At 43.5% G+C, this 72,089-nt stretch overlaps 1 protein-coding gene across 1 annotated transcript; it reads left to right on the forward strand.

The window, feature by feature from the left end:
- Nucleotides 1-39,310: 39,310 nt before the first annotated feature.
- LOC123426382 (tobamovirus multiplication protein 1) lies at nucleotides 39,311-42,153 on the forward strand. Its single transcript, XM_045110203.1, has 10 exons — nucleotides 39,311-39,618; nucleotides 39,828-39,918; nucleotides 40,084-40,136; nucleotides 40,223-40,315; nucleotides 40,421-40,492; nucleotides 40,593-40,711; nucleotides 40,791-40,854; nucleotides 41,382-41,435; nucleotides 41,748-41,825; nucleotides 41,919-42,153. The coding sequence occupies exons 1-10, from the start codon at nucleotides 39,439-39,441 to the stop codon at nucleotides 42,009-42,011; spliced, it is 897 nt and encodes a 298-aa protein (XP_044966138.1). The 5' UTR covers nucleotides 39,311-39,438; the 3' UTR covers nucleotides 42,012-42,153.
- Nucleotides 42,154-72,089: the final 29,936 nt, after the last annotated feature.

A 72,089-nucleotide genomic window follows, 5' to 3' on the forward strand; every position in this document is an offset into this window, starting at 1 on the left:
TAAGTTGAACCATTTCTGTTGTGTTCCCTAATCAAAAACAGTTCGTCCGAGTGAATTGTATGACGCTCTGCCAACGGTTGGGGCCTGCCCATGATCATGTTCGAGGTTTCGTATGCATGCGGTTGTGCCGCGAGCATCACCCAGTGCTGGTTTTCCACGACGTACGACCCATGTTTATACCCATGACCATTAACCATAGTCTCTTCACGCTTGTCAGCGTGCCCCGCAACACAATAAGCACACCCTTGACGATGCATACAGAGAGGATACCTAGTGGTTTTGCAATGGAGTTCAGCATGCATCTTGTGGAGACCCACATGAAGAAGATGGACCTCACGGTGGTGTACACCAATGACCCAATCATGTTGGAAGACTCCATCAACACTATGGAGCGGTTGCTTGGTGAGGATGACAAGTACAAAGTGGTCGGCTTCGACCTTGCTTACATGGGCAATCGTGTCGGGCATGATCAGAAGGTTGTCGTCGCCCAGTTGTGCATGCACCCTCATGTTCTCCTATACCACTACTACTTAGCCACAGTGCCTTGCAAGCGTTTCACCAGGTTTGTCAACAGCCCTGATTACAAGTTCACTATGGTGGACACCACCAACGATCGAAAGGTGCTCAAGACTTCAGGCTTGGCCCGTTAGAAGCTTGTCAACATCCGCGGCCACTACAAGACCTGGGGCAGCAAGGAGGATATGGACTCCCATGTTGACCTGGCAGAGGCCATCATCGACCCCTAGTACAAAGGCATGAAGGCTGAGTGCGAGAGGAACAAGCCTCTCTGGCACATGGCCTAGGTGAATAGACTGGATGAACGTCACCTCAAGACCATGGCCAAGGAAGCGTACACATGCTACGAGATGTTCAGGTGGATCACTGACATGAGAAACTGACTCCTACCTGAATACATTGAGGGATCGAGCCACAAGGAGAGCGGTGGCGGCAAGCGTCACATGAATTAGATGATGTGTTGATTGTTTCCCATACTCACTATGTGCCAAAATATTTATACTTTTAGTAGGCTAGGTTTATTATGCATGTAATAGTGTATTGAGGTGTGCGCCAATGTTATGTGTGTAGTCACTTATGTATTTGGATGCTTAATTAGGTTATGCAATCATGTTGTTATTTGGATGCTTAACTAGTTTGCATTTTGCAAAGTTTTTCTACACACAGAATCGCACACGAATTAATGGTAGTAACCGTGTGCGTTATATTTTCTCATTGCAAATCATTTGTGTTCTTTTGGTTCATCGCAAACAGTTCATATATGTGAACTGTATGCAGCATATCACACACATCTTATTAAACTGAACCATTTCTGTTGTGTTTACTAATCAAAACAGTTTGTACGAGTGAACCGTATGCCGTATATCGCACACACCCTGATCTGGTTGACCATTTTTGTTGTGTTGCCTAATCACAAAGAGTTCATACGAGTGAACTATGTGCCGTATATCGCACACACCTTCATTTGGCTACCCATTTCTGTTGTTTTGCCTCATCGCAAATAGTTCTTCACAGTGAACCATATGCCATGCATCGCACACACAACTCTAATATGAATCATGTTTGATGTCTTCGCCATCGCAAACATTTTGCATCTTTTTTGACGGGTTTTTTACAGCACCGTTTGCAATTAATTCATCGCACACAGTTTCATAGAAGGGTGTATGATTGTAGTGTCATGTTTGGACCGTCCTGCAGTAGTGTGTGGGCGACGGAGCAGGAACCGTGATGCCGCAAGGACAACTATGGCACTAGTTGCAACACGATGTGCAAACTTATGTCCCGGATGAAGGAGGACGCTTCACCGGACGCCGGGGGAGGCGTGGCGGCATAGCTGCAGTAATGGCGATAGCCAGGCTCTCGTCGGTCACTGGGATGATGTATGAAGACCCAAGGGTTGCGGAAGTCCTGGTGAGAGCTACGCCCGAGGCAGTACCGGCGATCACCAATGTCGAGGCTGACCCTGCCTCGGCCGATCAAGGTGTAGGTCATCGACTTGGCAACCTCGTGTCCTTCTTAGCCAAGGAATGACATGATGGATGATGACAACTATGCATGTTGGGTCGGCGTTAGGGACAGTAGCACTTTTATGCGTGCGCAGTTCATATATATTATTGATTTAAAATAGCGATCTAATGTTTTGTAAATTACTCTGCCAACTATGCACTGGAAGAATTTGAGCATGTAAATGCTCGATTGAATTGTTCATGCATTTCAAATGTGTCAATTGTATGTGTTGGCCTATCTATATATATTATCTCATTTTGGAATGTGAACAATTAATATGAGAAATGCCTTCTCGAAATCGGCGCTGATCACCACTTGGAAACACATGGATAGCATGTACTTAACAAATCTGAACTTAACAATCTTGACAACCATATGATCAATAACTACATACTTAAGATAGTAACAACCACCACATTTTATGAAGCACAGGGCCAACAACCATAACTATACACTCGAAGTAGCTTGATCACGGCATTTTGGCATCTCTTGAATGAAAAGGAAGATCCCTTCACTGCCTCTGTAGAGCATGAGTATAACAGTGTCTCCAATTTTTAAATGTGGACGCATTGCTAGGACAATAGAAAACCTATTAATTTGAATGGTTCCATTTGTGTGGGAAATGCAGTACCTTGCAATCACTTTGGCATTCCTAGTAGGCACAAGTGTGATAGGACCACATCGAGGAATACGTTCGGGAGCAGTTACAGTGGGCAATTTATGTTGCAATGAAGAACAAAAACTAATTATAACATACCACTGAAGCTACCTATAGTTTATGAACAACAACATAGAAATAATATTTTGTACCAGCATTTTGTTGATACAATTGTCTTGTTCAATGTGTGCACCAATGGCAGATTTGTTCCCATCTGAAATCTAGCATTCAAACGTTCTACTGGTTTATGAACATATTTTATAACATGCTCGAAGTCTTTCTAGTAAAATTTGGTATGGTGAGTAACATACAGATTTTTAGCTATGCATCGAGCATATCATGCGTAAAAAGTTCAAAGTGCTTATTTATCTAGGAGAGTGCAGAATAATAGTGGGCATCCATTGGTGATTAGAAGTTGCTGCTTGCTAGGAAACAGAGTTAGAAAAGGAAATCCCAATTAATTGCTCGCTAGGAAATAGAGTTGAAAGAACACTAACGTGGATTAGAATCTGGTCGAAAGATGTCGTTGGGGAAGTAAACATCCATGTTAAAACTAGGCTTTGGTGTACGCACTAGAATTTTACTGCCAGCTTTAAGTTCATGAGACCGAGATAGTTTCCTCCAAAGGCAAGCATCGAAATAGAGGCGGCCAACGTTATAAATTATTTACCCGTACTTTCATTGTACATCCATGGTTCATGGTCAATATGACATCAATGGAGACATCAACTAACTAAAGGCCAAGATTTCTGTGTACGCGTGTTCTTGCAAAGCAGGGGATGTTCTGTGGAAATGATAAGGTCGTTACATATAATTGGGCACTAAAGTAAACATAAGAGAAATTGGGAGAATATAACATAACAATAATTGAAACCAAAGTACAAAAATATGTAATTAAACAGGTAATGTAACCAACATGACATGCAAATATGAGGGTAATTAAAAGAACGGTACAACATAAATGTCCCTATTTAGAAGAAAAAAATCATCTTTGACGTCTATGCTGCATGTTACACATTTTATCCAAATTTAGCAATGTATATTAAATAATCATAATATTACGCCATGCCAACCATAGTAGGGTGAGATTGAACAGCGCCCCTTGAATTTGTCTCGTATGGTGAGATAAAACTTCTTATCTGTGTGGATGCCGCCATCACACTTGCGTGATTTGTGCTTGCACTATGGACTCTGGGAATGGAAATCCTGGAATCAGCTACAAGAAAAATTCATCGGCCGCTATTTCCCCCGGGTGATTGACAGGGTCATACGAACTGCGATAAGTGATGCTCAAATATTTCACATAATTAATTACCTGGTTCTCCATTAGAAGAAAAAACTGGCCCAATCCCACACAAAAATCCCCAAACGAGCAGCGTCGACAAAGTCGACACCGATAGGTGTCGGCGAACGGATGAAACAAAATGTGGTGGCGTTCGTCAGCGACAGCTGGCTGCGACATGCGTCATCGAGCTCGAATATTTTAGGTGGGCCGGGGTCGAGAACGAGCAACTATACAGAAGAGCGAATGAGGACGAAGGGGGAGAGGTCCGGGGTTGAGGGTCTACATAGGAAACGATTTGTAAATAGGACCCTTGTGTGATTAATGTCATTATGATATATTTATTTGATTGCAATTTTTTGTTGGTAGCTTAATTTAGTGCATGTACGAACTAAAATCCCAGTTATAGTATACGGGTGTGATGGGATAGGTGTGGATTGTCGTTCGATCATTGTGCATCCTACGGTGCGCATGCGCGATCCGTGTGGCTGGGGTTCTGACCAATCAGAACGCAACACACAATAGGTTAAACAGACACAGTTCGAGAAGGCACACGACCTTCAGAAAGCAATCGTGTGCCCAAACAAATAACACAGTTTTAAGGGAAACCCATATTTCCTTGGTTGTTTCTCCATGATATTCATTTTCTATGATCAACATACCCACTATAGTGCACAGTCTTAAAATTTCACATAATTTCGAGCTTGTTTGGTGTATTTAGGGTTTTATGTGCACTTTCTAGGCATTTACTTCTTATAATTCAAGTTCAGACGTTCTGTGCATGAAAAGGTGTTCAAAACCGGTTTGAAAAATCATAATTTTGTCATTTAATAACTTTTCATGTATTTTATAGGAAATTAATAGAATTTTAAAGGATATGTGTGGGAAGAGGCAACCAAAGAGGTGTCATTTATTGGTTTTGTAACTCTAGAAAAATGGAAAACATGCCCCGTGATACCTCGTGTGGAGCCATGGCATGTGTTGGAAATATGCCCTAGAGGCAATGATAAAATAGTTATTATTATATTTCCTGTTTCAAGATAATCGTTTATTATCCATCCTATGATTGTATTGAATGAAAGCATAGATGCATGTGTGGATATATAGACAAAACAATGTCCCGAGTAAGCCTCTAGTTGACTAGCCAGTTGATCAAGGATGGTTAAGGTTTTCTGACCATATGCAAGTGTTGTCACTTGATAACTCGATCACATCATTAGGAGAATGATGTGATGGACAATACCCAAACTATGAATGTAGCATGTGATCATGTCATTTTGTTGCTATTGTTTTCTACGTGTGAAGTATTCATTCCTATGCCCATGAGATCATGTAACTCACTGACACCGGAGGATAACCTTGTGTGTATCAAACATCACAACGTTACTGGGTGACTATAAAGATTCTCTACAGGTATCTCCGAAAGTATCCGTTAAGTTAGCATGGATCGAGACTGAGATTTGTCACTTCGTGTGACGGAGAGGTATCTCGGTGCCCACTCGGTAATACAAATTCACATATAAGCCTTGCAAGCAATATGTATCAAGTGTTAGTCACGGGATCTTGTATTACGGAACGAGTAAAGATACTTGCCGGTAACGAGATTGAAATAGGTATAGAGATACCGACGATCAAATCTCGGGCAAGTAACATACCGAAGGACAAAGGGAATGTTATAAGGGATTATATGAATCCTTGGCATAGAGGTTCAACCGATAAGATCTTCGTAGAATATGTAGGATCCAATATGGACATCCAGGTCCCGCTATTGGATATTGACCGGGGAGTGTCTCGGGTCATGTCTGCATAGTTCTCGAACCCGCATGGTCTGCACACTTAAGGTTCGATGACGTTTTAGTATAGTTGAGTGATAGGTGTTGGTGACCGAAGGTTGTTCGGAGTCCCGGATGAGATCACGTACGTCATGAGGGTTTCCAGAATGGTCCAGAAATGAAGATTGATATATAGGATGGTTTCATTTGGTCACAGGAAAGATTTCGGGCATTACCTGCAGTGTACCGGGAGTGACGAATGGGTTCCGGGTATTCACCGGGAGGGGCCTACCCACCCGGGAGTGAGCCCAATATTCCTAGGGTGGCGCACCAGCCCTTAGTGGGCTGGTGAGGCCATCCCAAGTGGGCTATGGCGCCACAAGAAGAAAAACCACAGGAAAAAGAAAAAAAGGAAAGAGGGAGGTGGGAAGGAAGGAGTGGACTCCTCCTTCCCCAAACCAAATTGGGGTGGGAGTCCACCTCCTCCTCTCTCAGGTGGCGCCATTGGGGATCCCTTGAGCCCCAAGGCTGGCCTCTCCCATCCTCCTATGTATACTGGTGGTTTCAGGGTTTTTGAGACACAACTTTGGCACGTGCAACTCAAACCTATACCTTATAGTTCTACCTCTAGATCGGATTTCTGCTGAGCTCGGGCGGAGCCCTGCTGTAATAGATCATCACCATCACCGGTGCATCGTCACGCTGCCGGAGAACTCGTCTACTTCCCCGTCTCTCTTGCTGGATCAAGAAGATGCAGATCGTCATCGAGTTATACGTGTGCTGAACTCGTAGGTGTCGTCCGTTTGGTGCTAGATCGGGACGGGTCGTGGGACGACGGTGATTTGAATCACGAAGTCGTACCACTACATCAACCGTGTTTCTTAACGCTTCCCGCTTAGCGATCTACAAGGGTATGTGGATCCGATCTCCCTCTCGTAGATGAACATCACCATGATAGATCTTCGTGTGCATAGGAAATTTTTTGTTTCCCATGCAACGTTCCCCAACAGTGGTATCAGAGCTAGGTTCATGCGTAGATGTAATCTTGAGTAGAACACAAAAGTTTTTGTGGGCGTTATTGTTCGATTTGCTGCCCTCTTTAGTCTTTTCTCGATTCGGCGGTATTTTTGGATTGAAGAGGCCCGGACCGACATTACTCATACACTTACGAGAGACTGGTTTCATCGACCAACATGCAGCTCGTTGCATAAAGATGACTGGCGGGTGTCGGTTTCTTCAAATTTAGTTGAATTGGAGTTGACCGAGGCGGTCCTTGGAGAGAGGTTAAATAGAAATTTGCACATCTCCATTGTGGTTTTGCGTAAGTAAGATGCGATCATACTAGATACCCATAGCAGCCATGTAAAACATGCAACAACAAATTAGAGGACGTCTAACTTGTTTTTGTAGGGTATGCTTGTGATGTGATATGACCAAAGACATGATGTGATATATTGGATGTATGAGATGATCATGTTGTAATAGTTAATATCGACTTGTACATCGATGCTACGACAACCGGCAGGAGCCATAGGGTTGTCTTTAAACTAACGTTTGTATTTGCAGATGCGTTTACTATATTGCTAGGTTGTAGCTTTAGTAGTAATAGCATAGATAGAACGACAAGCTCGATGGTGGCACGATGATGGATATCATGATGATGGAGATCATGGTGTGGCGCCGGTGACAAGAAGATCATGCCGGTGCTTTGGTGATGGAGATCAAGAAGCACAAGATCATGGCCATATCATGTCACTTCTGAATTGCGTGTGATGTTGATCCTTTTATGCACCTTATCTTTCTTAGAACAACGGAAGCATTATAAGGTGATCCCTAACTAAAATTTCAAGATAAAATTGTGTTATCCCCGACTGTGCACCGTTGCGACAGTTTGTCATTTCGAGACACCACGTGATGATCGGGTGTGATAGACTCAACGTTCACATACAACAGGTGCAAAACAGTTGCACACGAGGAACACTCGAGTTAAACTTGACGAGCCTAGCATGTGCAGACATGGCCTCAGAACACAAGAGACCGAAAGGTCGAGCATGAATCGTATAGTTGATATGATTAGCATAGAGATGTTTACCACTAAAACTATACTCAACTCACGTGATGATCGGACTTGAGTTAGTGAATTTGGATCATGTCACACTCAAGTAACTAGAGGGATGTCTATTTGAGCGGGAGTTTATTAGTAATTTGATTAGTTAAACTCTAATTATCTTAAACATAGTCTAAGTTCACTTTGCAATATTTAATGTTGTAGATCAATGGCTCACGCAGTAGCAACCCTGAATTTCAATACCTTCCTAGAGAAAGCAAAGTTGAAAGATGATGGAAGCAACTTTGCAGACTGGGCATGTAATCTTAGGCTCATCCTACAAGCTGGAAAAAGAATTATGTCCTTGATGCTGCGCTAGGAGATGAACCACCCGCTACGTCTGACCAAGATGTTTTGAACGCTAGGCAATCGCGTAAGGAGGACTAGTCAGTAGTTCAATGTGCAGTCTTGTATGGCTTGGAACCGGGACCTCAACGGCGCTTTGAGCATCATGGAGCATTGATACGTCCATTTTGCATCATGCTTTCATGTTGATATTTATCGCTTTTTGGGCTCTATTACACTTCACGGTACAATACTTATGCCTTTTCTCTCTTATTTTGCAAGGTTTACATGAAGATGGAGAATGCCTGCAGCTGGAATTCTGGCTTGAAAAAGGAGCAAGTTTGAGATACCTATTCTGCACAACTCCAAAAGCCGTGAAAATCAACGAGGATTTATTTTGGAATTTATAAAAAATACTCAGCCGAAGAAGTGCCAGAGGGGTGCCAGCAGGAGGCCACAACCTACTAGGTGTGGCCTTCCCCCTGGTCGTGCCTAGGGGGCTTGTGGGCTCCCAGCTGGCCCTCTGGCCCCCCTCTTTTGCTAGAAGAAGGGTTTCGTTCCAGAAAAAATTAGAACGAGGCTTTTCGAAGGATTCGCCGCCGCCATGAGGCGGAACTTGAGCAGAACCAATCTAGAGCTCCGACAGGACGATCCTGACGGGGAAACTTCCCTCCCGGAGGGGGAAATCGTCGCCATCGTCATCACCAACACTCCTCTCATCGGAGGGGACTGATCACCATAAACATCTTAATCGACACCATCTCATCTCCAAACCCTAGTTCTTCTCTTGTAACCAATCTCCGTCTCGCGACTCCGATTGGTACTTGTAAAGTTGCTAGTAGTGTTAATTACTCTTTGTAGTTGATGCTAGTTGGATTACTTGGTGGAAGATTATATGTTCAGATCTTTGATGCTACTCATTACCTATCTGATCATGATTATGATTATGCTTTGTGAGTAGTTACTTTTGTTCCTGAGGACATGGGATAAGTCATGCTATAAATAGTCATGTGAATTTGGTATTCGTTCGATATTTTGATGTGTTGTATGTTGTCTCTCCTCTAGTGGTGTTATGTGAACGTCGACTACATAACACTTCACCATTATTTGGGCCTAGAGGAAGGCATTGGTAAGTATTAAGTAGATGATGGGTTGCTAGAGTGACAGAAGCTTAAACCCTAGTTTATGTGTTGCTTCCTAAGGGGCTGATTTGGATCCACTAGTTTAATGCTATGGTTAGACTTTGTCTTAATTCTTCTTTCATAGTTGTGGATGCTTGCGAGAGGGGTTAATCATAAGTGGGATGCTTGTCCAAGTAAGGGAAGTACCCAAGCACTGGTCCACCCACATATCAAACTATCAAAGTAACGAACGTGAATCATATGAACATGATGAAAACTAGCTTGACAGAATTTCCCATGTGTCCTCGGGAGCGTTTTACCACCTATAAGAGTTCGTCCAGGCTTGTCCCTTGCTACAAAAGGGATTGGGCCACTTTTATGCACCGTTGTTACTTTTTTTACTTGCTACGAATCTTCCTGCCACACAAACTACTTGTTACCGTTAATTTCAGTGCTTGCAGATATTACCTTGCTGAAAACCACTTGCCAGATCCTTCTGCTCCTTGTTGGTTTCGACACTCTTACTTATCGAAAGGACTATGATAGATCCCCTATACTTGTGGGTCATCAAGACTCTTTTCTGGCACCGTTGCCGGGGAGTGAAGCGCCTTTGGTAAGTGTAATTTGGTAAGGAAACATTTATACAATGTGCTGAAATGTATTGTCACTTGTCACTATGGAAACTAATCCTTTGAGGGGCTTGTTCAGGGTATCTTCACCTCGAATGGAAGCACAAAGAGTTGCTCCTCAACCCACTACACCTACTGAAAATATTTGCTATGAATTTCCTTCGGGTATGCTTGAGAAACTGTTGGCTAATCCTTTTACAGGAGATGGAACATCACATCCAGACTTGCATCTAATTTATGTAGATGAAGTTTGTGGTTTATTTAAGCTTGCACGTTTGCCCGAGGATGAGGTCAAGAAGAAGGTCTTTCCCTTATCTTTGAGGGATAAGGCGTTGACATGGTATAGGCTATGTGATGATACTGGATCATGGAACTACAATCGGTTGAAATAGGAATTTCATCAAAAGTTTTATCCTATGCATCTAGTACATCGTGATCGAAATTATATTTATAATTTTTGGCCTCGTGACAGAGAAAGCATCGCTCAAGCTTGGGGGAGGCTTAAATCAATGTTATATTCATGCCCCAATCATGAGCTCTCGAGAGAAATTATCATTCAGAACTTCTATGCTCGACTTTCTCATGATGATCGCACCATGCTTGACACTTCTTGTACCGGTTCTTTTATGAAGAGAGAAATTGACTTCAGATGGAATTTATTGGAAATAATTAAACGCAACTCTGAAGATTGGGAGCTTGATGAAGGTAAGGAGTCAGGTATGAATTTCAAGTTTGATTGCGTTAAATCCTTTGTCGAAACAAATACCTTTTGTGATTTTAGTGCTAAATATGGACTTGACTCTGAGATAGTAGCTTCATTGTGTGAATCATTTGCTGCTCATATTGATGTCCCCAAATAGAAGTGGTTTAAATATCATCCTCCATTAGAAGTCAATGTACTTAAACCCAACCAGTTGAAGAGAGAGTCATTGCTTATAATGATCCTATTGTTCCCAGTGCTTACATTGAGAAACCACATTTCCCAGTTAGGATAAAGGATCATTCTAAAGCTTCAACTGTGATACGTAGGGGCTACATTAGAACACCTACACCCGAGAGCAAATTAGAGTTGAACCTAGCATTGCTATTATCAAAGATCTCCTGTCCGACAATGTTGATGGCCATGATATTCACTTCTGTGAACATGCTGCTAGAATTGCTAAACCACATGCTAGAGACAAACATAGGCCTGTTGTTGGCACGCTTGTTGTTTCTGTTAAGATAGGAGATCATTGTGAACATGGTTTATGTGACGTGGGTGCTAGTGTTAGTGCAATACCTCAATCCTTATATGATGAAATTAAAGACGAGATTGCACCTGTCGAGATAGAACCCATTGATGTCACTATCCAGCTTGCCAATGGAGATACTATCTGCCGTATGGGAATTGTTAGGGATGTTGAAGTCTTGTGTGGTAAAACGAAGTATCATGTTGATTTCCTCATTCTTGCTACCACACAAGATAGCTTTTGTCCCATCATATTTGGCATACCCTTCCTCAATACCATCAATGCTCATATTAACTGTGAGAAGCAAACTGTCACTATTGGCTTTGAAGGTGTGTCACATGATTTCAATTTCTCCAAGTTTGGTAGACAACCTCATGAAAAGGAGTTGTCTAGTAAGGATGAAATTATTGCCCTAGCTTCTATTGTCGTGCCTCCTACTGATCCTTTAGAGCAATACTTTCTTGAGCATGAAAATGATATGCATATGGATGAAAGGGATGAGATAGATAAAGTTCTCTTAGAACAATATCCTATCCTTAAGAATAACTTGCCTATTGAACTGCTTGGAGATCCACCCCCACCAAAGGGTGATCCTGTGTTCGAGCTTAAATAGTCGCCTGATACTCTTAAGTATGCTTATCTTGATGAAAAAGAGATATATCCTATTATCATAAGTGCTAGCCTCTCAGAGCATGAAGAAAAGAAGTTACTAAAAACTCTGAGAAAGCACCGTGCTGCTATTGGATATACTCTTGATGATCTTCAGGGCATTAGTCCCACTCTATGCCAGCACAAGATTAAAACCGATCCTGATTCCAAACCAGTTGTTGATCATCAAAGGAGACTAAATCCTAAGATGAAAGAGGTAGTAAGAAAAGAAATACTAAAGCTCCTGGAAGAAGGTATTATTTATCCTGTTGCTCGTAGTGATTGGGTAAGTCCGGTGCATTGCGTCCCTAAGAAGGGAGGTATTACCGTTGTCCCTAATGATAAGGATGAATTGATCCCACAGAGGATTATTACTGGCTATAGGATGGTGATCGATTTTAGGAAATTGAATAAGGCCACTAGGAAAGATCATTACCCTTTGCCTTTTATCGACCAAATGCTAGAAAGACTGTCTAAACACACAAACTTCTGCTTTCTAGATGGTTATTCTGGTTTCTCCCAAATACCTGTTGCACAATCTGATCAGGAGAAAACCACTTTCACCTGCCCTTTCGGTACATTTGCTTACAGACGTATGCCTTTTGGCTTATGCAATGCACCTGCTACCTTTGAAAGATGTATGATGGCAATATTCTCTGACTTTTGTGAAAAGATTGTTGAGGTTTTCATGGATGACTTCTCCGTTTATGGGTCTTCTTTCGATGATTGCCTCAGCAACCTTGATCGAGTCTTGCAGAGATGTAAAGACACCAACCTTGTCTTGAATTGGGAGAAGTGCCACTTTATGGTTAATGAAGGCATCGTCTTAGGACATAAAATTTCTGAAAGAGGTATTGAAGTCGATAAGGCTAAGGTTGATGCAATCGAGAAAATGCCATGCCCCACAGATATCAAAGGTATAAGAAGTTTCCTTGGTCACGTTGCTTTCTATAGAAGGTTTATTAAATACTTCTGTAGGATTTCTAGGCCTCTTACCAATCTCTTGCAAAAGGATATTCCTTTTGTTTTTGACGATGATTATGAGGAAGCCTTCGAAATACTTAAGAAGGCCTTGATAATTGCGCGTATTGTTCAACCACCTGATTGGAACTTACCTTTTGAAATCATGTGTGATGCTAGTGATTATGTTGTTAGTGCTGTCCTAGGGCAAAGAGTTGATAAAAAGTTGAATGTTATTCACTATGCTAGTAAAACTCTAGACAGTGCCCAAAGAAACTATGCTACTACGGAAAAAGAATTTTTAGGAGTCGTGTTTGCATGTGAAAAGTTCAGGTCTTACATAGTTAATTCCAAAGTCACTATTCACACTGATCACGCTGCTATTAAGTACCTCATGGAGAAGAAAGACTCTAAACCTAGACTTATCAGATGGGTTCTCTTGCTACAAGAATTTGATTTGCACGTTTTCGACAGGAAGGGTGCTGATAACCCCGTAGCAGATAACTTGTCTAGGTTGGAGAACGTTCTTGATGACCCACAACCTATTGATGATAGCTTTCCTGATGAGCAATTGAATGTCATTAATACTTCTCGTAGTACACCGTGGTATGCGGATTATGCAAACTATATCGTTGCCAAATATATACCACCTAGTTTCACATACCAGCAAAAGAAGATATTCTTCTTTGATTTAAGACATTACTTCTGGGATGATCCTCACCTTTATAAGGAAGGAGTAGATGGTGTTATTAGACGTTGTGTACCTGAACATGAACAGGGACAGATCCTACAGAAGTGTCACTCCGAGGCCTACGGAGGACACCATGCGGTAGATAGAACTGCACACAAGGTATTGCAATCAGGTTTCTATTGGCCCACTCTCTTCAAGGATGCCCGTAAGTTTGTCTTGTCTTGTGACGAATGTCAAAGAATAGGTAATATCGGTAAACGTCAGGAAATAGCTATGACTTATTCACTTGTCATTGAACCATTTGATGTTTGGGGATTTGATTATATGGGACCTTTTCCAAAATCCAACGGGTATACTCATATCCTAGTTGTTGTTGATTACGTCACTAAGTGGGTAGAAGCTATCCCAACTAGTAGTGCTGATCACAACACCTCTATCAGGATGCTTAAGGAAGTTATTTTCCCTAGATTTGGAGTCCCTAGATATCTAATGACCGACGGTGGTTCACATTTCATTCATGGTGCTTTCTGTAAAATGCTTGCTAAGTACGATGTCAACCATAGAATTGCGTCTCCCTATCACCCTCAGTCCAATGGTCAAGTAGGGCTAAGCAATAGAGAGATTAAACTAATTCTGCAAAAGACTGTCAATAGGTCTAGAAAGAATTGGTCTAAGAAGCTCGATGATGCACTGTGGGCTTATAGAACTGCATATAAGAAACCCATGGGCATGTCTTCGTACAAAATGGTTTATGGTAAAGCATGTCATTTACCTCTTGAGCTAGAGAATAAGGCTTATTGGGCAATCAAAGAGCTCAACTTTGATTTCAAACTTGCTGGTGAGAAGAGGTTATTTGATATTAGCTCACTTGATGAATGGAGAACTCAGACATATGAGAATGCCAAGTTGTTCAAAGAAAAGGTTAAGAGGTGGCATGATAAAAGGATACAAAAGCGTGAGTTCAATGTAGGTGATTATGTCTTGCTATACAATTCTCGTTTAAGTTTTTTGCAGGCAAGCTTCTCTCCAAACGGAAGGTCCTTACATTGTTGAGGAAGTATATCGTTCCGGTGCTATCAAGATCAACAACACGGAAGGTAATTTTCTGAGAGTGGTAAATGGGCAGAGAATCAAGCATTATATCTCAGGTACTCCCATAAATGTTGAAAGCAATATTATCAATACCATAACTCCGAAGGAGTACATAAGGGATATTTATCAGCCTGTTTCAGACTCCAAAAACGAAGAGGTATGTGACTCGGTAAGTAAACGACTCCAAAACTTTTCCAGTAGGAATTTTTCTCCGTTTTGGAATTTTTGAAAAAGTAGAAAATTTTAAAGTAGTCCGGAAAGCGCACGAGGAGGCGACAAGCCTACCAGGCGCGGGCCACCCCCCTGGCTGCGCCTGGGGGGCTTGTGGCCACCTCGTGTGCCTCCCGGACTACGTTTTCTTGCGGAGTACCCCTTCTGGTCTGGCAAAAATCAATATATATTCTCTTGAAAGGTCTGACCCTCGTATCATGCAAATTTCCTCTGTTTTCGTTTTGAGCCTGTTTTCTGCGGCAGATTTAGAGCAAGGATGTCGTCTCAGGAATCTGTCCGGGAGAAAAATTTCCCTCAAGTCTATGAAGAAGTAAATGCTGATCTGAAAAGAGTGGAAGTCACGGAAGCCAAGGGCAAAACTAAGGAGAAGAATCAAGCGTGGGACGAAGTACAATCTATGTTCAACAAGGAAGAGGTTGAAGAAGTGGATTTCCTCCAACCCTACCTCCACCTACTGTCTCCATCCTTGATTGAACTTTTGAGGTTTTGTGAAACAACTCGTGCTCGCAATACTTATCTCACTCGTGAAGTTGTTTTGCTGGAGAAACATATCACAGATCTCCAAGCTATAAATCAAAGATTGATGGCCCTCTTGAATCAAAGGACAAAACGACTCCACCACCATCACCTCCAAAGGAAGACAACTAAGCATGGGTATGGGCAATCCCCTTGGCTTGTGCCAAGCTTGGGGGAGTTGCCCCGGTATCGTATCACCATCACATCTTTTGCCTTTACCTTTGTTTCAGTTTGTTCCTTTTTGGTTTTATCTTTCTCTAGTACAATAAAGTTCTTAGTGTTTTAGGCTTGAGTTTTGCTTTGTGTCACCCCCCATGTATTCGAGCTCATGAGACATATAATAAAGAGTGTCTTAGTTAAGGGCCTTGCCTCATGCCATGATCAAGAGAATGAGAAAAGAACAAAAGCGTGAAAGATCATGTAATGATCTTATGGGAAGTGATGGCTTCACATATAAAGTGAATGTTGATTGAAACTTGTTGAGGGTAGACAAACGTAGACCTTGGTCATTGTTGCAATTAATAGGAAGTGATAAAGAAGGAGAGGTTCACATATAAATATATCATCTTTAACACCATCTATGATTGTGAACACTCACTAAACTATTACATGCTTAGAAGTAGATGTTGGACAAGGAAGACAACATAATGAATTGTGTTTGCTTGGTTTCGAACAATGTTATATGACTAGAGATCCCTTAGCATGTGACGATTGCTTCCACCTCTTATTAGCCAAAACTCCCGTACCAAGTAGAGATACTACTCGTGCATCCATAAACCTTCAACCCAGTTTTGCCATGAGAGTCCACCATACCTACCTATGGATTGAATAAGATCCCTCAAGTAAGTTGTCATCGGCGCAAGCAATAAAAATTGCTCCCTAATTATGTATGATCTATTAGTGTGTGGAAAATAAGCTTTGTACGAACCTGTGATGAGGAAGACATAAAAGCGACAGACTGCATAAGGAAGTTCTTTATCACAGGAGGCAATATAAAGTGACGTTCCTTCACACTAAGAGGACACGCATCCAAACCTCAAAAGCGCATGACAACCTCTGCTTCCCTCTGCGAAGGGCCCATCTTGTACCTTTACTTTTCGCCCTTGAAAGAGTCATGGTGATCTACACCAATTCCTTATTTCACCTTTATCTTGGCTAACATCATATGCTAGGGAAAGATCTATATTCATATGTCAACTTGGAGGTAAGTATTCATGAATTATTATTGTTGACATTACCCTTGAGGTAAATAGTTGGGAGGCAAAACTATAAGCCCCTATCTTTCTCTGTGTTCGACTGAAACTTTGATCTCGTGACTACCACGTGAGTTGTAGCAATTGTAGAAGACAAAAAGATGATTGAGTATGTGGATTTGCTTTACAATCTCTTATTTGACTCTTTCCGATGTTGTGATAAATTGCAATTGCTTCAATGACTAAAGGCTATCGGTTGTTAATTCTCGGTAAGGCTCTTGATCCATACTTTACTTTGTGAAGGAATTATCACTTTAGCATAAGAGATGATATGATGATATTGCTGTTCTAACTATGATCATGATGCCTGCATGTTCGTATCTTGTTTTGTCGACACCTCTCTCTCTCTAAACATGTGGGCATATTTATTGATCTCGGCTTTCGCTTGAGGACAAACGAGGTCTAAGCTTGGGGGAGTTGATACGTCCATTTTGCATCATGCTTTCATGTTGATATTTATCGCTTTTTGGGCTGTTATTACATTTCATGGTACAATAATTAGGCCTTTTCTATCTTATTTTGCAAGGTTTACATGAAGAGGGAGAATGTCGGCAGCTCGAATTCTGGCCTAAAAAATGAGCAAGTTTGAGATACCTATTATGCGCAACTCCAAAAGCCGTGAAAATCAACGAGGATTTATTTTGGAATTTATAAAAAATACTGGGTCGAATAAGTGCCAGAGGGGTGCCAGCAGGAGGCCACAAGGCTGGTAGGCGCGGCCTCCCCCCTGGCCGCGCCTAGGGGGCTTGTGGGCTCCCAGCTGGCCTCTGGCCCCCCTCTTTTGCTACAAGAAGGGTTTCGTTCCAGAAAAAATCAGAAGGAGGCTTTTTGGAGGATTGGTCGCCGCCACGAGGCGGAACTTGAGCACAACCAATCTAGAGCTCCGACAGGACGATCCTGCCGGGAAAACTTCCCTCCCGGAGGGGGAAATCGTCGCCATCGTCATCACCAACACTCCTCTCATCAGAGGGGACTCATCACCATAAACATCTTCATCAGCACCATCTCATCTCCAAACCCTAGTTCATCTCTTGTAACCAATCTCCGTCTCGCGACTCCGATTGGTACTTGTAAGGTTGCTAGTAGTGTTAATTACTCTTTGTAGTTGATGCTAGTTGGATTACTTGGTGGAAGATTATATGTTCAGATCTTTGATGCTACTCATTACCTGTCTGGTCATGATTATGATTATGCTTTGTGAGTAGTTACTTTTGTTCCTGAGGACATGGGATAAGTCATGCAATAAATAGTCATGTGAATTTGGTATTCGTTCGATATTTTGATGTGTTGTATGTTGTCACTCCTCTAGTGGTGTTATGTGAATGTCGACTACATAACACTTCACCATTATTTGGGCCTAGAGGAAGGCATTGGTAAGTAGTAAGTAGATGATGGGTTGCTAGAGTGACAGAAGCTTAAACCCTAGTTTATGTGTTGCTTCGTAAGGGGCTCATTTGGATCCACTAGTTTAATGCTATGGTTAGACTTTGTCTTAATTCGTCTTTCGTAGTTGCAGATACTTGCGAGAGGGGTTAATCATAAGTGGGATGCTTGTCCAAGTAAGGGCAGTACCCAAGCGCCGGTCCACCCACATATCAAACTATCAAAGTAACAAACGTGAATCATATGAACATGATGAAAACTAGCTTGCCAGAATTTCCCATGTGTCCTGGGGAGCGTTTTACCTCCTATAAGAGTTCGTTCAAGCTTGTCCCTTGCTACAAAAGGGATTGAGCCACTTTGCTGCATCGTTGTTACTTTTGTTACTTGCTACTTGCTACGAATCTTCCTGCCCACAAACTAATTGTTACCATTAATTTCAGTGCTTGCAGATATTATCTTGCTGAAAACCACTTGTCAGATCCTTCTGCTCCTCGTTGGGTTCGACACTCTGACTTATCGAAAGGACTACGGTAGATCCCCTATACTTGTGGGTCATCAAACATATGAGATGTTCCAGGAGTTGAAGTTTATCTTTCAGAAGAACGCCCGGATGGAGAGGTATGAGACCTCCAATAAATTCTATGCTTGCAAGATGGAGGAGAATTCGTCTGTCAGTGAACATGTGCTCAAAATGTCTGGGTACTCAAACCGTCTAGCTGAGCTGGGGATTGAACTCCCGCAAGAGGCTATCACTGACAGAATTCTTCAATCACTGCCACCTAGCTATAAGAGCTTTGTGTTGAACTATAACATGCAAGCGATAAACAAGTCACCCGGTGAGTTATTCGCGATGCTGAAAGTCGCAGAGTCAGAACTCCGGAAAGAGCATCAAGTGTTGATGGTCAATAAGACCACTGGTTTTAATAGAAACAACAAAGGCAAGAAGGGTAACTCCAAGAAGAGCGGCAAAACGGTTGCCAATCCGACGAAGAAACCCAAGGCTGGACCTAAGCCAGAAACAGAGTGCTATTATTGCAAGGGGATGGGTCACTGGAAGCGCAACTGCCCCAAGTATTTGGCTGATAAGAAGGCGGCCAAAGAAAAATCAGGTATATGTGATATACATGTTATTGATGTGTACTTAACCAGCTCTCGTAGTAGTGCACGGGTATTTGATACCAGTTTTGTTGCTCATATTTGCAACTCAAAGCAGGAACTGCGGAATAGGCGAAGGCTGGCGAAGGATGAAGTAACGATGTGCATAGGAAATGGTTCCAAGGTTGATGCAATCGCCGTTGGCACGGTCTCACTTGAGTTACCATCAGGATTAGTTATGAACTTAAATAATTGTTATTTAGTGCCTGCGTCATGCATGAACATTATATCTGGATCTTTTTTATTGCGAGATGGTTACTCATTTAAGTCAGAGAATAATGGTTGTTCTATTTTTATGAGTAATATATTTTATGGTCATGCACCCAATGTGAGAGGTTTGTTCATATTGAATCTTGATTGTGATGACACACATATATATAACATTGAGACCAAAAGATGTAGAGTTAACAATGATAGCACCACGTTTTTGTGGCACTGTAGCTTAGGTCATATTGGAGTAAAGCGCATGAAGAAACTCCATACCGATGGGATTTTGGAGTCACATGATTTTGAATCACTTGACACGTGCGAACCATGCCTCATGGGCAAGATGACTAAGACTCTGTTCTCCGGAACAATGGAGCGTGCAAGTGACTTGTTGGAGATCATACATACTGATGTGTGCGGTCCAATGAGTGTGGAGGCGCGCGGCGGACATCATTATTTTCTCACCTTCACTAATGATTTGAGTAGGTATGCATATATCTACTTGATGAAGCACAAGTCTGAAACGTTTGAGGAGTTCTAGTAATTTAAGAGTGAAGTTTAAAATCATCGTAACAAGAAGATCAAGTTCCTACGTTCTGATCGAGGGGCGAATATCTGAGTTTCGAGTTTGGTGCTCACTTAAGACAATGTGGAATCGTTTCACAGTTAACACCGCCTGTAACACCACAGCGTAATGGTGTGTCCGAACGTCGTAATTGTACTTTGTTAGATATGGTGCGATCTATGATGTCTCTTACCGAATTGTCGTTATCGTTTTGTAGTTATGCATTAGAGACAGCTGCATTCACTTTAAATAGGGCACCGTCAAAATCCGTTGAGACGACACCATATGAGCTATGGTATGGCAAGAGGCCAAAGTTGTCGTTTCTTAAAGTTTGGGGATGCGATGCTTATGTCAAAAAGCTTCAGCCTGAAAAGCTGGAACCCAAAGCGGAAAAGTGCGTCTTCATAAGTTACCCAAAGGAGACAGTTGGGTATACCTTCTATCTCAGATCCGAGGGCAAAGTGTTTGTTACTAAGAACGTAGCTTTTCTTGAGAAGGAGTTTCTCTCAAAAGAATTGAGTGGGAGGAAGATAGGACTTGATGAGGTTGTAGAATCTCTACTCCCTCTAGATGGTGGCGCAGGGCAGTCGAAAACCTCTGTCGAGGCGATGCCGGTTGAGGAGAAAGCTAATGGTGATGATCATGAAGCTTCGAATCAAGTTACTATCGGATCTCGCAGGTCGACAAGATCACGTACTTCTCCTGAGTGGTACGGTAATCCTGTCTTATCTATCATGTTGTTAGACAACAATGAACCTGCGAATGATGAAGAAGCAATGGTGGGCCCGGATTCCAACAAATGGCTAGAGGCCATGAAGTCCGAGATAGGATCTATGTATGAAAACAAAGTGTGGACTTTGGAAGTATTACCTGAAGGTCGCAAGGCTATTCAGAACAAATGGATCTTTAAGAAGAAGACGGACGCGGACGGTAATGTGACCGTTTATAAATCTCGACTTGTGGCAAAAGGGTTTTTCACAAGTTCAAGGAGTTGACTACAATGAGACGTTCTCACCGGTAGCGATGCTTAAGTCCGTCCGAATCATGTTAGCAATAGCTGCATTTTTCGATTATGAAATCTGCCAGATGTATGTCAAAACGGGGTTCCTTAATGGTTTTCTTAAGGAAGAGTTGTATATGATGCAACCCGAAGGTTTTGTCGATCCAAAAAATGCTAACAAAGTATGCAAGCTGCAACGATCCATTTATGGACTGGTGCAAGCATCTCGGAGTTGGAATAAGCGCTTTGATGAGGTGATCAAAGCATTTGGGTTTATACAAGTTGTTGGAGAATCTTGTATTGACAAGAAAGTGAGTGGGAGCTCTGTGGTGTTTCTAATATTATGTGGATTACATATTGCTGATTGGAAACAATGTGGAGTTTTTAGAGAGCGTAAAAGATTACTTGAACAAATGTTTTTCAATGAAGGACCTAGGAGAAGTTGCTTACATATTAGGCATTAAGATCTATAGGGATAGATCGAGACGCCTAATAGGACTTTCACGAAGCACATACCTTGATAAAGTTTTGAAGAAGTTCAAAATGGAGCAGTCCAAGAAGGGGTTCTTGCCAGTATTACAAGGTATAAAGTTGAGTAAGACTCAGTGTCCATTAACTACAGAAGATAGAGAAAAGATGAGTATCGTCCCCTATGCTTCATCCATAGGGTCTATCATGTATGCAATTTTGTGCACTAGACCGGACGTCAGCCTGGACATAAGTATGGCAGGCAGGTTTCAAAGTAATCCAGGAGTGGATCACTGGACGGCGGTCAAGAATATTCTGAAGTGCCTGAAAAGGACTAAGGAAATGTTACTCGTTTATGGAGGTGACGAAGAGCTCGTCGTAATGGGTTACGTCGATGCAAGCTTTGACACTGATTCGGATGACTCTAAGTCTCAAACCGGATACGTATTTATTCTTAATGGGGGTGCGGTAAGCTGGTGAAGTCCCAAGCAAAGCGTCGTAGGAGATTCTACATGTGAAGCATTGTACATGGCTGCCTCGGAGGCAGCTAAGGAGGGTGTATGGATGAAGCAGTTCATGACGGATCTTGGAGTGGTGTTGTAACAGCCCAGATGCTTTCTTTCCTTATTTGTACCCCTTTCCAATTGTGGAGACCTTGTTGAACCTTTGTTATGGAAGTGATGAAGTGGTTATCATTTCATGTGCATCTCATGCATCATATCATCATTTTCGTGTTAGCCTTCTTCTTCTCTACTTTGGTGGGGTGATTTCATGTGGCTTGTGTGGTATTGTGGAGTGTGGTGTGGGTGCAACAATGACCTCAAACATAAAGTTGCACCATAGCCCAAAACCCCTCTCTTATTATATTTCTTTGAGGCATAATTATGTTGCTGTTTTGGGGTTTTAAAAATGTTCCTCTTCTTTGGAAATTCCTTCAAATATTTGTGGGTGACAACCCTCACTTATCTGAAGTTATTTTCCATTTTGTTTTAATTAAAAACAGGGGTAGATTTTATTAACCAAGTAAAATTACTTAGCTCTAAAATGCCTCATTCATTTTTATAAATAGGAGCAACATTTTTAGAGATTTATAATTATTTTCAGTTTTGTTCCTTTTTATTTTTTCCTTCCCTGGCTTTATTCCAAAAAACTGGTTATTTTATTTTGTAAAAGAAAAACCAGCGTTTGATTTAAAATAGGTGTGAGGGAGTTGGATGGGCTCCTGGCCCAACTCCTTTTTCCCTGGCACTAGAGCCCACTCTCCTTTCCTTCTTCCTCCTGACGGCGTCTCCTCCTGTTGCATGCTTTCCGTCAGGAGCGAGAGAGAGCAGAGGGTCGTGCGGCTCATGGACGTCGAGGCCGTCCCAACCCGCGCCTATTTAGTCCCCTCGGCGTGTGTGCCCCGGTAGGGTTTCCCTCCTCTTCTCCATCGCGCCGCCAGCCTCGTTCCCCTCTTATTTCCTTCCCCCCTCTCAGGTAAGAAATTCAGAGAGAGATTCAGAGAGAAGGTATAGGATCAGAGAGAGTTCGTCGCCGGCGCCGTCCCTCCCATCTTTGTCGGTGCACCTCCGTCGAGTCCAAGCACGCAGGGAGGATGCTGGATCCTCCCTCGATCCATTCCCGGTGCTAGGAGGGTGGTTCCCCTCCTCGGCCGGCCTCTCCCCGTCGGCTTCATCAGGAGACGGAGGGAACAGAGTTTGTCATCAGCGCCCCCGCCTCTTCTTCCTTCTTCTCATTGTCGAGCGCCTCCCCGAGCTCCTCAGGGTGAGCGCCCCTTCCTTTCCTTCCTTCCCGCATGCTAGGGCCGGTGCACGTGCCTATTTGTCCGCTGCAGTCGAGCTCCGTTCGGGCCGGAGCAGTGGCCGCGTCGAGCCGCCGCTACGGGCTCCCTCCCGTGGAGTTAGGCACGGGAATGGAACCCCCTAGGGTTCCCGCATCCCCGCCGGTCCCTAGATGCAGTCGCCGTGGCCGCATCATCGTCGGAGCCGAGCTCCTCCTTCCCTGGTCTGGAGGTAGTAAAAGATGGTTTGACGTGTGTTGTAGCCTAACTGGTTCAGAACCCCCCTCGTAGCCCAACGGTTCCAGCACCGCGCCCCGACCAGAGAGGTCGTGGGTTTGAATCCCCTGGCGCCCCTTTTGTTTTTCAGTGTTTTTGTTCCCTGTGTGATTCGATAGCAGTGCAGGCTTAACTGATTTATCCCCCCTGTTAGATCAGCAAGAGGGTGCTAGCCTAGTGGTAGCTGGTGAGAGTTGGAGCAGAGAGGTGGTGGGTTCGTTCCCCCCCCCCCTCTTGCACCTTTACTTTTTTCTTTGTTGGTGGTGGATGTAGTATTTTTTCCTAGGTGTTACAATTTATGTTTTCATGCCCTCTTTAGAGCTTCATATTAGGAGGAGCTTTGCTCTTTTGTTGGTGATTCCTTGATGGAATGGTAGTGGGTGAACCCCTCTACAGCTTGGGGGCATTTATTTTGTTCTTAGGTATTTGCATGTACCTATTACACCTTGTCAAAGTGGGCACTTGACTGATATGACAGATTTGTGAAAACCTGAGAATTTCACTAAGTCTAGGAATCTGGAGTTATTTTCTTCCCCTATTGTTTTGTTTATATTTGCTCCTCTTTTGGGAATTAGCCCAAGAAACAAACTAATGTTTGTTTGTTGTAATGTTTGTATAGCTCCCTGTAAAATTTCATGCCCAGATACCTCCTGTAGATATCATTTTGGAGGCTGCCAAAATGCTTCAAAGCATAAGCAGCTGGTGAAAATCTGTAATTTTCACAAGTCCCAATTTGTGATATTTTTGTCCAAGTTAGCTGTTGTAGATCTGCTCATGGGTGATTCATTTGCCTTAGATTTTTGTTAGAGGTTGTAATGCAGTTAGAGGGATTCAGTTTCATGTCTTTTTTGAATTATTTAGAGGGTTGTAGCTGATGTAGATCTTGTAGTCAAAGTGCTATGCTGCTGTTAAAAACAGATTGTGTGCCTAGATGGTTTTTGAGCTTGTGTGAGCTATGGTTGATGGTGTGGTGTGTTCTCAAGCACCATTCCACTTGTATTTTGGTGCTTGATCATTTGGCATCCTGGTTACACCAGTGAGTGCCCATTTAATTGAGTTTGTGGCTGTTTTGAACCCGTAGGCCTTCGTAACTTGTTTTGTAGTTTTCGATTGATCCAAGACTCCGTTCATGACGTTCTTCATATGCTTTTGCATAGTTTTCTCGTGATGCATATGAGTATGCCATGTTCATGCATGTCAAGATAAATTAACATGAGGTTCTGTCCAGAATATAAACAACTTAACTAATGCATGTGAAAGTGACTAGAATAGTGGTGCATGTTTTCTTCTTCACACATGCATCATATTGGTTGTTGCATTATGTTTTGTCGGTGTTTATTTGATGTTATCTTATCTTGGGTAGCATTGGGAACGGAGAGAGAGTACTTGGATTCTGGGGAGTTCCTGCAGGAAGAACAAGAGCAGTTCCAGTCTGAAGAAATCACAGGCGAGATGATCGTGACCTTGACACCGTTTCTAGCTTTGTCATGCTTAGAATCACGTTTCCATCATTACAAGCTCGCTGCCTACCACATGATATCTATGCCACCTGTCTTTGCCATGAACCCCAAACACACCCCGTTCCTAGCAACTATTGTTTGGCTAAGTAGGCTTGCTCAACCTCTAATGGATAGCTTTGCTAGTTGCAGGTGCCAGCTGGCCCATGTGATAACATGGGCACTTTGATATCAATATGTTTAACTGCTATTTAATTAATGCACCTATATACTCAGCAAATAATGGAAGGCCTAGACTTTTGTCGGGTGGTTTGTTCCGTTGTTTCCACCTTAGTTTCAGCTACCGATGTTTTATTCCATGACTGAGCACTCCTAACACGTTCAGGGTTGCTATGGGGAACCCCTTGATAAATCGTATAGTGTTAAGGCTCGTCTAGCAAGACCCAACTTTGGTTTTAATTTTCTATAACTTAATAATAAAGATGCATAGGGAATAGCTACCCCGAGGATTTAATCAACAACCCGGGCCAGTGCTCCTCATGAGTGTTGGTCCAACCTAGAGAAGCTTATTAACGCTCCCCGAGGCAACTCGGTGTTTTGGCGTGGTAACCATCGCTCATCCTCGTGTCCTGAGAACGAGATACGCGGCTCCTATCGGGTTCGTTGACACGTCGGGAGGTCTTGCCAGATTTGTCTTACCTTAGCGATATATATTGTGCATTGGGATTCCGGTGAAACTTTGGGTCTCCTCAAAGTTGAGGTTTTCCTCCAAGGAATCCGACGAGATCACGAGTTTCGTGATAGAGGATGACTATGCGGCCTGTGATAATTTGTGATGGACTAGTTGGAGCACCCTTGCAGAGTTTAATCTTTTCGGAAAGTCGTTCCCGCGGTTATGTGGCAAATATGGATATTTTATTAACATCTAGTTCTAGACAACTTAAAGTAATTCTAATAAAACTGCCAACTGTGTGCATAACCGTGACTGACTCTTTCGGGGAATCCTTCTACGATCGAGAACATGGTGGGGTTATGTCTGACGTAAGTAGGTGTTCAGGATCACTTATTGATCAATCTAGTATTCGACCAACTTGCGTAGACCACCATATGTTTACTCTGATCATCGTAAGGTAGCCACCATACATGCTTAGGTTGTTGCAAACCCATACACTTAACCTTCCTTACCCAATAACTCGGCTAGATTCGATACCATGGTCATTCGATTACAGAGTCCTCGTGGCTCACGGTTTACTACAAACACCCACAGGTACAGGTACGCCTAATGCAGGAGATCCTGATGACAGCCAGCTGAAGTGGGAGCTCGATGAGGACTTTGGCAGACTGTACGTGACTTATCCGGAGGACTAGAGGCCGTGGCCGTGATCATGGGGCCAGCATGCGGGATTTCATAGCTTTATCTGTTTTCATCTTGTCCGTAGCTAGACTAAACCATGTTCTGAATAATGTGTGTCTGTAAGCTATATGCTATATTCTTAACAGATGGCAAGTGTATGCCCTACTTGTCACTCTTTCTGTTATGTAATGTTATGATTATCTCGCTTGCGAAACGTGTATATGTGCCCCCTTTCCCTTTTGAGGTCTCGCCCCCAAATAAGCAAAGGGCTGCATCTTAGTCGTTACAGGTGTCGAGCGCACTAAATCCAGTAACTTTGTTCTGTGACAACACTCGTGCCATTGCTTTATCAAAGGAACCAAGGTTTCACAAGAAGACCAGGCACATCAAACGATGCTTCAACCTCATCTGCGACAACATCGACGGAGAGGACGTAAATATTTGCAAAGTGCACACGGATCTGAATGTAGCAGATCCGCTGTCTAAACCTCTTGCACGAGCGAAGCATGATCAACACCAGAACTGTATGGGTGTTAGATTAATTCCAATGTAAATCGCATAGCGATGTGAGACTAGATTATTGACTAGTGCAAGTGGGAGACTATTGGAAATATGCCCTAGAGGCAATGATAAAATAGTTATTATTATATTTCCTGTTTCAAGATAATCATTTATTATCCATGCTATAATTGTATTGAATGAAAGCATAGATGCATGTGTGGATATATACACAAAACAATGTCCCTAGTAAGCCTCTAGTTAACTAGCCAGTTGATCAAGGATGGTTAAGGTATTCTGACCATATGCAAGTGTTGTCACTTGATAACTGGATCACATCATTAGGAGAATGATGTGATGGACAAGACCCAAACTATGAACGTAGCATGTGATCGTGTCATTTTGTTGCTATTGTTTTCTGCGTGTCAATTATTCATTCCTATGACCATGAGATCATGTAACTCACTGACATCGGAGGAATAACTTGTGTGTATCAAACGTCACAACGTTACTGGGTGACTATAAAGATGCTCTACAGGTATCTCCGAAGGTATCCGTTGAGTTAGCATGGATCAAGACTGGGATTTGTCACTCCGTGTGACGGAGAGGTATCTCGGGGCTCACTCGGTAATACAACATCACATATAAGCCTTGCAATCAATGTGACTCAAGTGTTAGTCACGGGATCTTGTATTACGGAATGATTAAATAGACTTGCCGGTAACGAGATTGAAATAGGTATAGAGATACCGACGATCAAATCTCGGGCAAGTTACATACCAAAGGACAAAGGGAATGTTATACAGGATTATATGAATCCTTGGCACAGAGGTTCAATCAATAAGATCTTCGTAGAATATGTAGGATCCAATATGGACATCCAGGTCCCGCTATTGGATATTGACCGGGGAGTGTCTCGGGTCATGTCTGCATAGTTCTCGAACCCGCGGGGTCTGCACACTTAAGGTTCGATGACGTCTTAGTATAGTTGAGTTATAGGTGTTGGTGACCGAAGGTTGTTCGGAGTCCCGGATGAGATCACGGACATCACGAGGTTTTCCGGAATGATCCGGAAACAGAGATTGATATATAGGATGGTTTTCATTTGGTCACTGGAAAGATTTCGGGCATTACCGGCAGTGTAGCGGGAGTGATGAATGGGTTTCGGGTATTCACCGGGAAGGGCCCACCCACCCAGGAGTGAGCCCAATAGTCCTAGGGTGGCGCACCAGCCCTTAGTGGGCTGGTGAGGCCATCCCAAGTGGGCTATGGCGCCACAAGAAGAAAAAACCACAGGAAAAAGGAAAAAAGGAAAGAGGAAGGTGGGAAGGAAGGAGTGGACTCCTCCTTCCCCAAACTGAATTGGGGTGGGAGTCCACCTCCTCCTCTCTCGGCCGGCGCCCTTGGGGATTCCTTGATCCCCAAGGCTAGCCCCTCCCCTCCTCCTATATATACTGGTGGTTTTAGGGTTTTTGAGACACAATTTTGCCACGTGCAACTCAAACATATACCTCATAGTTCTACCTATAGATCGAATTTTTGCGGAGCTCGGGCGGAGCCCTGCTGGAATAGACCATCACCGGCGCGCCGTCACGCTGCCGGAGAACTCCTCTACTTCCATGTCTCTCTTGCTGGATCAAGAAGACGGAGATAATCATCGAGCTATATGTGTGCTGAACGCGGAGGTGTCGTCCGTTCGGTGCTAGATCAGGACGGATCGTGGGACGATGGTGATTTGAATCATGAAGTTGTACTACTACATCAACCGTGTTTCTTAACGCTTCCCGCTTAGCGATCTACAAGGGTATGTGGATCCGATCTCCCTCTCGTAGATGAACATCACCATGATAGGTCTTCGTGTGCGTAGGAAATTTTTTGTTTCCCATGCAACGTTCCCCAATAGCATGACCTCAATATGATGTGGTAAATATTTGAGGATGTTTGGCTAATGTCGTCATACACAGTCTTCATATATCGAACCATCACCTATGAAGTTTCATGGCCCGAGGAGCGAAATCACCATGTTTTGAAGGGAACCCATATTTCCTTGGTCCTTTCAACTTGATTTATTTTCTACGATCATCATACCCACTAATATGCACTGTGTCCAAATTTGACATTTTTCTGAATCATTTACTATATTTAGGCTTTTATGTGCACTTTTTAGGCCTTTTAAGCTTATAATTCAATTTCAGACAGTCCATGCATTAAAAATTTAGAAAAGGTTCTAAAATTTATAATTGTGTCATTGAATAAAATTTGATATATTTTATAGGAAATTAATTAAAATTAAAATGATATGTGTGGGCAGAGGCAACCATAGATTTGTCATTTATTGATTTTTAACTCTAGAAAATAGAAAACATGCCTGAAAAACATGATACCTTGTGTGGTGCCCTCTCATGACCTCAACATGGTGTGTCAGACCTTTGAGAAGGTTTGGCTAATGTTCTCATACACACTATTCATATATTTGACCATCACCTATGAAGTTTCATGGTTTTGGGAGGGAGATCCACCAAGACCATCTTATCTCAAACCCTACTTCATCTCTTGTATTCAATATTTTTTCCAAAATCTCAGGTTAGTACTTGTGGGTTACTGATACGTCCCAAACGTATCTATAATTTCTGCTTGTTGCACATCTTTTGGGTGACATTGTTACATATTTTGCTACACTTTTATACCATTTTACACATATTTGGACTAACGCACTAACTCAGTGCACCCAACGCCAATTTATGTACGCTGATGTCTTTTCTGCAGGGGCTTTTACCCAATTTTCCGAAGCCTGAATAAATCTAGAAAAATATATAAAAAAAAGTCAGTGAAACAGAAGCTTCGGGATCACCGAAGGAGGGCCAGAGGGGGGCCAGGGGCCTCCCAGGCAGCCTGCTGGCGCGGCCAGGCCCTAGGTCGCGCCAGGAGGTCACCTGGGTGGGCCCCACCTCCTCCGGTGCCCTCCTTTGGCCTATATTTAGTGTTCCGTGAGGAAACCCTCGCAGACTTTCTGGAATCCCAAATTTCTGCATCCTTCCGCTGCCGCAACGCTTTCGAGATCGGGAGCGTCAGGAGACCTCTTCGCGGCACCCTGTCGGAGGGAGGTTTGACCTCCGGAGCTTCTCCACCACCATGTACGCCTCCTAGATGTGCCGTGAGTAGTTTTCCTTGGACCATGAGTCTATGCCCAGTAGCTATGTGATGTATTCTCTCCAATCTTGTGCTTCAATGGTTAGTCCTTGTGAGCTGCCCTACATCATCAAGGCATCTATGTAATTCTCTTGCTTTTGCTATGCTCGGTTTATTGGGATCCGATGGATTATGAGATTATGTTCAGATTGTTATGAGTTATATATTTGATTATCTTTTTATATTATGTTCCTTGGTGATTCATGCATGTTCTCCGTTGCTTTTTATTCCTTTGGCCAAGTAGTAGATCGTAACTCCAAGAGGGAGCGTTATGCATGATTGTGGGTTTTGGCCCTCGATGTCTAGCTTGAGTGACAGAAACATGAGACTAGGGGATGTGCTTGTTTCCACCAGGGAGAAAACAACGGTGCTTGTGACCAAGGTTGCAAGGATTGTTTACCTTACACATAGTTTGTTAATGCGGTTGTCCGTTGCTTTGAGTTTACACTTTGGGTGGGGCTCGCCACTTAATACCGGAGAGATGTTCTCGATAGATATCTCCAGGTGGATGATTAGTAAGTAGATGCTGATGAATAAACGGTCTACTTGTCTTGTCTTATTGCCCATTACTATTGAACCTCTAACTATCAAGGATCATAATTAGCATTGCAGTGTGATCATAATTTTGTCAATTGCCTAACTGTGATTTGTTTACCCTAGCATAGTTCTTTATCGTCTTTTGGGAGAGAGACATCACTAGTGAACGTCATGTGACTCCGGTCCATATCACCATCATTGTTTACACCTCCATAATTTACCACTTTATTTACTTTTCCGTTGCAATCACTATTACCTTCCCGCTTGTGTTTTGATCCTTTGCAAACTACAAGGCCGGAGAGATTGACAACCTCTCTATACTCGTTGGGAGCAAACTTATTTGTTGTGTGTGCAGGTCCACGTGTTGTGCTAGGGCCAGGGTTGAAGACACCTACTTGTTGAGCCTAGGAGTCCTCCTGGTTCGATACACCTTACAGTCTCCGTGTAAGGGAAATTTGCTGCTGACTACATCTCCACCTTCCACTTGGGGTATCCAACGAGGGGCGAGAAGCATATACATCACCTCGTCATCCGTTACTAGTATTGTTGATTACATCTTGGAGTTTATGCTAGTTGGTTTATTTGGTGGAAGATAATATGTTCAGATCCTTATTCATAATTATCATACGTCTCATCTTGAACATGGTGATGATTTGTGAGTAGTTATTTTTGTTCCCGAGGACATGTAAGAAGTCTTGTTATAAGTAATCATGTGATGTTGGTATTTGTTTGATATTTTCATAATATGTATGTTGTTGCTTCTCTTAGTGGTGTTATATGAACGTCGACTACACGACACTTCACCATGTTATGGGCCTAAGGGAAGGCATTGTGGAGTAATAAGTAGATGATGGGTTGCTAGAGTGACAGAAGCTTAAACCCTAGTTTGTGCGTTATTTCATAAGGGGCTGATTTGGTTCCACATGTTTCATTTTATGTTTAGATTTATCTTAATTCTTCTTTCGTAGTTGCAGATGCTTGCGAGAAGGGGTAATCATAAGCGGGTTGCTTGTTCTAGTTGATGATATCCCCCAAAATGCGGGACACAATCTCTGTTTTGATATGACATGCCAACCCAAGGGTTGCCTCGGACCGCGATTTGAGTAAGCACTAACCCACACACATTATGTCGCGGGTTTGACCCTTCAGAAAAAGTTGTGAGAATTCAGTGTTGGGGAACGTCGCATGGGAAACAAAAATTTTCCTACGCGCACGAAGACCTATCATGGTGATGTCCATCTACGAGAGGGGATGAGTGATCTACGTACCCTTGTAGATCGTACAGCAGAAGCGATTAGAGATCGCGGTTGATGTAGTGGAACGTCCTCACGTCCCTCGATCCGCCCCGCGAACAATCCCGCGATCAGTCCCACGATCTAGTACCGAACGGACGGCACCTCCGCGTTCAGCACACGTACAGCTCGACGATGATCTCGGCCTTCTTGATCCAGCAAGAGAGACGGAGAGGTAGAAGAGTTCTCCGGCAGCGTGACGGCGCTCCGGAGGTTGGTGATGATCTCGTCTCAGCAGGGCTCCGCCCGAGCTCCGCAGAAATGCGATCTAGAGGAAAAACTATGGAGGTATGTGGTCGGGCAGCCGTGAGAAAGTCGTCTCAAATCTGCCCTAAAAGCCCCATATATATAGGAGGAGGGAGGGGGACCTTGCCTTGGGGTCCAAGGGATCCCCAAGGGGTCGGCCGAGCCAGGGGGGGGGGGACTCTCCCCCCCCCAAACCGAGTCCTACTTGGTTTGGTGGGAGGGAGTCCTTCCCCCTTCCCACTTCTTCCTTTTTTTTTCTTTCCTTTGATTTTTTCTTCCTTGGCGCATAGGGGATTGGTGGGCTGTCCCACCAGCCCACTAAGGGCTGGTGTGACCCCCCAAATACCTATGGGCTTCCCCGGAGTGGGTTGCCCCCCTCCGGTGAACTCCCGGAACCCATTCGTCATTCCCGGTACATTCCCGGTAACTCCGAAAACCTTCCGGTAATCAAATGAGGTCATCCTATATATCAATCTTCGTTTCCGGACCATTCTGGAAACCCTCGTGACGTCCGAGATCTCATCCGGGACTCCGAACAACATTCGGTAACCAACCATATAACTCAAATACGCATAAAACAACGTCGAAGCTTAAGTGTGCAGACCCTGCGGGTTCGAGAACTATGTAGACATGACCCGAGAGACTCCTCGGTCAATATCCAATAGCGGGACCTGGATGCCCATATTGGATCCTACATATTCTACGAAGATCTTATCGTTTGAACCTCAGTGCCAAGGATTCGTATAATCCCGTATGTCATTCCCTTTGTCCTTCGGTATGTTACTTGCCCGAGATTTGATCGTCAGTATCCGCATACCTATTTCAATCTCGTTTACCGGCAAGTCTCTTTACTCGTTCCGTAATACAAGATCCCGCAACTTACACTAAGTTACATTGCTTGCAAGGCTTGTGTGTGATGTTGTATTACCGAGTGGGCCCCGAGATACCTCTCCGTCACACGGAGTGACAAATCCCAGTCTTGATCCATACTAACTCAACTAACACCTTCGGAGATACCTGTAGAGCATCTTTATAGTCACCCAGTTACGTTGTGACGTTTGATACACACAAAGCATTCCTCCGGTGTCAGTGAGTTATATGATCTCATGGTCATAGGAATAAATACTTGACACGCAGAAAACAGTAGCAACAAAATGACACGATCAACATGCTACGTCTATTAGTTTGGGTCTTAGTCCATCACGTGATTCTCCTAATGACGTGATCCAGTTATCAAGCAACAACACCTTGTTCATAATCAGAAGACACTGATTATCATCGATCAACTGACTAGCCAACTAGAGGCATGCTAGGGACGGTGTTTTGTCTATGTATCCACACATGTAAATGAGTCTTCATTCAATACAATTATAGCATGGATAATAAACTATTATCTTGATACAGGAATTATAATAATAACTATACATTTATTATTGCCTCTAGGGCATAATTCCAACAGTCAGCTGCCAAGCGTGCCCATAAATTTGGTCCTTGGAGCGTGGTTAAACACTTCAGATAGACCTTTTACAAGTGTTTTGGGGTTATACTATTGAAATTACATGCTAAGTGATACGTCTCCAACGTATCTACTTTTCCGGACACTTTTGCTCTTGTTTGAACTCTAATTTACAAGATTTGAATGAAACTAATCCAGATTGACGTTGTTTTTAGCACAACTGCCGTGGCGGTGTTTTGGTGCAGAAATAAAAGTTCTCAGAATTGGACGAAACTTTCTGGAGATTTTTTATGGAATATATAAAAAATACTGGAGCAAAGATCCACCGAAGGGGGCCACTTGTTGCTCACAAGGCAACAAGGCGCACCCACCCCCTAGGGCGCACCGTGATGACTTATGGGCCCACGTGGCTCCGCTGACCCTAGTTCCAAGCCTATATATTCCTATTTATCGAGGAGAAAATAAGAGAGAAATTTTCATCAAGTTTTACGAGACGAAGCCGCCGCCACCTCCCGTTCTTCCTCTCGAGGGCTGATCTGGAGTCCGTTTGGGACTCCGGAGAGTCGGATTCGTCGTCGTCGTCATCACCAACCCTTCTCCATCAACAATTACATGATGCTCACCATCGGGAGTGAGTAATTCCTCTGTAGGCTTGCTGGACGATGATGGGATTGGATGAGATATATCATGTAATCAAGTTTTTTTGATATGGCTTGATCCCTAGTATCCACTATGTTCTGAGATTGATGTTGTTATGACTTTGTTATGCTTAATGCTTCTCACTAGGGCCTGAGTGCCATGACTTCAGATGTGAACCTATTATGTTTTCATGAATACAGGAGTGTTTTGGATCCTATCTTGCAATTTATATGCACCTATTTCATGTCCTAATCCGCATACCCCAAGGTGACAATAATTGGAATTCTTTTCGATGATTACCGTAGTTTGAGGAGTTCATGCATTCACTATGTGCTAATGCTTTAATTCAGTTCTTCTATCTTTTGTTTCACTATCCGCTCTGTTTTGTTAGGATTTTTAACTGATTTGGTTTGTTCTTTCTTCTGGGTGCTGACGAGAAGGTCTAATCAATTGACTGTTCTTCCTCTCTTTTTTCTCTTGATTGTAAATTTGGAGTTTTGCTCTTCTCACATCTCAATCCTCAAGGCCGTTGTAGCTAGCGCATCTTATTCTGATTTGGTTGCTTGCAAGAAAAAAAGATTACAAGATCACATTACTCCAAAAATTTGATTTGGAGTAATGCTTCACAAGCCGTAGAAATTGTTCCTCGCATTGCATCAACCGTCTCCTTATGCCTTTGAATCCCTGCAAATATGCCTCTCCATAGGACCATTGATCACTGTGAAGCTTAAGCAAGCATGCATGCATGCATGCGCAAGTAATATTTTACTGAACCTCGAGCGTATGTACACACGCACGACATCTTCCTCCTTCCCTTCCATCCTTCAGTCCTCGTTCGGTTACGCCCAGCCCCGCTAGGGGAAACCGGCTGAAGTCACGTCCTGTCTTTTCCCCCAACACAGCAGCCCGTCATTGCCACTCGTAGAAGCTCCTTGCCGTGAAGACTCTAGCCAATCCGTCAAGCTCGAGGCTGTCCTGTGGATTAATTATACATAAATGCAGGGGTCCTTTGCAAATAGATGCAAGCTCACCCACCTGGTCCAGCTGGCTTCAGTTGACGGGCTATGATTTTCCGAGGACCAAAGATTCACATTTGATGCAAGTTCTAGGACAGGGTAAGAGCATGTGTAGCACACCCCATATAATGCCCCAACCCACAAAATAACCGCCAAAATACGGGTCTGCGTGGAAATTGCTACCCGATCAAACCCCGCAAACGCGCCCGACATGTAAACCTTTTTGAGGGGCGCGACAAAATCCCCTCCCCGACCCGCGAAAACACAGGTTTCCGCCTCGCCTATACGGTGCCCTGTATCCTAGGAAAGCGGTTGGTGGGAGGGACATTTCTGCCCGCGCCCTTTCCCCACCCCCTTCCGCCGCCGCCACGCCATTGGTTTCGCCCATCCGCCGTGGGCGATTCCGGCCAAATTTGCGGGCTGAATCGCGTCGCGGGGGCGCCCGTGCCCTCTTTCGCCCAGCCGCTGCACCGGCTCCCCCAAACACACCAATCCACCATGGCCGGAGAGCCACCGTCGGAGATGGAGTTGAGCGTGCGCGAGAAGTTTTTGCTCGGATGACTCAGATGTTGAGACGATGCTTCTCATATTTCACCAATAGAGTTTGGTGATGGCCCTTGCTGTAAAGGAGCGCGAAGATGAGAATTGAAAGAGGCGGCGAGGATCGACCGTCGGTCGTCTTTGCATTCCTCGAAATTGCCATCTCGGGAACGAGATGCTCATGCAAGACTACTTCGCGGCCAATCCAACATATCCGCCGCACCTCTTCCGGAGAAGGTACCGTATGCGCAGATCCCTCTTTGTAAAAAAATGTTCAAGCTTGCGAGGACAATTGTCTATATTTTACTCAAAGAAGAAATGTCGTGGGCTTGAAGGGATTTAGTGCATATCAAAAAACCTCGGCATCTATGCGGGTAATTGCATACGGCGCTCCGGTTGATTATGCAGACGAGTACCTTCGCATTGGGGAAGATAGTATACTGAGTCAGTGTGTAGGTTTGCCAAAGTGATCGTCTGTGTATTCGGTCATGAATATCTTCGGGCACTGAACGAGGAAGACACAAAAAAATTGACGGTATTTAATGAAAGAAGAGGTTGGCCTGACATGCTAGGAAGCATAGATTGTATGCATTGGACTTGAAAAAATTACCCAAAGGCATGGCAGGGAATGTATTGTGGCAAGTCTCGTGATGCAACAATTGTGCTAGAGGCCGTAGCTTCACATGATTTATGGATTTGGCATTCTTTTTTTGGTATGTCGGGTACTCTCAATGATATCAATGTATTGCAACAGTCTCATTTGTTTGCTAGGCTTGCTAGTGGTGATGCTCCAGCTTGCAACTACACTATCAATCGACATGAATACACAAAAGGGTATTATCTTGCAGATGGTATATACCCATCTTGGTGCACATTTGTGAAGAGCATCAAAGACCCCCAAACTAGGAAATAGTGTGAATTCGCAAGGGCACAAGAGGCAGCCCGAAAAGACATCGAAAGAGCATTTGGGGTTTTGCAATCTACGTTTGCCATTGTTCGAGGTCCTGCTCGGTCTTGGGACAAGCGATCCTTGAAAAACATCATGACATGCTGTGTTATTCTTCACAATGTGATTTTCAAAGATGAAAGAGGCATGAACTTGGAGTTATTCTATAATAATGTGGGTAGCCGTGTCAAACGAGCTAGAGACCCTAACCGAATTAGAGCTTTTCTTCAGACCTATAAGGAGATTGAAAATGCAAACACCCACTGTCAACTTCAGAAGGATCTCATTAAGCATCATTGGCAAAGGGCCGGCAGTAAACATTCCATTTTTCCATTCATTTTTATTTCATTTATATGTGATTCGTATACGGGACAAGTTTTGTATCAAATTATTTAGTTTGGTATGATGATTTGAATAATTATTGTACTTTGGATGATTATTGTATTGTAATATTGACATTTTACTTATATTGCACATTAGTAATTCCGATTTACGGGGTCTTCGGTTTGCGGGTCGACGCGGTGGTGCCCGAGCAGACCCCGCATTGCCGATCCATAAAAAAGCATCTTCTGCCAATATCCTTTTTTACGCGTCCGTTTTGAGGGGTCTGACTCTATTCGCACCCGTGCAGGCCTACAAAACCCTTTTTCGCAAACCGTAAACGACTTTTGCTAGTTGGCTTTATATGAGGTCTGCTAGAGATGCTCTAAGGTTATTTTGAAAGTTGTAAGACAAAATCATCACATCTCAACAAATTCCAGGACTTGGAATGCTATTATCTCAAATACTTAGAGCAACTCCAATGGGGCGACCCATTTCGTCCGCTGCCGTCCGTTTGGGTCGGCACGGACAAAAATGATGGCCCAACGCGTCGACCCATTGCCAAAACGCGTCCGCGCCTACCCATTTTCGGCTAAAATTTGGGACTGAAATGCGTCGGCGCGGACTCGAAGCGGACCCCTCGGTGTCATCCCCAAACCACCACGGTCAACATTATTTATGACGACCGCTATCCTCGGGCCCACGCGTCAGCGACCGCGACCGGCCTTTTTAAATCCGAGCGTGCGGTGGGTTCCGCCATCTGCTTCCAGAACCGCGCTCGTCCACATCCAGCCACCTCCTCGGCGACCAAAACCCTAGCACCATGGCCGGCGGCTTCCCGAACAAGGGCAAGACCCCGCTCTACCCCCGCGCAATCTCCCCGCCGGCGTCTTCCCACCGGCCTCGCCAGCGCGTGAGCATCCCAGTGCACCAAGCGCGGTGGCACCGGGACCACCGTGTGCCACTCCCTTACCCCGATGTCACGCTGCCGCACGGGTGTGGTCATGCCGTGCCGCAGTGTCGGCCGTGCCGCCGTCGGCGCGGGTGTATGCGGAGGAGGTGAGCCGCCGTCGACGTCTGCTGACGGCGGAGCAGCGGCGAGACCCTACGTACGCGGCCGACTCCCCTAACTGGGAGGTGTGGTTCGCGATGGAGCACGAGGAGCAGCTCCGTCGTGGCATGTGCGAAGTGCAGCCAGGAGGCCCTCCGCCGCCCCCGCCTGTCGTCAGCGATGAGGACCACGAGGCAGAGGCCGCCTATCAGGCGGCGCTCACTGCTGTTCTCCGCAAACAGCGAGGAGGAAGCGCGGCACAGGCCCGACGAGGAGGCAGCGTGCTAGCAGCAGCTTGCGGAGGCCATCGCGCTGTCGGCCGCCGGCGACTGCGTCGTGCCACCTCCGCCGAAGCCCGAGACCACGGAGCCGCGGGAAGTCTACGAGTGGACTGGCGTTGTCGAGGAGTTCGTCACTCCGCCGCCCATCTGGTTGGGCGACACACCGCTGCAGGAGCAAGCGTACCTCGAGCACTGGAGGGCGCATCACCTACGGGCGGAGAGCGCCGAAGGCCTTCGGCTAATGGAGGTGGAGAAGGAGGCGGAGGAGGAACGACGGGAGGCGGAGGCGGAGAAGCGTGCCCGTGCTGCTGCGCTGCCACCGTCACCAGCACAGCCCGCGCCGACGGGACATACGACGGAGGCGCAGGCAGCAGCGCTCTGGAACTCGGCGTTCCCCTAGGCCGGCCCTGCGCCTACGGTGGTCGACCTCACCGGCCCCGATGACGATGACGCCGCCGCCTAGGGCTGCCCTGGTAGTTTTAGGTTATTTTTATGTTTAACTAAAGTAATGCGGACGCGTGGACTCTCACCGGCCTTCGTGGCCGGCTTTTAATGTTTAATTATGCACTTATGTGTTTTTTTCGCACGACGGTAAAAATGGATCCAACCAGCGTTGGACGCATGCGTCGACCCATTTGCGAAAGCGGACGTTCGTCTCCGCGTGGCCGACCCAAATAAACAAAAAGCGGACAAAATCAACGTCCGTTTGTATCGGCCGTTGGACTTGCTCTTAGTTCATATGCCACTAACCAAGGTCAGCTAGACAAGAGTGTACAAAACTTTTACTTATCCATTCCCTTTCAGCCCGAGACATCATTACATCATCACATATTCACAGCTCATATCCCCAATCCAGTTGCGCAATTCCTCACCCATCCTCGTCATCAACGTCACGGTCAAGAGCAGCAGCCCATGACTTAATAATGTCCGTTCCACTGACGGGGGGCCCCGCTGGGAAGGGAAGTAGCTGGTGCTCCAAGTCGCCACGTGGAGCCCACCTGTCCTCTCTAGCTAACCCGGCAATGGGCTAACGGCAAAGGCTCCCGTGTCACTGTTCACCTGGCCCCACATCACACCCGATAAACGCACACGCCCAAAATCCGACGGCCCCACCACCGCCCAACACATAAAATATACCAATCCTGACCCCGAACGCTGTCATGCGGACCCACGTTCTTCCCTCCCTCTCTCCAATTTCTTTTGTGCTTCTCCTCTCTCTCTCTCCGTCTCCCCCCCACGCCCACAGAAAGTGTGAGAACGCCAAGAGCGTCAAGCTGAGGGAAAGATGAGGGAGCTGGTCTCCTCCTCCTCCTCCTCCTCCTCCTCCCCCACCGCGGTCCTCGTCGCCGCGGCCAACGCGGTGCTCCGGGGATGGTGGGAAGACGTCAACGAGTCGCCGGCGTGGCAGGACGGCGCCTTCTTCTCCCTCACCGCCGCCTACGCCCTCGTCTCCGCCGTTGCGCTGGTCAGTCCATCCCCTCGCCTCACCTCGACGGGAAATGCTACCTTGATTCGTCCCCCCTCCGACCCCAATGCGTGCTTCGGCTCATTATTGATCCGCACCGAGCTGCCGATTGAAATTGGATCTTTCCTCCGTCAATCAATCTCACAACGCATCGAGGGGATGCTGCCGCCGAGTTCGATTCTGAGCCGTTCTATGCTGTCCGCCTGCAGATTCAGCTGGTCAGGATCCAGCGCAGAGTGCCCGAGTTCGGCTGGACCACGCAGAAGGTGTTCCACCTCATGAACTTCGTCGTCAATGGGGGTAATGTAAAATAAATGTTGCCGGAAATGGGGGCAATGTAATCAATGTTAATTAAATGTGGGATCCCCCAATCCTGATTCCTTCTTTTGATCCCACCCTTCATTTGCAACTGCCCCCCGCATGTGTCACGCGTGTGCTAACCTACCCAAAAACTACTTGCCGCAGTTCGTGCCGTTGTATTCGGATTCCATGCCTATGTCTTCCTCCTCCAAACAAAAGTAAGAGACCCAATCTGTGCACTACCACTTTGCTTTAGCACTGGCGTCGAGACCTTATTTTGCTAATTAATAATTGGCTTGGCCAGGTTTATAAGTTGGTGTTACTAGACCTCCCCGGCTTACTGTTCTTCTCGGCCTACACCTTACTTGTTCTTTTCTGGGCAGAAATATACCATCAGGTATTTCCTATGAATCTTGTTATATATATATACTCTTCATTTTCTTATCATTTAGCTGTACTTATTCAAGGACTTATGCGTGGCTTTTTCTTCTGAGCTTTGCAGGCTAGGAGTCTCCCAACCGATAAGTTAAGGATTATATACGTAGCCGTTAATAGTATCGTATATGCAATTCAGGTGTGTTATTTCTCATCATCCCGCGGTCATACCACTTTACTGCTTCCTATAAGAGAGAGCCATGCTCATGGTTGCTATGTCCGATCGGAGATCTGGACAGGTCTGTATTTGGGTGTACCTTGGAATAAACGACAATCCGTTGGTTGAGCTGGTCAGCAAAATCTTCATCGTATCTGTCTCCGCTGTGGCCCTTCTTGGTTTCGCAGTATATGGTGGGAGGCAAGTCCAATGCTTTTTCTTTGTATTGTATTGCTGTGTGTGCGCTGTATCTGAAAGCTGTGCTCTTTCTTTTCTGTAGGCTGTTTGTCTTGCTGAGACGTTTCCCCATTGAATCAAAGGGGCGAAAAAAGAAGCTTTATGAGGTGATTAGACCCTTCAATAAATGGATTTGTACACATTTTCTGTTCAGGTGGATATGTATAGCATGTTGTCAAGAACAAACTACCGACATATTCTGTTAGGATCTATCATTTCATATAGCTTTGCCATGACAATGATTACTTTTAACGTGAAATTCTGGTAATTGTCACACATTGAACATGAAATCTTTTGCATTGTCTGTAACTCGGTGCTCGGAATTTGTGACTGGCAAAATTGTTGGGTCATCTTCTCATTGCCTTAATATGTTTATTAGTATGTCTTACGAAACATACTGAATTTAGTACTCCCACCGATCCATAATAAGTGTCGTGGTTTTAGTATGTCTTACAAAATATGCTGAATTTGAACTAAAACCACGACACTTATTTTGGATCGGAGGGAGTATTTTTTTAATAGTATTGTTATCCTTTTTCTCAATACAGAACATGAGATCCATCAGTCCAAAAATAATAACTGTCAATTTCTTTCTTGGCCTCCCAAATTTTATTGTAATGTTGAAAATTCTCAGGTTGGGACTGTGACGACAATCTGCTGCACCTGTTTCCTGATAAGATGCATCGTGGTGAGTATTTGGTTCTTCGTGACTCACTGTTAGGAGTTGAGGAATCATGCTTAATTCCTTTTTGGTTGGGCGTAAAGAAGAACTCTGATGTAGACCTGTGTGGACAGTTTCATATGAATGTGAAGCCACCAAACGTATCAACCTAATGTTTACTGCACTTGATGTTGCTGTGCACTGTTGTGATAAACCCACTAGGTCTATGGTCTACAGATCTTGTTCCAGAACAGTGCATGTGTGTGTGTATACTTGTGTCCTTCTGTTGGTTTATTTACTTCTAAGCTCCTCCCTTTCTCCTCTCTTACTTGATCTTAGGTGGCAATATCTGCATTTGATGCTGATGTTTCTTTGGAGGTTTTGGATCATCCAATTCTAGATTTCTTCTATTATATGGTAAGTAACATCGAAAAGTCATTACCATGGCATCAATGGTATCTTTTAGAATTACTTCCCGTCTTATACACATGCTCCCCTATTACCGTGCAGTTGACAGAGATACTGCCTTCCGCGCTGGTCCTTTTCATCCTTCGGAAGCTTCCACCTAAGCGAGCAACGGCGCAATATCACCCCATTAACTAGAGGTCTTTGTGCTTATGTATGATGTTATGCTTAGAATAATGGATAAACTTGGAAGTGCTCAAAATTTTACATGTCTGGTGCGAGCTGAATGCTGGTTTTTGACACTGTTTTCCAAAAGCATCAAAGTGTTGTCGATGGATCATCCAGTGTGCAGTTCAGGGGCCCTTTGGCAGTGAATTTCCGTGTTCTGCTTGTTCTCGTTTTTGGTGGAATTTGGTTGGAGAGCTTTGCTATAGTAGAGGAGAAAATCATAGTGGGCTCCCTGATGTTTATCCGAGTCATTTTGTGATTACATTTGCCATGTTTACCATCTGAGTGTTGCCGGTTATGCCGCCTGGAGCGGACATGGAGTATTTGATCCTGAGCTCATGCTCCTGGATGAACAGTAAAATACAAAAAATAGTAAATCAATTCAAAAAATTCTGATTTTTTTTGGTGATGAACATTGATGAAAGCTTGAACTGTCTGCAATTTTTTTTGATGAAATGACATTCGAGTAGGCCTGGGCAAAAAAAAAATCGATACTCTGAAAACACTTTTGTTTGAAGCATTTTGGAGCATCGACTTTGTTTTTTTGTCCCGGCCTCCACGAATGTTATGTCATCACGAAAGTTTGCAGAATGTTAAAACTTCTATCAATGTTTATCACAGAAAAAATTCACATTGTTTTAACTTTTTTGCTATTTTTTTGGATTTTACTGTTTATCCGGGAGCAAATAAGCTCGGGATCAAAAGACCACTTTCGGCCTGGAGCTTAATATTTATAAATTTTATCAGTTTCTTCAATTATGTGTGTATTTTATAGGGCCTTAAAAGAGTGGGGACGTTCTGAATCCATGGGCGTATGGACCTGCTTTCTAAAAATGCATTTTAAACGAGTTTTAAAATGTCAAAAATTCAAGCAAAGTTTCACGCATACATCTTCGCAAGCATGTGTGTGTGGCACAAAGTTTTGTCAGAAAATTTCTTTATTTTGCCTCCGTGAAACTGACAGATTACATCTTCGCAAGCATGTGTGTGTGGCACAAAGTTTTGTCAGAAAAATTCTTTATTTTGCCTCCGTGAAACTGACAGATTTCAGTGCTTTTAAATAGCATTCAACGGTAAATTTCTTCTTTTGTCTTCTGCACTGGATAAATAAAAGGTTGTTTTTCTGTGGAACCTTTTGTGTCCACATAAAATGTGAAGATGTATGAGTGAAACTTTTTTCAGTTTTTTCTGACATTTAGAAATGAGTTTTTCTTTTGAAGTGGGTTCATACGCCTTGGGTTCATCCATGTACTTAACATGGTCCCTCTTATTCCTTATTTTTCCTTATTTTCACATGGAAGTTAAGAACTAACAATAAACCAACCAATATTTAATGTAATCAACGGTTTAGATCTTTTTTTTTCTTTCAAACGCGCAAAAGCTTTGCGTGTCGATGTATTAGAAGAGGGAATAAAAGAAGTACAGAGAGTCCGGCGGCTTGCCGCGGTTACTATGATCTCCACGACAGCGTATGGTGGGCAGTCATTAACACCGAGGCACACAACAATGCCCTACCTGCTAAGAGCATGGTTAATAGTATAGCCAACTGCTGGCTATAAGCAGTCTTATAGCCTATCTTAGGCTGCTCATAGTGAGGAGTAACTTAGCCAAGTAACATGCACATGTTACTGGTCTATGTTACTACCTCCATAGTGGGTAGTAACATTTGTGGGATGTCATATTAATTAGGATATAGACTCATTTTGTATTGGTATGTGTGATGTTACTGTAACATAGCTAGTTACCACAAGCACCTCTCTCCTCATTAACTCACTGCCACATAAGCAAATTTGCATTGTAATGTGTGATGTTACTACTATGTTACTCCTCACTATGGCCAGCCTTATAGCTAGCTTGTACAATAGTTAGCTATACAAGAGTACTATTTTTATCATATATGACCCACCTTTCATTCTCACAAAGCACCTAGGAGCACGTGTTAGAGCTAGCTCTTTACGAAGAGCCCGCTTCCCTTCTCTCTCCTCTTTTCTCTCATTCAACTCAGCAAAAATATAGTATTTTAATCCTTACAGCCTGCTGATTATACCTTATTGTACTTGCTCTAAGAAATTCTATCTTCGGATGTCCGACAACCCCCTCGCACCAGCGAGCTTCCATAGCTCTATCTCGTTATTGATGCGTCGAAAAAGCTCTCGAGGAACATCTGCATGTAGTTTGATTGCATGCATTAGGCTTTCTGTATGAAGGAATAAACTAGTCAGCACGTTGTTTGGTTGCGTGCGTCGCTCTTGTTAAACAAGCAACACGTTGTTTGGTTGCAAACGACTAAAGATGTGATCGTCACTTCTTACTACCACACACATTGAACATTATTTTGTCCTAGCTAGGAAACAAATGACAGTTTATCCTAGCTACTAGCAAATGACAGTGCAATTAAGAGCCAACATAGTTGAATAAGGATAGTTAAATGATGCTAACTAAGGTGCTTCCTCTTCCTCGCTTCTGCTACTGCCTCTTTCTTCTTCTTCCTCTTGTTCTTCTGCTTCAGATCATTGTCTGACCTATGTTATCCCACATTGCCTGAGCCCACTCCAACCTTTTGTTCTTCCGTGCTTCGTTGTCGAACGCTTCCACACCATGACTGGAGCTGATCACCTCATCAGGAGTCACATCTTCCTCCTTCGGCACAAATTCATCAACTCCCCATTGTAGAATCCAGTTGTGAATGATGCAACATGCAAGAACAAGCTTCACCTAGGTAGGGTAAGGGTGAAATGGCTTCTGATCCAGGATCTTAAACCTGTTCTTCAGAGCTCCAAAGGCCCTCTCAACAGTCACTATAAGGTTGGAGTGAGCATCCACTATATGTGGTAGTGAGCATCGACCTAGTGATAATGAAAATGAAAAAGAGAAATGATAGGACCTTGCATACTTCTAGTAATAATGATAGGACCTTGCATACTTCTAGTGAACCTGAATTAGAGAAACCTTCTGCAAATGCTAATGAAGTCTCTATCTCTGATGCCGAAACTCAATCTGGTAGTGAGCATCCACCTAGTGATAATGAAAATGATAATGATGATGGTCATATAGATGCAAAACCTGACAATGATAAAGAACGAGATAATTATGTGGAGATAGAACCTGTTGTTGATCTTGATAACCCACAACCTAGGAATAAATGTTATGATAAAAGAGATTTTATTGCTAGAAAGCATGGCAAAGAAAGAGAGCCATGTGTTCAAAAACCCAGGCCTTATCCATCTAAACCAGTTAAGAAAAAAGATGATTAAAAATTTGAATGCTTTGCTGAAATGCTTAGGCTAGTCTTTCTCCGTACTCGTTTGATTGATCCTTCAAAGATGGCCCCTTATGCTAAGTACATGAAAGAAATTGTCACTAATAAAAGAAAAATACCTGAAGCTGAAATCTCTATCATGCTTGCTAATTATACTTTTAAGGATGGAGTACCTAAAATGCTAGGAGATCTAGGAATACTAACTATACCATCGTCCATACAAATAACTATGTGAAACTACTTTATGTGATCTAGGAGCTGGTGTTAGTGTTATGCCTTTCTCTTTATACAAAATACTTGACTTGAATAAACTCACACCTACTAAAATTTCATTGCAAATGGATGACAAATCAACTACCATACTTATCGGTATTTGTGAGGATGTACCCACTGTTGTTGCAAATGTTACTATCTTGACAGACTTTGTTATACTTGATATGCCCGAGGCCAACATGTAAATAATCCTTGGTAGACCTTTCTTGAATACTGCAGGTGATGTTATTGATTGCAACAAAAGCAATGTCACTTTTCATGTCAATGGTAAAGAACATGCAATGCATTTTCCGAGGAAACAATTTCAAGTGAATGGTGTTAATGTTATTGAAAAATCTCCGACTACCACCAATGGAAGTTCTCAACTACCTATACCTACTGCCAAAAATAAATATGAGATACTTATTGTTGGGGATATGAACATCCTCATTGAGGTAACTTAGTGTTGAAAGCACAATTGCTCCCTAAGGTGGTTTTGATAATTGATCACAACACATGCATCATTGGACTAATGATCTTATTCAAGTATATTTCAGAAAAGTTCAAAGATGCCTTGGCTATAGGATTGTGAGGAGAAGCCCCTTAATGCAAGGAAAGGAATAAGATTGGCTCAAGCTTCAAGCAAGAAGACTCTACATTTTAAATTTGTGAGAAATCACTTTGAGTCCATAGGAAAGCCAATACTATTAAAAGGGGGTGAGGTATTATGATGAATTGGTTGCTCAAGTGCTTAGAGGTTGTCCGAACCAGGGCTCCACGGGCCCAAGGAAAGGTTCGAACACTGGGGTGCACTCGCTCTCCTACGATGTTCTACCTCACGGCTTCACAGCGGCTCTCCGGTAGAGTGAGCCAGGAGGACTAGGTGAAACGCACAGCCGTTTACCCAGGTTCAGGCCACCCCACGGTGTAATACCCTACTCCTGCTTGTGGTGGTATTGCTTGAGGTGGAAGACAAGTACAAAGGTGGGTTCTTGCCCTAGCCCAGGGATGAGGTTCGATCCCCTTCTACAGAGATCGGGCCTCTCCTATATACTGACCATGGTCCTCTTCCCCTGAAAATCATTGGTGGGATGGGTTGCCACAACGGCCATTTTCGAACGGGGATATGACTGTAGTCTGCCCTCACAAAGGTAGTCTTCGCCTGCAAAAGCTTCTCTTCATGACGTGCTGGTGGGCTCGGGGATGATCCACGTCCTGCATTGTCTCCTGCTTTATTCTCCTTTCACCAAACGAGAAACCTTTGGGAGTCACTTTAGGCGCACGCCAGCGGTCCCAGCTTACTTAGCACAGAAGGGGAAATCGTCCCCATACGCAATCGCTGGCACCCGCTCCTGCGCCACGTGCACGACCTACCTCATCCATGTGAAGGAGTTGGGTCATGGGACCCGGCCAAGTCTATGACAGCCCCAATGCAATTCCTCCCCCTCTTGTAATTTCTTTTCTTGTAAGGCAACCTTGTTTTGATGATCAAGTGGTTTGAGTTGATGGTGTCTTTTTTCATGTGCATCATGGAATCTTGCATATCATCAATTCTTGTTCTTGTTCTTGTTTGTGTTGCTTGTGGCACCATGGCATGAAGTGTGAAGTGCTTGGTGTGAATGTGCCTTGGTGTTTGCAATATGATTGGGTGCAACAAGATCAACCTCAAAACACCTTGTTGCACCATAGTTCAAAACTTCTCTCCCCTTTCCAATTATTTTGTGGCAGATTTAAAGCTTTTGTTTTTCCCCAATAAAAATCTTCCTCTTTTCCAAAAAAATCCTTTTGTTAATTGTAGAGGCAACCCCTCTGGTTTTATTTTTATTTTCCTTTTTGTCTATTTAAAAACAGAGTCTCATTTAAATAAAATGCATTAATTTTACTCTTCAAAATGCCTAATTTATTTTTATAAATTGGAGCATGATTTTAGAAGTCCAAAAGTATTTTTGTTTTGGTTAAATTCTTTTTCTTTTGCCTCTCGCATTTTTTTAAACCAGCTTCACATTTTATTTGCGAAGGGAATTTATTTCACACAGAGAGAGGCGGACCAGGTTCTATTAAGATCTAGCCCAGAGCCCAGCCAGCGACACCCTCTCTTCCACCTCTCGACGTGATCCTGTATGATCGAAGCTCCACCGCCGATTCCCCTCTCCCTCGATCAGGCGGCCAGCAGCGTGGGCCCCGAGGCTATATGCAGTATCTATAATTTTTGATGGTTTCATGCTGTTATCTTGTCATCTTTGGATGTTTTATGTACCTTTTATATCTTTTTTGGGACTAACTTATTAATTCAGTGCCAAGTGCTAGTTCCTATTTTTTCTGTGTTTTTGGCTCTTTTCAGATCTGATTTTGGAACGGAGTCCAAACGGAATAAAATCCCCGAAATGATTTTTTCCCGAACGGAAGAAGATCAGGGGGCCTGTGGGCCAAGCCAGGAGGGTTCCAGGGAGCCCACAAGCCCCCATTCCGCCACCAGGGGGGAGGCGGCGGTGGCAGGGCTTGTGGCCTCCCTGAGCGCCCCCTGACCTAGATCTTTGGCCTATATATTCCCTAAAATACAACAAAAAATCAGAGGAGCCTCGAAAATACTTTTCCGTCGCCGCAAGCTTCCGTTTACGCGAGATCTCATTTAGAGACCCTTCCCGGCGCCCTGCCAGAGGGGACTTTGGAGTTGGAGGGCTTCTTCATCATCATCGCCCCTCCAATGACTCGTGAGTAGTTCACTTCAGACCTACGGGTCCGTAGTTAGTAGCTAGATGGCTTCTTCTCTCTCTTGGATCTTCAATACAAAGTTCTCCATGATCTTCATGGAGATCTATCCGATGTAATCTTCTTTGGCGGTGTGTTTGTCGAGATCCGATGAATTGTGGATTTGTGATCAGATTATCTATGATATATATTTGAGTCTTTGCTGATTTCTTATATGCATGATTTGATATCCTTGTAAGTCTCTCCGAGTCTTGGGTTTTGTTTGGCCAACTAGATCTATGATTCTTGCAATGGGATAAGTGCTCGGTTTTGGGTTCTACCATGTGGTGACCTTTCCCAGTGACAGTAGGGGCAGCAAGGCACACATCATGTAGTTGCCATCAAGGGTAACAAGGTGGGCTTTGTCGTAGATATGAGATTGTCCATCTACATCATGTCATCTTGCTTAAGGTGTTACTCTGTTCTTTTGGACTTAATACACTAGATGCATGCTGAATAGCGGTCGACGTGTGGAGTAATAGTAGTAGATGCAGACAATATCGGTTTACTTGTTTTGGACGTGATGCCTATAGATATAATCATTGCCATAGATATCGTCACGACTTTGCGCGGTTCTATCAATTGCTCGACAGTAATTTGTTCACCCACCGTCTACTTGCTTTCATGAGAGAAGCCACTAGTAAACACTACGGCCCCCGGGTCTATTCACATCTATCATTTACACCTTTGCTTTTACTTTGCTTTGTTACTTTGTTGCTTTCAGTTCTCACTTGGAGAACAATCTATAAGGGATTGACAACCCCTTTATAGCGTTGGGAGCAGGTTCTTTGTGTTTGTGCAGGATCTTGTGATACTCCTCCACTAGATCGATACCTTGGTTCTCAAACTGAGGGAAATACTTACCACCGCTGTGCTACATCACCCTTTCCGCTTAGAGGGAACACCAACGCAAGGCTCCAAGGCCACGAGGGAAATCCTTTGCATATTTGCCTAGTGAAAAGACCTTGATGACGCCTAGAGGGTGGGGGGGGGGGTGAATAGGCTATTTAAAAACTTCTTAAGATTTGGCTTGAACCTGATGCGGAAATAAACTAAGAGGGTACTTGTCAAGCACAAATCCTAAATGCACTAGGCACTGCAACTTGTATCAACAACACGATCTACCAAGATGGACACAATGCAGTTACTAACAAGCACAAGTAAGTTACACAAACTTACTTGAGCTATATCACACGACAAGTAGGTAAATAACACAAGATACTAGATCACACTATATCACACGATATATCAAGGGTTGCAAGTATGTACGTGTGGATACAGAGGGTATGCTTGAATGATTAATCTTGTACAAGGAATGGCCAACACAATATAATAAGCGCAAGCAATATGTAATGTATGTATGCTCAAATAACACAAGTAAACCACAAGTAAGGAGTTAGGGTTAAGGATAACCAAGGTCACTGAGACGAAGATGTATCCCGATGTTCACTTCCTTGGAGGGAAGCTAGTCACCGTTAGAGAGGTGGATGTTACCACGAAGGCACACCAACGCCACGAAGGCTCACCCTATTCTCCCTTTGATATAACTCCACGAAGGCGTTTCTCAACCACTAGTGGTAAGCCTTTGAGGTGGCTTCCAAACCCTCACAAACTTTTCCGGGGGAAATCACACGGATTGATTCCTCTCCGAAGAACTCCTACCGCCTAGGAGTCTCCAACCTCCAAGAGTAACAAGATCACGGGGAATGCTCAAAACTTGCTCAAATCACAAATAGCTTGGGTTGAGAGAAGGAGAGGGAGAAGATCTATCTTTTGATTGGAACAACTCTCAAAGGGGCTCACAAATGCTCTTGGGATCTAAGATTTGGAGTGAGCAAATGTGTGTGAGGTGGAAATGTGTTCTTATGAGGATAAGGGTGTGTTGGGCACCCCTCTCACGAAGTGGGAGGGGGGGTATTTATAGTGTGGAGAGAAAAACAGCAGTTGGGGACACTTTAAGTCACACAGGGTCCGGACGTCCGACAGTTGTCGGAAGTCCGGGCGTCCGCGAGGGGTCGGACGTCCGACAGGGGTCGGTCGTCCGAGGCCTGTAGATACGACTGAGCCAATTTTGAATTACACAGCGACCGGACGTCCGGAGAGGACCGGAAATCCGAGTTATACAACTCAACTTCTACTGGTGGTAGGTTCCGGATTTCCGACGAGGGTCGGACGTCCGGCCCTCGGACGTCCGGAGGGAGCCGGAAATCCGAGTTATAGAGCTCATGTTCTTCTGTTGCAGGGCTCCGGATTTCCGAAGCTAGTTGGACGTCCGGCGCTCGGATGTCCGGAGAGAGCCGGAAATCCGAGTTATAGAACTCAAGTTTCTCTGGTGCATAGTTCCGGATTTCCAAAGCTTGTCGGACGTCCGGAGGAGGCCAGATGTCCGGGCCACGGACGTCCGGAGGAGTCCGGGTGTCCGGGCCTCGGAAGTCTAGAGGAGGCCGGATGTCCGAGGCACTGGTCTTGTTTTCAGATAACAGCAGAGCAGTGGAGATGTAGTTTGAGAAGATCAGTGGAGATGTAGTTTGAGCAAGTTCATCGCAAAACCTGTGATCCCCTCTTAATAGTGCGGGATCCCTAAGGACTCAAGAATCATAAAAGAGTACTGATGATCCATACTTGAGTGTATACTTTTATTCGCTGATCATTACTCCGCACCACTAACGTCAAGGAATTGATACCTTTGAGTTAGCCCTTTCACCTGAGCTTGATGTTGTTGTTCCTTCTTGGCTCAAGTTGAAAGCAAGACATGATGAAGTCTTCAAGTAGCTTTCCCATACACAATGCGGAAAGCCTAGCTTATGTATTCATCTTCGTTTGTCCACCATGTGAACATCCACAAGAATCAAGCATGAAATTCTCAAGAATGCTTATCTTCATCTTGTCCTGTCCACCATGTGAACATCCACAAGAATCAAGCATGTAGTGCTCAGGAATGCTTATCTTGATCTTGTCCTTGTTAGCATATGAGGTTGTCCTTGTCAGCACATGATCATTAACAATAGTTTCGATGATATATCCGTGCTGATCCGTTTGAACTTGCACACCACAATCTTGATGACGATCACCACTTGACGTCATCCTTCATGGGTTGTATGAGATCTTCCTTTTGACGCAAGCCCAATGGAAGCACACCTAACCCCCACATAGGAGTCTCACAAAGACCATGGGTTAGTACACAAACACGTAATGGACAATGCTTACCATACCATGGGATCACTTGATCCCTCTCGGTACATCTTATACGCTTTGTGTGTTGATCATCTTGATTTACTCTTTGTCTGAGATCTTGATCAACCTAGTGTTTCTATGACCATTCTTTGGATAATACTTTGAATAACATCTTGGTCATCATATAAACTCCTTGAACCCAACAGATGGACTTCAATAAGTGCCTATGGACAAATCCTATAAATATAACTTAAGGCAACCATTAGTCCATAGGAATTGTCATCAATTACCAAAACCACATATGGAGATATATGCTCTAACACCTAGGAAGTCCCTTAAGGCATAGCCACAACAGAAGGATTCCTGGTGCCGTCGACACGACTATTCCTGGCGCCGTTGCAGGGAAGCACAACTGACATCAGAAGTATTTCTGGCGCCATTGCCGGGGAGGAGAGATCAAGATCTATCCAAGTAGGTCTCACAAACTCATCTCCTGCATTTACTTTTTTGCCAGTTGCCTCTCGTTTTCCTCTCCCCCACTTCACATTTGCCGTTTTCATTTGCCTTTCTCCTTCGCTGTTTTCTTTTGCCTTTGCTGTTTTCTTTCGCCCGTTTCACTCTCTCTTCCTGCTCGTTTGTGTGTGAGATAGTCCATCAATGGCTAGACCCACCACTCCAAACGATACTCCTGAGAATGAAGTTATCAATTTCAGGCAAAATGAGGAAGAAAATTTAAAGGACGCTTGGTACAGGATTTGCAATGCTCAAAGTAGATCTACTCGTAAGCAATCCACTACCGTCCTCCTTCGCAGTTTCTATGTTGGGATTTCTCCTTGGAATAGGTACATCCTTGATACCATTGTAGGCAGTAACTTTTTGGGGATCCATACTGTTGACTCCTATAGAGCTATCATGAATTTGGTAGGCTCACCCCCGCTCATGGTTAATGGAACTACCTTGACCTTGGAACACGTGATGCAAAGGCTTGACGCTATTGAAAACAAAATTGCCACAGTTGAACTTATTGAGGGCTTGGATAGAAAGATCCACAATCAAATTTCTCAGTATGGATCCAAAGTAGGAAACTTTTTGAAAAATTTAAAGGAGAAGGAACTTATAGTTAATGATTCTTCTAGAATTGGCAAACTAGAAGATGTCATAACGAATTTGGGTTCCGCTTTTGCCGCTGTGCAAAATACTCCAAATCTTACTCTCAAAAAGACAGTCAAGCCTGTTTTTGTTCCTACAGCTAGTGGTGAGTCATCCAATAAAGATGAAGATCTTAAGATGATAAATGATCACACTACTTATGGTTTGAGCACCAAAGATGACTATACGTGATTTCATCACCTTTTGCCTAGCTAAGGGCGTTAAACAAAAGCGCTTGTTGGGAGGCAACCCAACGAATCTATCCTTTTTTTTATTTTCTGTTTTGTGTTTTCCACACTTTCATAATTCTGTTATGATTGTGGTTTTTGAGTTTCTTTTTGCGTTTGTGCCAAGCAAAACCGTTATGATTAGTCTTGGGGATGATCGTTTGGTCATGCTGGAAAAGACAGAAACTTTCTGCTCACAAAAAGAATTTTCGTTTTTTTCTGTAAGAGCTTTTGAGTTGATTCTTTTTGCTGCTTATTTCTACGCAAATTCTTCAGACTGTCGTAAATTTTAAGAATTTTTGAAGTATCAGAGGTATACGAAATATACAGATTGCTACAGACTGGTCTGCTGTTAACAGATTCTGTTTTTGTTGTGTTGGTTGCTTATTTTGATGAAACTATGGATAGTATCGGGGGGTATTAGCCATGGAAGATTGAAAATACAGTAAACCAAGATCAGCATAAGTAGAATTTAAGTTTGCTACAGTACCTAAGGAAGTGGTGGTTTGCTTTCTCATACTAATGTTATCACGAGTTTCTGTTTAAGTTTCGTGTTGTGAAGTTTTCAAGTTTTTGGTGAAGTGCTTATGGACAAATAGATAAAGAGTGGCAAGAGCTCAAGCTTGGGGATGCCCAAGGCACCCCAAGAGATTCAAGGATGTCGTAAAAGCCTAAGCTTGGGGATGCCCCGGGAAGGCATCCCCTCTCTCGTCTTCAATCCATCGGCAACGTTACTTGGGGCTATATTTTTATTCACCACATGTTATGTGTTTTTGCTTGGAGCGTCTTGTATCGTAGGAGTCTTTTATTTTTGTTGTGTCACAATCATCCTTGCTGCACACCTAGAGAGAGAGACATGCACTCACCGTGATTTTGTCGAGCTTCACTTATATCTTTTGGTAGACAATTCAGCTCACATGTGCTTCACTTATATCTTTTGAGCTAGATACTTTTGCTCTATGTGCTTCACTTATATCTTTTAGAGCGCAACGGTGCGTGTCTTGGTAGTTGATCTATGCTTTGAAAGTAGTCTCAAAAGGGGTTGTTATCTAAAGGGATACGAAAACTTCCACCTTCATGTGCATTGAATAGTTAGAGAAGTTTGATTCATCTCCATTAGTTTTAAGTTGTGGTTATGGTAATATTGAAGTCATGCTAGTAAGGTGTTGTGGATCTAGAAATACTTGTGTTGAAGTTAGTGATTCCCGTAGCATGCACGTATGGTGAACCGCTATGTGATGAAATCTGAGCATGATTAGTCTATTGATTGTCATCCTTTGCGTGGCGGTCGGGATCGCGCGATGGTTTATACCTACCAACCCTTCCCCTAGGAGTATGCGTTGAATGCTTTGTTTCGATTACTAATAATTTTTTTGCAACAAGTATATGAGTTCTTCATGACTAATGTTGAGTCCATGGTTTATATGCACTTTCACCTTCCACCATCACTATCTTCTTAGTGCCGTGCAACTTTCGCCGGTGCACAAAACCCACCATTAGCCTCCCTCAAAACAGCCACCATACCTACCTACTATGACTTTTTCAAAGTCATTCCGAGATATATTGCCATGCAAATACCACCATGACATGTGCCACCACGTCTACATTGCCATTGCATGATCGTAAGATACCTAGCATTATGTTTCCATTAATGTCTATGCCATGCTAGATCATTGTCACGGTACACTACCGAAGGCATTCCATATAGAGTCATTGTTGCTCTAAGTTTTGAGTTGAAAGTGTGATGATCATCATTAATGGAGCATTGTCCCATGTGAGGAAATAAAAGAGGCCAAAGAAGCCCACCAAAAAAAGAGGCCAAAGAGCCCACCAAAAAAATAAAAAATTAAAAAAAATGAGAGAAAAAGAGAGAAGGGACAATGCTACCACTTTTTCCACACTTGTGCATATTAAGCACCATGATCTTCATGATTGAGAGTCTCTCGTTTTGTCACCACCATATAGCTAGTGGGAAATTTTCATGTTATAACTTGGCTTGTATATTCCAATGATAGGCTTCCTCAAAATTGCCTTAGGTCTCTGTGAGCAAGCAAGTTGGATCCACACCCACTAGTTTCCTTTAAGAGCTTTCACATACTCGTAGCTCTAGTGCATCATTTATATGGCAATCCCTACTCATTCACATTGATATCTATTGATGAGCATCTCCACGGCTCATTGATATGCCTAGTTAATGTGATTATATTCTCCTTTTTTGTCTTGCATCCTCTACCACACTCCACACCATCTATAGTGCTAAAACCATGGCTCACGCTCATGTATTGCGTGAGAGTTGAAAAAAGTTTGAGAAAGTAAAGGTGTGAAACAATTACTTGGCCAATATCGGGGTTGTGCATGATTTAAATTCGTTGTGCAATGATGATAGAGCATAGCCAGACAATATAATTTTGTAGGGATAACTTTCTTTTGGCCTTGTTATTTTGAAAGTTCATGATTACCTTGCTAGTTTGCTTGAATTATTATTGTTTCCACGTCAATAGCAAGCTATTGTTTTGAATCTAATGGATCTGAACATTCACGTCACATAAGAGGAGTTACAAAGGACATCTATGCTAGGTAGCATGAAAGCATCAAAAATTATTCTTTATCACTTCCCTACTTGTGGACGAGCAGGAGTTAAGCTTGGGGATGCTTGATATGTCTCAAACGTATCTATAATTTTTGATGGTTTCACGCTGTTATCTTGTCAACTTTGGATGTTTTGTTTACCTTTTATATCTTTTTTAGGACTAACTTATTAACTCAGTGCCAAGTGCCACTTCCTGTTTTTTCTGTGTTTTTGACTCTTTTCAGATCTGATTTTGGAACGGAGTCCAAACGGAATAAAATCCCAAAAATGATTTTTTCCAGAACGAAAGAAGATCGGGAGGCTTGAGGGCCAAGCAAGTGGGCCCACCGGGAGCCCACAAGCCCTGTTGCCGCGGCCAGGGTGGAGGCCGCGGCAACCAAGCTTGTGGCCTCCCTGGCGCCCCCCTGTCCTAGGTCTTTGGCCTATAAATTCCCTAAAAATCCAGAAAAAAATCGGCGCGTCCACGAAAACACTTTTCCGCCGCCGCAAGCTTCCGTTTCCGCGAGATCTCATCTGGAGACCCTTCCCGGTGCCCTGCCGGAGGGGACTTTGGAGTTGGAGGGCTTCTTCATCAACATCATCGCCCCTCCAATGACTCGTGAGTAGTTCACTTCAGACCTACGGGTCCATAGTTAGTAGCTAGATGGCTTCTTCTCTCTCTTGGATCTTCAATACAAAGTTCTCCATGATCTTCATGGAGATCTATCTGATGTAATCCTCTTTGGCGGTGTGTTTGTCGAGATCTGATGAATTGTGGATTTGTGATCAGATTATCTATGATATATATTTGAGTCTTTGCTGATTTTTTATAGGCATGATTTGATATCCTTGTAAGTCTCTCCGAGTCTTGGGTTTTGTTTGGCCAACTAGATCTATGATTCTTGCAACGGGAGAAGTGCTTGGTTTTGGGTTCTTACCTGGTGACCTTTCCCAGTGACAGTAGGGGCAGCAAGGCACACATCATGTAGTTGCCATCAAGGGTAACAAGGTGGGCTTTGTCGTAGATATGAGATTGTCCATCTACATCATGTCATCTTGCTTAAGGTGTTACTCTGTTCTTTTGGACTTAATACACTAGATGCATGCTGGATAGCGATCGACGTGTGGAGTTATAGTAGTAGATGCAGAAAGTATCGGTTTACTTTTTTTGGACGTGATGCCTATAGATATAATCATTGCCATAGATATCGTCATGACTTTGCGCGGTTCTACCAATTGCTCGATAGTAATTCGTTCACCCATCGTCTACTTGCTTTCATGAGAGAAGCCACTAGTGAACACTACGGCCCCGGGGTCTATTCACACCTATCGTTTCCACTTTCGCTTTTACTTTGCTTTGTTACTTTGTTGCTTTCAGATCTCACTTGGCAAACAATCTATAAGGGATTAAAAAACCCTTCATAGCGTTGGGAGCAAGCTCTTTGTCTTTGTGCAGGCACTTGTGATACTCCTTCACTGGATCGATACCTTGGTTCTCAAAACTGAGGGAAATACTTACCGCCGCTGTGCTACATCACCCTTTCCGCTTCGAGGGAACACCAACGCAAGGCTCCAAGGCCACGGGGAAATTCTTTGCATATTTTCCTAGGAAGTCCCTAAAGGTGTAGCCATAGCAGAAGGATTCCTGGTGCCGTTACTGAGGAGAATCAAGACAAGAATAGTCTCCCGTCAGCACGCTTGTTTCTGGCGCCGTTAGAAGGTCTTTTGTCGCAGTAGCACACCCCTCAGTCGATTTCTTCCTCTTATTTCCGCTTCTCACCACTCGTAGCCCAAACCTAGTGCCGCCGCTAGAAATTATCATCGTCGGTGAGGAAGAGCTTCACTCCCTTGACCTCGTCGTCGCCGAACTCACACGGGAGACGGATCTCCTTGCTCCGTCGCCGTCATAGCTGTCTTCAGCCGCCAAGTTAGGGCGTTGAACATCATTGATGGGACATTGTCCCATGTGAGGAAATAAAAGAGGCCAAAGATGCCCACCCAAAAAAAAAGAGGCCAAAGAGCCCATTCAAAAAAATGAGAGAAAAAGAGAGAAGGGACAATGCTACCATTTTTTCCACACTTGTGCATATTAAGCACCATGATCTTCATGATTGAGAGTCTCTCGTTTTGTCACCACCATATAGCTAGTGGGAAATTTTCATGTTATAACTTGGCTTGTATATTCCAATGATAGGCTTCCTCAAAATTGCCTTAGGTCTCTGTGAGCAAGCAAGTTGGATCCACACCCACTAGTTTCCTTTAAGAGCTTTCACATACTCGTAGCTCTAGTGCATCATTTATATGGCAATCCCTACTCATTCACATTGATATCTATTGATGAGCATCTCCACGGCTCATTGATATGCCTAGTTAATGTGATTATCTTCTCCTTTTTTGTCTTGCATCCTCTACCACACTCCACACCATCTATAGTGCTAAAACCATGGCTCACGCTCATGTATTGCGTGAGAGTTGAAAAAAGTTTGAGAAAGTAAAGGTGTGAAACAATTACTTGGCCAATATCGGGGTTGTGCATGATTTAAATTCGTTGTGCAATGATGATAGAGCATAGCCAGACTATATGCTTTTGTAGGGATAACTTTCTTTTGGCCTTGTTATTTTGAAAATTCATGATTACCTTGCTAGTTTGCTTGAATTATTATTGTTTCCACGTCAATAGCAAACTATTGTTTTGAATCTAATGGATCTGAACATTCACGTCACATAAGAGGAGTTACAAAGGACATCTATGCTAGGTAGCATGAAAGCATCAAAAATTCATTCTTTATCACTTCCCTACTCGAGGACGAGCATGAGTTAAGCTTGGGGATGCTTGATACGTCTCAAACGTGTCTATAATTTTTGATGGTTTCATGCTGTTATCTTGTCATCTTTGGATGTTTTAAGTATCTTTTATATCCTTTTTGGGACTAACTTATTAATTCAGTGCCAAGTGTCAGTTCCTGTTTTTTCTGTGTTTTTGGCTCTTTTCAGATCTGATTTTGGAATGGAGTCCAAACGGAATAAAATCCCCGAAATGATTTTTTCCCGAACGGAAGAAGATCAGGGGGCCTGTGGGCCAAGCCAAGAGGGATCGAGGGAGCCCACAAGCCCCCACTCCGCCACCAGGGGGAGGCGGCGGTGGCAGGGCTTGTGGCCTCCCTGAGCGCCCCCTGACCTAGATCTTTGGCCTATATATTCCCTAAAATATAGCAAAAAATCAGAGGAGCCTCGAAAATACTTTTCTGCCGCCGCAAGCTTCCGTTTCCGCGAGATCTCATCTAGAGACCCTTCCCGGCGCCCTGCCGGAGGGGACTTTGGAGTTGGAGGGCTTCTTCATCATCATCATCGCCCCTCCAGTGACTCGTGAGTAGTTCACTTCAGACCTACGGGTCTGTAGTTAGTAGCTAGATGGCTTCTTCTCTCTCTTGGATCTTCAATATAAAGTTCTCCATGATCTTCATGGAGATCTATCTGATGTAATCTTCTTTGGCGGTGTGTTTGTCGAGATCCGATGAATTGTGGACTTGTGATCAGATTATCTATGATATATATTTGAGTCTTTGCTGATTTCTTATATGCATGATTTGATATCCTTGTAAGTCTCTCCGAGTCTTGGGTTTTGTTTGGCCAACTAGATCTATGATTCTTGCAATGAGAGAAGTGCTTGGTTTTGGGTTCTACCATGTGGTGACCTTTCCAAGTGACAGTAGGGGCAGCAAGGCACACATTAAGTAGTTGCCATCAAGGGTAACAAGATGGGCTCTGTCGTTGATACGAGATTGTCCATCTACATCATGTCATCTTGCTTAAGGCGTTACTCTGTTCTTTTGGACTTAATACACTAGATGCATGCTGGATAGCGGTCGACGTGTGGAGTAATAGTAGTAGATGCAGACAATATCAGTCTACTTGTTTTGGACGTGATGCCTATAGATATAATCATTGTCATAGATATCGTCACAACTTTGCGCGATTCTATCAATTGCTCGACAGTAATTTGTTCACCCACCGTCTACTTGCTTTCATGAGAGAAGCCACTAGTAAACACTACGGCCCCCGGGTCTATTCACATCTATCGTTTACACCTTCGCTTTTACTTTGCTTTGTTACTTTGTTGCTTTCAGTTCTCACTTGGCGAACAATCTATAAGGGATTGACAACCCCTTTATAGCGTTGGGAGCAGGTTCTTTGTGTTTGTGCAGGATCTTGTGATACTCCTCCACTGGATCGATACCTTGGTTCTCAAACTGAGGGAAATACTTACCACCGCTGTGCTACATCACCCTTTCCGCTTCGAGGGAACACCAATGCAAGGCTCCAAGGCCATGGGGGAAATCCTTTGCATATTTGCCTAGGAAGTCCCTTAAGGCACAGCCGCAGCAGAAGGATTCCTGGTGCCGTCGACACGACTATTCCTGGCGCCGTTGCCAGGGAAGCACAACTGACATTAGTCCCCTGTGCGCAGACCGGTAGGTCGAGGATTTGACTCCCTGCGTCCCCTTTTTCCTTTTGATTTTCGCATGGTAGTTAGCGAGAGGGGCAGGTTCATCCTGCCTACTTCTCTGTTAGTGCAGCTAGAAATCGCTTGTGCAGTGGCAACAGAGCCACTACTACCTTTGTAGATCATGAGTTCGAGTCCCCCTAGCGCCCCTTTTTGGGATTTTATTTTCGTGTGTTGTTCAATGGCAGTGACTGTATATCTGTATTAACCTCTCTAGTAGTGCAGATTCATGCGTGTAGCCTAGTGGTAGGGTGTGTGTGTGGAGGCAGAGGTGGTGGGTTCGATACCGCACGAGACCCTGTTAATTCTGGTCGTATGTGGTGTGCCACTAACAAGTGGGCCGAGGGCCCACATGTCATGCACTAGGGGTCCGTGGTACGTATGACCAGTGGGCCCCCCTGTCTAATTAGGTCATAGTATTTTATTTATTTATTTATTCTGTTGATGTGATAATTCCATTTTTGGAATAGTCCAGAAATGGAATTGCCTAATCTGGTTTATACTAAATCTGGCAGGTACAAGAATGAAAACGACGTGGATGTCGCCTAGAGGGGGGGGGGGTGAATAGGCGCTTTAAAATAATTAAGGTTTAGGCTTAAACAAATGCGGAATAAAACTAACGTTTAATATGTCAAGCACAAAACCTACAAACAACTAGGCTCACCTATGTGCACCAACAACTTATGCTAAGCAAGATAAACAACTAAGTGATAGCAAGATATATTACAATAAACAATATGTCTATCACAAAGTAAAGTGCATAAGTAAAGGGTTCGGGTAAGAGATAACCGAGGCATGGGGAGACGATGATGTATCCCGAAGTTCACACCCTTGCGGATGCTAATCTCCGTTAGAGCGGTGTGGAGGCACAATGCTCCCCAAGATGCCACTAAGGCCACCGTAATCTCCTCACGCCCTCGCACAATGCAAGATGCCGCGATTCCACTAAGGGACCCTTGAGGGCGGTCACCGAACCCGTATAAATGGCAAACCTTGGGGGCGGTCACCGAACCCGTACACGTGGCAACCCTTGGGGGCGGTTACCGGTACCCGTACAAATTGCTCGCGGCAATCTCCACAACCTAATTGGAGACCCCAACGCTTGCCCGGAGCTTCACACCACAATGATTGAGCTCCGAGACACCACCAAGCTTCTAGGACGCCAAAGCATCCGCGAAGAACAATATCTAGGGTACTAAGTACCAAAGGTAATAAGCTTCTCAAACTTCACTTCCACGTATCACTGTGGAGAACTCAAACCGATGCAACTAATGCAATGGAAAGAACACACGAAGTGGTCAAGTCCCTCACACTCAAATCCCTCCACAACAACGAAAGCTATGGAGAAATATGAGAGGAAGAACAAGGAGCTCACAAAGAACTCCAAGATCAAGATCCAAGGGGTTCCCCTCACATAGAGGAGAAAGTGATTGGTGGAGATGTGGATCTAGATCTCCTCTCTCTTCTCCCTCAAGAACAAGCAATAATCATTGGAGGGATTGAGAGTAAGCAAGCTCTAAGAATAGAACAAGAGCTTAACGGATGGATAAAACCAAGGGGGAAGAAGACCCCCTTTATATAGTGGGGGAAGGAATCAGACCGTTACCCCTACTCTCTGCCCGAGCTCCAGCGGTACTACCGCTGGCACTCCAGCGGTACTACCGCCAGCTAGCGGTACTACCGCTCGCTGCAGCGGTACTATCGCTGGCACTCCAGCGGTACTATCGCTGGCCCCAGCGGTACTACCGCTGGGCCCCTGGTAGTGCAAAGGCACTACCATCGCCAAGAAAGTCTTCGCAAAAAGGTCCGTCCACGAACAACCGCTAGGCAGGCGGTACTAAGCTCCTGGAGCGGTACTACCGCTGACCAGGGGCGGTACTACTGCCAGCCAGCGGTACTACCGCTAGGGCCAGCGGTACTACCGCCAACTCTAGCGGTACTACCGCTAGGTCCAGCGGTACTACCGCTCGCCACTGAAACAGCCATAACTTTCGCATACGAGCTCCGAATCGAGCAAACCCAAGCTTGTTGGATTCAGGACGACAAGGGCTATCCAAACAGCGACCATGCAGTTATGAAACTGCCAAAGATATAGAGATGTGAGTCCTCTATGAACGAAGAACCGGCAAAAACTCCAACATCGAAAACATCATAGTAGATGCATATGGACTCCGTTTTCGATGAACTCGAGCTTGTCACGAAGATGACCATAAGCTCTAAAACTCACAAAGAGAAACACCAAACAAGAACCAAGAAGTATGATGCAAGGATGCAAATGGTTTGAGATCTCAACGAATGATACGATCAAGCTACTCACTTGAGAGCCCCCTTGATAGTACAACAATCTATCCTAAACAGAAAACCTATCAAGGGCAAACCTATACCTTGCACCTCGTCCTCTTGAGCTAGATGATGATGATCTTGGCTTCCTCAAGATGGACCACCTTTCTTGATTGTGTTGGATTGATGAAGACTAGTTGATTGCTCCCCCATACTCACTATGGGTGAGCCACTCTTCAGCATATCTTCACAAGTCCATTGCCACTACAATGGACGGAAAGCTTCAAGCATGATATCTTCGTGCTGATCCACTTGAACTTGCACATCGCAATCTTGATGACTATCACAACTTGACGTCATACTTCATGGGTTGTATGAGATCTTCCCTTTGACGCAAGCCCATGGAAACACACCTAACCCCCACATAGAACTCTCACGAAGACCATGGGTTAGTACACAAATACGTAATGGACAATGCTTACCATACCATGGGATCACTTGATCCGTCTCGGTACATCTTGTACGCTTTGTGTGTTGATCATCTTGATTTGCTCTTTGTCCGAGATCTTGATCAACCATGTGTCTCTATGACCATTCTTTGGATAATACCTTGAATACCATCTTGGTCATCGACGTCATACTTCATGGGTTGTATGAGATCTTCCCTTTGACGCAAGCCCATGGAAACACACCTAACCCCCACATAGAACTCTCACGAAGACCATGGGTTAGTACACAAATACGTAATGGACAATGCTTACCATACCATGGGATCACTTGATCCCTCTCGGTACATCTTGTACGCTTTGTGTGTTGATCATCTTGATTTACTCTTTGTCTGAGATCTTGATCAACCATGTGTCTCTATGACCATTCTTTGGATAATACCTTGAATACCATCTTGGTCATCATATAAACTCCTTGAACCCAACAGATGGACTTCAAGAAGTGCCCATGGACAAATCCTATAAATGTAACTTAAGGCAACCATTAGTCCATAGGAATTGTCATCAATTACCAAAACCACATATGGAGATATATGCTCTAACAAAGAACAATCCCTGTTCTTGACATGAGTAGATTTTGATTCTGGTTAATTTTCCCTACTGTTTTGTGGTATTTTTCTGCATACAAGTATAGTAGTATGATATAAGGATTTGTGGTAGAAAACCTCAAGGAATCCATTGGTGGCACTAGATTTCAGTTTTGAGCAGGTCTGCAAAAGTTCTATTTGTGATGAGGTGGCCCTTTGTCATTTGAGTAGGTTTAGTTCTCTGCATATTTTGAAGTGTGTGCATACATGCATCATACTGTGTGTTGCATTATCACTTGATGGTGTTTATTGGATTATTTTTTCTCTTCGGTAGCTACTGGGTGTGGAAACAAGTTCGAGGAGTCCGGTGAGTTCGCGCAGGAAGATCAGGAACAGTTCCACTCTGAAGATTTCTCAGGCAAGATGATCGTGACCTTGACACTGTTTCAAGCTTTGTTATGCTTAGTTGATTCATTTCCATCATTATACTTTGCTGCCTACCACATGATATATAGGCCATCAAACATTGCCATGAAACCTCTAACACTTCCCCTCCGAGCAAATATTGTTTGGCTAGGTTAGGCTTACTGAACCATTTTATTAGCATTGCTAGTTGCAGGTGCCAGCTGGTCCATGTGATAACATGGGAATTTGATATCATCTTATTTAAATGCTATTTAATTAATACACCTATATACTTGGTTAATAGAGGAAGGCCTAGCCTTTTGCCAGGTGATTTGTTCCCCTGTTGCCGCCTTAGTTTCGGCTACCGGTGTTTTATTCCATAACTGAGCGCTCCTAACACATTCGGGGTTGTTATGGGGTCCCCCTTGGTGAATCTTTTAGTGTTAAGGCTTGCCTAGCAAGACCCTACTTTGGTGTTAATTTGCTAGCAACTTAATAATAAAAGGCATAGGGAATAGCTACCCTGAGGAATTAATCAACAACCCAGGCCAGTGCTCCTCATGAGTGTTTGTCCAAACTAGAGCCACTTGCGGGGGCCACCCGAGGCAACTCGGAGGATTTTTATCCGGCCAATGTACGTACTGCTCATCCGTCGTGTCCTGAGACTGAGATACGTGGCTCTTATCGGATTCGTCGACATGTCGGGTGGTCTTGCTGGACTTGTCTTACCTTAGTAATATATCTTGTGCATTGGGATTCCGGTGAGACTTTGGTTTTTTCTCGGAGTTGAGATTTTCCTCTAAGGAATTTGACGAGATCACGAGCTTCGTGATTGAGGATTTCATTGTGTCCTGTGTTAATTTGTGATGAATTAGTTGGAGCACCCCTGCAGGGTTAAATCTTTCGAAAAGCCGTGCCCACGGTTACGTGGCAAACATGGATATTTTGTTAACATCAGGTTCTAGATAACTTGAAGTAACTTAATTAAAACCTGCCAACTGTGTGCGTAACCGTGACTATTTCTTTCAGAGTTCCTTCCGTGATCGAGAACAAGATGGGGTTATGAATGACGTAAATAGGTGTTAAAGATCACTTAGTGATCATTCTTAGATCTCGACCGTCTTACGTAGACCACCATAACTTATTTATGTTCTTCGTAAGTTAGCCACCATAAATGCTTAGGCTGCCACAAACTCAAACACTTACCCCAACTTCACCTATCAACTTAGTTAGACTCGATACCAAGGTCATGAGATTTATGAGTCCTTGTGGCTCACAGTATACTACAACCACCCATAGGTACAGGTACCCCAGATGCAGATGTTCACGGGGATACCCAGCTGAAGTGGGAGTTCGACGAGGACAGTGACAGGATGTACGTGACGTATCCCGAGGATTAGAGGCACTTGGTCATGATCGTGGGCCTAGCAAAGAGGGATAGCATTAGCTTTTGTCGTTTATCTTGTCCGTACTCAGACCCTGTTTCCATTTGAATAATGTATGACTGTGCGACTTTGTAATTTAGCTTGTGGCAAGTGTAAGCCGAATCTTATTACTCTTCCATTTATTATGTAATGCGATGTTTATCCTACTTGCAAAACGTTTAGATGCGACTCTTTCCCTTTTTGAGGCCTCGCCCCCAAATAAGGGAAGTGCCGCATTTAGTCGTTAGAAAGTCGCCCTCGGCAGGCTCGCTCCGCGGGGTCCTCAGGGGAAAACCTCGCGACGAATGCCCTCCCGAGGACCTTGGCGACGATATTCAAGCGCTCGCCTCGCGAGGCACAGGCCTCCGCGATGGTTATTCTCGCCGGCATCGCTGATGGGCCGAACTAGGGTTATCCTGCCGAGTCACGCCTGAGGCCGTAGGCCGACGGGCCTGGGTACCCCTGGGCCAAGGGGCCCGACAGTAGCCCGTGGGCCCGCGTTGGGTATGATTCGTCCCAACGTGAGGGGCAAGGCGACATGGGTCCCAACTACCTATGGGCCAGACTCAACGCGTGGTGTTCGATGCGACGTGGGACCCTTCCTTCCCACAACGCTTTGGGAACTGCCCCAAGCTAACCGCGGCAAAGCTCTTGTGCAATGCCTGCCATCACTGCTTCTGACCGATTCCATCCACTTACGCTGTCCTTCCCGCTAAGACAACCGGTTGGGGGAATGAGGCGACGCAAGTCGGAACCGCCCACAGGACAATAAAGGCACATGACGCACGACGGGCACACGTCGCCACTACTCGCACGATGCCCCAAGGACCATGATCATAGCTATAAGACGACCACCCTCGGGGCTTTCCACCACACCGCCTCTTCCTTCTTCCTACTCCTGCGCTACTCCTCCATCTCTGTGCGAACGCCGCCTCCTTTCTCCCCACAATTCCATGGTGACTTGAAGGGACGCTTCCGGCGATGAGGCGCGCGCGGAGCCTTGGGGGCCGCGGCTGGCCCCATCGCAAAGATGCTGGGCCACCAGTGACTACTAAGTACACCACTGCTGTTGCTTCTTCTCACGTGTCTTGCTTGGACCGACGAACCCTGATTGCCGGACCTTTCAGGGCGCCCGTGCCCTAATGGCGCAGCGTGACCTTGTTAGGGGTGTCCCCCCGCGCGCCGTGATACGTCTCCAACGTATCTATAATTTTTGATTGTCCCATGCTGTTGTATTATCATTCTTGGATGTTTTACAATCATTTTATATCATTTTTGGTACTAACCTATTGACATAGTGCCCAATGCGAGTTGCTATTTTCTGCATGTTTTTTTACATCGCAGGAAATCAATACCAAACGGAGTCCAAACGCAGCGAAACTTTTTGTGGATTTTTTGGGCCATCCGTCTCACCACTGAGGGAAATACCTACTGTCGCTATACTGCATCATCCCTTCCTCTTTGGGGAAATACCGACGTAGTTCTAGCAGACATCAAAAGGAATTTCTAGCGCCGTTGCCGGGGAGGATCTTCAACATCAACCAGGTTCCTAATCACAAATCTCATCTCCTCGCAATTTATATTATTTGCCATTTGCCTCTCGTTTTCCTCTTCCCCACTTCACAAAAAATTTCCGTTTTATTCACCCTCTTTTTCGTTCGCCGTTTTCTCGTCAGATCTGTTTTTGAGTGCAATCTTGTTGTGAAGTCATCATGAGTCAAGAGAACACCAAGTTGTGTGATTTCTCGAATACCAACAACAATGATTTTATCAGCACTCCGATTGCTCCTCCCACCACTAGTGCGGAGTCTTGTGATATTAATACTGCCTTGCTGAATCTTGTTATGAAAGATCAATTTGCCGGTACTCCTAATGAGGATGCTGTGACCCATCATAACACATTCGTGGAATTATGCGATATGATTCTTGGAACAAGTGCAAGGATGCTTATATTACTAAGTATTTTCCGCCCACAAAAATTATTTCCCTTAGAACCCAGATCATGAATTTCAAGCAACTTGAACATGAGCATGTTAAACAGCCTTGGGTAAGGGTGAAATTGATGCTAAGGAATTGCCCAACTCATGGGTTAAATCTTTGGATGATCATACAATTTTTTTATGCGGGGTTGAATTTTGTTTCTCGTAATATTTTGGATTCCACCGGAGGGGGTACTTTTATGGAAATTACTTTGGGTGAAGCTACTAAGTTGCTAGACAATGTTATGGCCAATTACTCACAATGGCATACCGAAAGAGCTCCTACTAGTAAAAAGGTCAATTCGGTAGAAGAAATAAATTCTTTGAGTGAAAAAGTTGATGCTCTGATGAAGTTGGTTGCTAATAATAGTTCTCCTCTTGATTTTAATGATGTGCCTTTGTCTCCTTTGATGGATAAAAATAGTGATGCCATAGATGTGAATTTTATTTCGCGAAACAATTTCAATAATAATGCTTATAGAGGTAATTTTAATCCTAGGACTTTCCTAGTAATTCCTCTTATAATTATGGTAATTCCTATGGTAATCCTACTTATAATAATAATAGAAACACCTATGATCTTGAGAACAATATTAAATAATTTATCAATACCCAAAAAACTTTCAATACTTCGATAGAAGAAAAGTTGAATAGAGTTGATGATTTGTCTAGAAGTATTGATAGAATTTCTCATGATGTAGAAACTCTCAAGATGAAATTTTTTGTGCCTAAATTTTAAGAATCAATTAAAGCTGTTTATGTTTCTATGGATGAAAGTAATAAAAGAACCGCTATGCTTGGAGCTAAAAGAGAATTTTTAGAAAGAGCGTTTTCTAGTGATTACTTTCATAAAAGTGATGAAGATCTTAAAATGATTAGTGTTTCTTATATTGATTCTTTGTTTAGTAAAACTAAGATTGATGAAAAAGGGACTGGAGAAGAGTCAACTTTAGTTAGAAGGCGTCCCTATGATTCGGAGGGTGAAAATCTTGTTGAGAAAATTGATAAAAGTGGGTTTGAAGAGGCCAAGACTTTAACTAGTGATGTGCCCACTATTTTGGATTACAAAGACTTTAACTTTGATAGTTTCTATTTGGTTGATTATATTTCTTTGTTGCAATCCATGATAAGTTCACCCCATGCTTATGAACAAAATAAAGCTTTTACTAAACATATTGTTGATACTATGATGAAAGCTTTTCAAGAAAAAATGGAATTAGAAGTTTCAATTCCTAGAAAATTGCATGATGAGTGGGAACCTACTTTCAAAGTCAAGATTAAAAATTATGAGTGTTTTGGTTTATGTGACTTGGGTGCTAGTGTTTCTACAATTCCGAAATCTTTATGTGATGTGCTTGGTCTTACCAATATTGAAGAATACTCTTTAAATTTACACTTGGCGGATTCTACTATTAAAAATCCTATGGGAGAATTTATGATGTTTTTATTCTTGCAAATAGGAATTATGTGCCCATAGATTTTATTGTTCTTGATATTGATTGCAATCCGTCTTGTCCAATTATACTTGGTAGACCATTTTTACATACTATTGGTGCCGTGATTGATATGAAAGAAGGCAACATTAAATTTCAATTTCCACTAAGGAAGGCAATGCAACAGTTCACTATAACAAGAATTAGGCCACCAAATGAATCAATCATGAGGACACCATATGGATCTAGAAACAAAGATGACAACACTTAGATCGTGCGCGTTATGCCTAGCTAGGGGCGTAAAACGATATCGCTTGTTGGGAGGCAACCCAACTTGTATCTTTTTTGCTTTTTGGTTTTCTTGCCGTTTTCAATAAAATACACAATTACACCTCTGGTTAGATGTGTTTTTGTGGTTTAAATTAGTGTTTGTGCCAAGCAATGTCTTTGGGATGATTTGGGTGAAAGTTGATTTGATCTTGCTGAAAAACAGAAACTTTTGCGCTCATGCAATTGTTTTTCATTTTTAACAGAAAAGTGATTTTGAGTTGATTCTTTTCACATACGATTAATAAACAAATTATTCACATCGTCCTACGTTTTCAGTTTTTTTGGAGTTACCGAAGTATTCAAAGTAGTCAGATTGCTACAGACTGTTCTGTTTTTGACAGATTCTGTTTTCTTTGCGTTGTGTGCTTGTTTTGATGATTCTATGGTTTTCTTTGATGCATTTTTGCCATAGAAAAGTTGGAATACAGTATATATAATGCAAAAATAAAGTATGAATAGGTTTGCAAAAGTACTTATAGTAGTGGTTTGCTTTCTTATACTAGCGGATCTCACGAAGATTTTGTTGAGTTTTGTGTGATTGAAGTTTTCAAGTTTTGGATGATCTTACAATGGATGATGGAATAAGGATTAGCAAAAGTCTAAGCTTGGGGATGCCCGAGGCACCCCAATATAATATTCATGAAGTATCAAGCAACTAAGCTTGGGGATGCCCCCGAGTGGCATCCCCTCTTTCTTCTAACAACCATCGGTATTTTACTTGAAACTATATTTTTATTCGTCACATATTATGAGTTTTGCTTGGAGCGTCTTGTATGATATGAGTCTTTGCTTATTTTGCTTTGTGTTTTAAGTCTTGAATCCTTGCTGGACACACCTTTTTGAGAGAGCCAAAAATTATGCTATGCTTGCTCCTATGCTTCACTTAAATTTTTAGAGCCATGGATTTGCTCTAATACTTCACTTATATCTTTTTGAGCATGGTGTGCTTTGTTATTTTTGAAGAAATGCTCTCATGCTTCACTTAGATTTATTTGGGAGTTAGTACGTTTTTTAAGAAATTCTCTCTTGCTTCACTTAGATTATTTTGAGAGAAATAAAAATTATGCTCATGTTCTTCACTTAAATTTGTTTGAGCTTATCAAAAGGAAAACATGAAAATAGTCCCAAAGTGATAGATATCCAAGGAGGATATAATAAAAACTTTCATGAATATCATTGGACAAAATAAACTTGATTCTTAGTAATGGTTTTGAGATATGAAGATATGTTATGTGAGTCGTCTTGATGAGTAATTGTGCTTTAGTAAGAATATTGATGTTAAGGTTTGTGATTCCCTATGCAAGCACGAAAGTCAATAGTTATGCAATGAAATTTATATCCTACTTGTGGTGCATTATTAGGTGTTACTTATGCTTAATGCTTGGGTACGAGGATTTTCGTTTCTTGGTTGGTCGCTTCTCAATCTTTTTGCTAGCCTTCATTTTGCACTAAGTATGACCACCACTTGTGCATCCAAAACCCTTTAAACCAGATTTGCCATATGAGTCCACTATACCTACCTATATGCGGTATTTCCATCTCGTTCTAAGCAAATTTGCATGTGCCATCTCTAATTTTCAAAATAAATTTCTCTTTTGTGTGCTCTACCTCTCGCGAGGCGGTGAGGGGTGGCCAATATTTTCCATGCTAGATGTGTTATTCTCACGATGAGTGTTTATTCACTTGTCATTGCACGAGAGTAAGCCAAAGGTATTAGGGATGCCGAGTCCCAAAATGAAAAAAAATGAATTTACTTTTTGTTGTCAAATAATAAATTCCTTGGAAAGTGTTGGTATGGAGGGCACCCGTGGATACGGACAAGCCATGGAAAGTGAAAGTAATGGTGGAAAAAGGAATAAACTTTATTTTCTGTTTGGGAACCGCCTATGATGTATCTAGCATGGAAAGTGGTTGGATCTCTAAGTCGTTTTCGTTGGTGGGAAAAGTGTGCCTCCAAAAATGTTTTTATCTCTCAATTTTCGCTTTGAGCTCTGGCACCTCTACAAACCCATACTTCCCTTGGCGAAGGTCCTTTCTTTTACTTATGCAATTTTTATTTTGAATTTGAGTCTCCATCTTCTCTCATAAAGCACCAACTAAGGGGCACTGTGATCGTATTTGAGCATTGGGTGTAGCTAATATTCGAGTGTGTTTCATGAATGGATCAATGATTGATCATAATGGGCTAGGGATAACTTGCTTTCGTGTTGATATTTTGAATGAAATGGTTGCTTGTTGGTATGCTTGAGTATTAAAGTCGTCATGTCAAAACTAGATTATTGCTTTGAAGCATATAAAAGTCCAAATGTCCATGCTATAAATAAAAGAAATGTGATGAACATGTTAGGCAACATTCCACATCAACAATTCTATTTTTATCATTTACCTACTCGAGGACGAGCATGAAGAGGACGGGTAGGAATTAAGCTTGGGGATGTTGATACGTCTCCAACGTATTTATATTTTTTGATTGTTCCATGCTGTTATATTATCATTCTTGGATGTTTTACAATCATTTTATAGTCATTTTATATCATTTTTTGGTACTAACCTATTGACATAGTGCCCAGTGCCAGTTGATGTTTTCTGCATGTTTTTTACACCGTAGGAAATTAATACCAAATGGAGTCCAAACTCAACGAAACTTTTTGTGGATTTTTTTGGGCCAGTGGGCCAAGAACACCGGGGCGCGCCTGGGCCCCAGATGGGGTTTATTTCTACATAAATAGATCTTGTCTACATCATGTCATCGTTCTTATTGCATTACTCCATTTTTCCATGAACTTAATACACTAGATGCATGCTGGATAGCGATCGATGTGTGGAGTAAGAGTAGTAGATGCACGCAGGAGTCAGTCTACTAATCTTGGATGTGATGCCTATATAATGATCATTGCCTGGATATCGTCATGATTATTTGAAGTTTCATCAATTTACTAACAGTAATTGTTTTCCCACCATTTGCTATTTTTCTCGAGAGAAGCCACTAGTGAAACCTACGGCGCTCGGGTCTCTTTTCATCATATTTGCCTTTGTGATCTATTTTCCTTTGCTTTTATTTCCAGATCTATTAAACCAAAAATACAAAAATACCTTGCTGCAATTTAATTGTTCCGCGATATATTTATCCTATCTACCACTTTTACCTCACTTTATTTGCCTATCTTGAGGCGCCGTACCCGAAAGGAATTTCTGACGCCATTGTGAGGGAAGATCAAGTCAAGATAGTCTCCCGCCAACGTGCCAATTTATGGCGCCGTTGCCGGGGAGGGATTGACAACC

This window comes from Hordeum vulgare, chromosome 2H (assembly GCF_904849725.1).
Source record: "Hordeum vulgare subsp. vulgare chromosome 2H, MorexV3_pseudomolecules_assembly, whole genome shotgun sequence".
NCBI classification, from domain to species: domain Eukaryota; kingdom Viridiplantae; phylum Streptophyta; class Magnoliopsida; order Poales; family Poaceae; genus Hordeum; species Hordeum vulgare.

Bases quoted from the DNA above. Each gene is read 5' to 3' on its own strand.
- LOC123426382 (XM_045110203.1), top strand. From the start codon at position 39,439: ATGAGGGAGCTGGTCTCCTCCTCCTCCTCCTCCTCCTCCTCCCCCACC. The intron at 39,619-39,827 runs GTCAGTCCATCC...GTCCGCCTGCAG, and splicing joins TCGTCTCCGCCGTTGCGCTG to ATTCAGCTGGTCAGGATCCA. The intron at 41,436-41,747 runs GTGAGTATTTGG...ACTTGATCTTAG, and splicing joins TCCTGATAAGATGCATCGTG to GTGGCAATATCTGCATTTGA.